General features: G+C 37.0%; 6 protein-coding genes and 1 non-coding gene across 17 annotated transcripts; 3 read left to right on the top strand and 4 right to left on the bottom strand.

The window, feature by feature from the left end:
- The first annotated feature begins 10115 nt into the window (after positions 1 to 10115).
- On the top strand, positions 10116 to 11474 carry LOC110625434 (ESCRT-related protein CHMP1B). The gene is made up of 2 exons (XM_021771024.2): positions 10116 to 10563; positions 11046 to 11474. The coding sequence occupies exons 1-2, from the start codon at positions 10239 to 10241 to the stop codon at positions 11330 to 11332; spliced, it is 612 nt and encodes a 203-aa protein (XP_021626716.1). The 5' UTR covers positions 10116 to 10238; the 3' UTR covers positions 11333 to 11474.
- A 1370-nt stretch (positions 11475 to 12844) lies between these two features.
- LOC110625807 (anoctamin-like protein At1g73020) lies at positions 12845 to 20317 on the top strand. 8 transcript variants are annotated; one of them, XR_006352541.1, is made up of 17 exons: positions 12859 to 13724; positions 14861 to 14930; positions 15077 to 15243; positions 15439 to 15565; positions 15644 to 15744; positions 15817 to 15908; positions 16029 to 16133; positions 16294 to 16563; positions 17586 to 17718; positions 17803 to 17916; positions 18008 to 18078; positions 18185 to 18315; positions 18657 to 18739; positions 18824 to 18931; positions 19434 to 19592; positions 19704 to 19927; positions 20063 to 20317. XR_006352541.1 is itself a non-coding variant. In XM_043961807.1 (16 exons), exons 1-16 carry the CDS (start codon positions 13551 to 13553, stop codon positions 19827 to 19829), a joined length of 2031 nt encoding a protein of 676 aa, XP_043817742.1. In that variant the 5' UTR covers positions 12860 to 13550; the 3' UTR covers positions 19830 to 20061. The 8 variants fall into 8 exon arrangements, 2 of the variants coding, with proteins under 2 accessions (XP_043817742.1, XP_021627152.1); XR_006352542.1 differs by having other exon boundaries at positions 12860 to 13724; positions 19704 to 19942; XM_043961807.1 differs by lacking the exon at positions 20063 to 20317 and having other exon boundaries at positions 12860 to 13724; positions 19704 to 20061.
- Positions 20318 to 21466: 1149 nt separating this feature from the next.
- LOC110627179 (60S ribosomal protein L28-2) lies at positions 21467 to 23584 on the bottom strand. Its single transcript, XM_021773448.2, has 4 exons — positions 23425 to 23584; positions 23176 to 23339; positions 22798 to 22958; positions 21467 to 21776 (listed from the first exon to the last, which is right to left on the bottom strand). The coding sequence occupies exons 2-4, from the start codon at positions 23321 to 23323 to the stop codon at positions 21648 to 21650; spliced, it is 438 nt and encodes a 145-aa protein (XP_021629140.1). The 5' UTR covers positions 23324 to 23339; positions 23425 to 23584; the 3' UTR covers positions 21467 to 21647.
- Positions 22019 to 22111, bottom strand: LOC122725224. Its single transcript, XR_006352694.1, has one exon. It is a non-coding gene; the product is annotated as a small nucleolar RNA R24 (small nucleolar RNA).
- A 1330-nt stretch (positions 23585 to 24914) lies between the features above and the next one.
- Positions 24915 to 31882, bottom strand: LOC110627178 (uncharacterized protein At1g51745). 3 transcript variants are annotated; one of them, XM_021773444.2, is made up of 4 exons: positions 31787 to 31882; positions 30944 to 31328; positions 27851 to 28863; positions 24915 to 26499 (listed from the first exon to the last, which is right to left on the bottom strand). In XM_021773444.2, exons 2-4 carry the CDS (start codon positions 31138 to 31140, stop codon positions 25409 to 25411), a joined length of 2301 nt encoding a protein of 766 aa, XP_021629136.1. In that variant the 5' UTR covers positions 31141 to 31328; positions 31787 to 31882; the 3' UTR covers positions 24915 to 25408. The 3 variants fall into 3 exon arrangements, with proteins under 3 accessions (XP_021629136.1, XP_021629135.1, XP_021629137.1); XM_021773443.1 differs by lacking the exon at positions 31787 to 31882 and adding an exon at positions 31470 to 31780; XM_021773445.2 differs by lacking the exons at positions 30944 to 31328; positions 31787 to 31882 and adding an exon at positions 30160 to 30912.
- A 1578-nt stretch (positions 31883 to 33460) lies between these two features.
- LOC110626275 lies at positions 33461 to 45425 on the bottom strand. Of its 2 annotated transcripts, XM_021772086.2 has the most exons (13): positions 44946 to 45425; positions 44094 to 44320; positions 43294 to 43361; positions 43025 to 43096; positions 42748 to 42884; positions 42547 to 42648; positions 41896 to 41964; positions 41727 to 41821; positions 35454 to 37655; positions 35038 to 35115; positions 34805 to 34916; positions 33794 to 33844; positions 33461 to 33686 (listed from the first exon to the last, which is right to left on the bottom strand). In XM_021772086.2, the coding sequence occupies exons 1-13, from the start codon at positions 45309 to 45311 to the stop codon at positions 33636 to 33638; spliced, it is 3630 nt and encodes a 1209-aa protein (XP_021627778.1). In that variant the 5' UTR covers positions 45312 to 45425; the 3' UTR covers positions 33461 to 33635. The 2 variants fall into 2 exon arrangements, with proteins under 2 accessions (XP_021627778.1, XP_021627779.1); XM_021772087.2 differs by lacking the exon at positions 41896 to 41964.
- A 1274-nt stretch (positions 45426 to 46699) lies between these two features.
- Positions 46700 to 53759, top strand: LOC110626957 (ubiquitin carboxyl-terminal hydrolase 6). The gene is made up of 18 exons (XM_021773157.2): positions 46700 to 46969; positions 48148 to 48293; positions 48443 to 48478; positions 48573 to 48680; positions 49709 to 49809; positions 49926 to 50049; positions 50252 to 50311; positions 50408 to 50475; positions 50802 to 50852; positions 51056 to 51164; positions 51721 to 51809; positions 52015 to 52084; positions 52267 to 52347; positions 52463 to 52558; positions 52653 to 52701; positions 53135 to 53254; positions 53336 to 53410; positions 53535 to 53759. The coding sequence occupies exons 1-18, from the start codon at positions 46960 to 46962 to the stop codon at positions 53588 to 53590; spliced, it is 1449 nt and encodes a 482-aa protein (XP_021628849.1). The 5' UTR covers positions 46700 to 46959; the 3' UTR covers positions 53591 to 53759.
- The last annotated feature ends 231 nt before the right edge of the window (positions 53760 to 53990 follow it).

The following is a 53990-nucleotide window of genomic DNA, read 5'->3' as shown; positions in this document are numbered from 1 at the left end:
CTTGTTTAATTCCTTAATTATCAGGTAAATAGGTCAATGATCAGTTTTCTGTGGGTTTATTGTCCATACTATTACCAAACGATGCTACCAAAGAGACACATGCTTTATTAGAAAGAGTTGAATCGGCATTTGCTATAGAATTTCTCCCTGTGGAATGTGAAATTAATTCTGTAAATTTGTTTGTTATCCTCTAACAACCCTTGAGTTTTGTATAGTGATGAGATATTAGGATATTAGTGATATATTAGCGATTGGTTCATGTTTACAATGAGTTCCTTATAAGTACATATCATAATAAGATAATTTTTGAGAGAATACAGAGTTTCTTATAAATGCATATCATAATAAGATAATTTTTGAGCAAATATCGTGGCAAAATTTTATTTGAAAGAATTGTTACCACAAAATTAAAATGTCATGCAGTTTATTTTTTTAAAAAATTCATTGTACTAATTTTGTAAAAAAGAAAAGGTAAATGGGTTAATTGTCTACAGTCAATCTTTCATTTATCAGTCGTGGTTAGTCAATTTGGTTAGATTTAAATAGAATTCAAAATCGAATATGTTCAGATTTTGTAGGATCATGAATATCACTTCATATTGGCTCACATGAAGGACTAAGCTTCAGTGAATCGAGTACGTCAACAATGTACTTCTCATTATAAATCAATCTCGTATTTCTTAAAAGATTATTTATTAATTTAAATATCAAACAAACTATCATTAAATTGTTGGTTAATTCATTTTGACTATAGGCTGACATCGCATATCAGATTCCAGGGCAATGTTAATATCTAAGCAAAAGTTCACTTTTGAATGAACAACATAAAATGGCTAAATTTTTTTAACTTTTATAGTATAGTTTAAATGATTTGCATTTTATTAGACTTGAGAATTAAAATGTGTATTTAATAAGATATTCAAAATATGACTAGAAATATCATATAAGAATGATAAAAGAAAGATTTTTATTTAAAGGTTTGAAATTCAATTTGTATTAAAATAGTATCAAAAATATCGTCAGTAAATAACGATAAAAATGATAACAAAACCATCTGATACTTTTTTATACTTTTCAAATAAGAAATTATATTTACTAACTCTACTGACCACAAATACTCTTGATCTGCCAAAGTTTGAAATAAATGGACAGATCTCTTCAAAATTCATTATGTAACGTATATGACTAACAGTCTAAATATAGATTAGTCGGCTCCGCATTTATTAGCCAACTGCCTCCTATTAAATGAGTCGCCTAACAAGTCTTTTAAAAAGAACCAAAAATATATTTAACTCTGATGTTCTGAGATCTAAAGGATAAGACATTTGTGTAAGTGTAAGCTTTTTTTTTTTTTTTCTTTTAGGGGTACTCATTTCCTTTTATTTTTTTTCTTCTTGCTTGCCAGTGGCGCCTAACGGCCTCTCTGCTACAGTGACATCTGTCTCTGTCAGACGGGCCCGTACCATCAGTTGTCATATCTATGTCAGGCGACCATTTAATTTTTTCCAGTGCGCATGCGAATAGGGCTGCGAAAGGACGGGGTTGCTCATTTCTCCCCCTGTCTCCTTCTTGAGTCGACCTCTTCCTTACTGGGCTTAGGCTCACAGACGACCCGGCCTATCTTTCTTGCTAGATCTTGGGTTGGAAGCCACTGAGCAGGCCTGCCTAAGGGCATTCCGAACTCAAGGCCTGATCTGCTTTTGTGGGTCCTGATTCAGCCTAAAGGGGGTGCGAGGCCCGACGGTTATCAAATACCCCTTTATCTTCTCAGCAGTTATTACATGAGTGATGAGGGGGTAAATATCGAGAATCCATTATGATTGCGTAGCCTAAGGACAGTTTCCATCAAAACGTCTATTCTCCATTTTACTATTCTCAAAATTCAAATCCTCCCCATCTTCTCAAAACCCTTACTCTCCTTCTGCTTTCTGCATGTTCCGTTCGTCCTGCCCTTCTGCCCCAATCGTCTCTAAGGTACGCTTTTCATCTTGCCATGGATAGCCCAAAGTTTTCCGATGTCATAAATCTAGAGTCTGATGTCACTCCTTCTTCCCTGGCGAGTTTCTTTTCTCGGGTGTACCTGGATACCCATCTTTTTCGTATCCGGGCTCCCCTTCGCAACGAGAGAATCGTCCTTCCCAATCCTCCTCCTTCGGGTCTAATCGACCCCCAAAAAGACAGTAGCTTAATTTTTTTCGTCAAATAGCATGAATATGGCTTAACTTTTCCCTTTTCTCCCTTCTTTGTTGAAGTTTTCCAATATTTCGAATAACCCCTAGGATGCTCGCTCCCAACTCTATACTTTTCATGTGTTCCTTTGAGTCAATCTGCCTGAGCTGGGGCCTTACACCTACGGCTCGTTTATTTTCAACCTTTTTTCGACTGGTTTGGACAGTCCAGTGCTTTTACTATTTTGTCCCCTGGGGAGGGTTGTCCATCTTCTCGGGTCAGAAAGACTCAATCAAGGGCTGGACAGAGGGATTTGCTGTAGTGGAGCTGAAGGGGAGCTCTGGGGGGTCCTGGCAAGTGGACCTCCCTTGGAGGGAAATGCCTCAGGACTGCAATGACCTCCCCCAGCTATTACTCTCCGAGCAGGTCGCGTTTCTCCGACTGACTTTCGTTGAGCAGAAGTATAATGTTGAGAAATGTATGTTTGTGTCCAGTCTTCAAGACTGCAAGGACGTGGATATTTTATTCCGCTTTTCATCGCCTTATCCTTCTTTTTATTTTTGGGTTGAATGTTCTCCTGAACTGTTGGGTTTTGTTTTTTTAGCTTCCAAGCATTCCATGGACAAGATTAAGCCTCCGAAGAACTTCGTTTTGTCTCGGGAGAGCATGAGGGCGGCTCTGGATGCTTTCCGAACTGGCCAGTCGGTGGCTAATGTGACTCGGGAGATTAGGGTCTTAGAGGGGAGGTGTTCTGCCCTTCTCGAGGACACTAAGTTAACTGAAGACAAGGTCCGAATGGCGTGCGAGGAACGCCTGCGGGAGTACAAAGAGTCTGTTGAGCTGAAAGCAGAGATCGATCAGACCTGCTAGAAGTGCTTGCAAGAATATAAGGGCTCTTCAGAGTTGAAGTTTGAGATCGAGTAGGCCTGTGTGGATTGTCTTCAACGTTACAAAGACTCCCCTGAGCTGAAAGCTAAAATTGAGGAGGCCTGTGAGGCGCGGCTTGCGAACTTCAAAGCTTCGGATGAGATGAAGCACAAAATATGGAGTAGAGGCTTCCGCATGTTCGCCTCCGAGTTTAATCAGGGTCTGAAAGAATCTAGGGATGCCCCCTCCACCCCATTGGCTCGCCTCCGAGCTCTTGAGGTAGATTCTGATGGTGAGGAGGTGCGCTATGGGGAGGATGATAACCCTCTGCCTAAAGAAGCTTATCGCTCAACAACCGGTCCTTCAGAGGAAGAGGTTGGGTCTGAAGAAGTAGATGGTGGGTCTTTAGGAGAGGGCGCTATGCCTCTGGGGGGCGAGATCGTGCCCCTCGTAGGTACTGGGGGGTAAGAGTTTGGGAGTGTTGGGCTCCCAAGGGATGGGGTTACGGATGATGTAAGTGATAATGTAATTACGGATATCTTCCCTCCTGTAATCATAGATGATTAAATAAAGTAGCCTTTTGTTCCTTTTTCTATTCATGTTATGTCTTTGCCTTTCTCTTTAACTCTGCACTGTTTGTTAGCTTGAGCTTGTTTCCTAATCAATGTATGTGACTTTATTTCTGTTTGCCCTTTTGTTTATACTATTCCTCTTTTGTCTTGCTGAGTTTGCCAATCTACTCAAACTTTCCAGTCATGGCCTACTTTATTATGTTTCTATGCTGACTTGACTTAATCATGAAGACTCTAAACAAATCTCAAATCATTTAATTTTGTTTAACTAGTAATCAGAGTACCTGGGATTATGCTTAGAAAGTTTTTTGGGCTGTGTGCTCCAACGAGATGATGGGCTCGGTCTCCAGGGTTCTTTTCTAATTCATCTAATTGTATTTGGCCGCGAGTCTTCTTGTGTGGAGGTCGTTCCTCTTTGGTTCACTTGGTCTTGTCTTGTTTAGTATGTGTGTTTATGGGTCTGTCTTGTCCTCGGACTCCTTTATTCGGGGAGCTCGTGAGTTCGGTAGTCTTTGCTTCTTTTTGGTCTTGCCATTGAGGTCGAACTTCAGCCCTCGTTTATCTTATCTGTGGTCCTTTCTTTTTCCTCTAGCTCTGCTCTTTCTAGCATTTGATTTTCCCTAAGTTCGGTTTTATGTGGCTCGGCTCGGATTTTAGTTTTTTTAGGTTTGATTTATCTCTTCTGAGTTTTTGTTCTTGTTTTGAGATTCAATCATTTCTTCCTTGCTGTGAGCCCGGTCACCTACCTCACTGAGGTCTTGAATAGGATTCAGGCTCTTTGGCCTTACTGTCGCTTCGTCATCCCTGTAACGACCCCAAAATGGACCGTCACCGGCGCTAGGATTCAGGTCGGCTTAAGGCCGCCAGAACCCGTAGCAAGCCTGCTATACTCTCTGTGTACCTGTACAACTCATACATGATCATACATTTTCTGTGAAAATAAAAACTCTTTTCTGAACCAAGGCTTAACCTGTGCATGCACTATCTCTGTACTCTGTACTCTGTACCCCTGACTAGAGTTTGCTCTAGATGGGTTATCTCATACCTGTTAAGCCTGGTTTTTTACATACAGTAAAACATATACATATACAAATCATGTACACAACATACATCACTAAGTCAAGCACATTACGAACTTTATACACAACTATTACATCTCTTTCTTATTACATGTCCACTCTACGCTATTACAGCTCTCTTTACTCTTCCTGTACTCTGCTGGACTGTCCCTGTACACTGTACACTAAACCTGCAAAACTGGGGTTAAGAGAGTGGGATGAGCTCTATAGCCCAGTGAGTAGAACAGTAAAACATCTCAGTAAAACATGATCTCATGGAATGCGTCATAACACAGACAAGCCACATCATGGAAACACAACATATAACATAGCACTTTAGCACATAAACAGCACATAGCAATAAGGCACATGCATAACTCATGGCATGAAACAGATAGGACTCAAGACCCTATCCTAGTGGACATGATTTCCTATTGTGCTTGACCACTGCTACCTGTTATGAGCCCGACACTGTCTCTATAGGTCCGATCATGTGAACCTAGGGCTCTGATACCAATCTGTAACGACCCCAAAATGGACCGTCACCGGCGCTAGGATTCAGGTCGGCTTAAGGCCGCCAGAACCCGTAGCAAGCCTGCTATACTCTCTGTGTACCTGTACAACTCATACATGATCATACATTTTCTGTGAAAATAAAAACTCTTTTCTGAACCAAGGCTTAACCTGTGCATGCACTATCTCTGTACTCTGTACTCTGTACCCCTGACTAGAGCTTGCTCTAGATGGGTTATCTCATACCTGTTAAGCCTGGTTTTTTACATACAGTAAAACATATACATATACAAATCATGTACACAACATACATCACTAAGTCAAGCACATTACGAACTTTATACACAACTATTACATCTCTTTCTTATTACATGTCCACTCTACGCTATTACAGCTCTCTTTACTCTTCCTATACTCTGCTGGATTGTCCCTGTACACTGTACACTAAACCTGCAAAACTGGGGTTAAGGGAGTGGGATGAGCTCTATAGCCCAGTGAGTAGAACAGTAAAACATCTCAGTAAAACATGATCTCAGTAAAACATGATCTCATGGAATGCGTCATAACACAGACAAGCCACATCAAGAGTAAACCTGTCACCACATAGTCCCAGTAGCTCTGTGCCAGGGCGTAGAATCGAGCACCTGGTCTTCCTGTCATATATGTATATGTGTATCTAACACATCTGTACTTACCATTGTCAGGGCGTAGTCAAAGGCTCCTGGTCTTTGCTATACCTGCCAGGGCGTAGTCAAAGGCTCCTGGACTTTGCTTTACCTGCCAGGGCGTAGTCAAAGGCTCCTGGACTTCCTGTCTGTGACTATGGGATCATTCAGCATTTACTCACATCAACAAATAACAATGCAATGCAACATATTCGTGGTTACTAATGCACTCAACCTATGGCATAATCATGATGCATGAGATATGCTAAAATAGTCCATCCATTGTGCAAGTAAAAGAATTAAGTTTCGTTCCACTCACCTTCGGCTATCTGGACTGACTGACTCTGCAGGCTCTGAAACTCTGGAGCAGTACTCACTGCTGCTCTCTCTGGTTCCTCTGATCTGTACCTATACAGATGGACTCAAATGAGGGACCAAACAAGCGTATGAATAACTCTAGTAAACTCCCCAAGAATCCCTTGAAACTCACTCTAACATCCATGCAAGGCATGCAAAAGAAAGCTGGACAGAACACTTTCGGCGGCAGGTTCGGCGGCCGAAAGTCCTTTCCAGGGATGAAACTCAAGCACCTTCGGCGGCCGAATCTCAAACTTCGGCGGCCGAACCCTTTCGGGGGCAAGTTTCGGGGGCCAAAAGGCAATCCAGAGACGAAAGTCTCTAACCTTCGGCAGCACCTTCGGCGGCCGAATCCCCCAAACAGAGCCGAACATGCAAAACTTGCGGGGGCAAGCTGTGGCAGCCTAAGCCACCATGCAAGAGGTTCGGCGGCCGAATGAACCTTCGGCTGCCGAACCTGAGTTCATCCTGAACTCAGCCCCGAAGGCAAACAAGCTCCTCCATCCCTTCAAGCTCTCAAACCATGCACACTTCAACTCCTCAACACACATATACTCATGTATATGTACAAAGGGGTCCAAAACTACCTAAAACCCCCAACAAACACATCAAACATAACACATAATCATGCTTACAAGCTAAACCATAAAAAACACCCTTTGTCACCTAAGCATGCATCTCTACCCAAACCTTCATAAAACTTCTGTACAACAGTAAAACATGTTCAAGATCTTCACTTACCTCCTGTAACCACGAAGATGAACGATCGGAACAAAGAAAAGGGATCAACTTCTCTTCACACTCATAAACACTCAAACACACTCAAACCTAAGCTTTTTGCTTCAAACTCTCAAAACTTACTTGCAGGAGCTGTACAATATAGGAGACGTGGCCAAGCTTCTGGACAGGGTGTGGAGCCAACACCTGTCCACAATGCTGACTCAGGAATGCTCATTAGTTGGCTGAGCAACTCAGCTTCGGCTGCCGAATCGCATGCAAAACCATGCAACATTCGGGGGCCGAATCTGAACTTCGAAAGCCGAACATTTGGCACTTTCGGCGGCCGAACCTGGCAAAAGTCTCCATAGCCTTTTCTCTTCCAACCTCAAACCAACTCAAACCAAGTCAACTAAAAACCTTAAAACACATCATAAAACTGTAGGAAAACATATATCCTACCCTTCTATAGAAGTCCAACACCCCGGATTCCACCGGACGACAGGAATTCCGGTGTCGGATTCTAGCCGGGTATTACAATCCCAGCCGGTTTTGTGGTGCCGGAGTCATTTTGTGAGCCCGGTCATCTACCTCACTAAGGTCTTGAACAGAATTCAGGCTCTTTGGCCTTACTGTCGCTTCATCATCCCAGCCAGTTTTCGTGGTGTCGGGGTCATTTTGTGAGCCCGGTCACCTACCTCACTGAGATCTTGAACAGGATTCAGGCTCTTTGGCCTTACTGTCGCTTCATCATCCTAGTCGGTTTCGTGGTGCCGGGGTCATTTTGTGAGCCCGGTCACCTACCTCACTGAGGTCTTGAACAGGATTCAGGCTCTTTGGCCTTGCTATCGCTTTGTCATCCCAGCCGGTTTCGTGGTGCCGGGGTCATTTTGTGAGCCCGGTCACCTACCTCACTGAGGTCTTGAACAGGATTCAAGCTCTTTGGCCTTACTGTCGCTTTGTCATCCCAGCCGGTTTTCGTGGTATCGGGGTTATTTTGTGAACCCAATCACCTATCTCACTGAGGTCTTGAATAAGATTCAGACTCTTTGGCCTAACTGTCGCTTCGTCATCCCAGCCGATATTATGGTGCTGGGGTCATTTTGTGAGCCCGGTCACCTACCTCACTGAGGTCTTCTCTTTACCTTTTTAATGCCTGTTCTGTTTTCTTTTAAGGAAAAATAAAGTAAGCAATGATAAAAACGACATGGTCTGATTCGAGTTGCATTTGTCTATTTCACTCACATTGTTTCAGAGTATAAGTGTTCGTATTTACATTATCTATATTTCAGGGAAAGTACCTCTTCAGGTGCTGAATGTTCCATGCGTGAGGCTCTGGCCATCGGTTCTCCTTCCCTATCGGCTCTTCTATCTCTTTCTCATGTCTCCCTACTATTTTGCTGAGGGATTGATTGGTTGAAAGTTGGTTGGGGTTCATTGGTTTGAATCCCTTCGACTATGGGTGACACGTTTGATGGGATATTGAGACCCCTCTGTTGTATTATTTGCCCTAGCCATTGGACAGTGTTTTATAGCTGAAGGGCGAAGGTTTGAAGGTCTTGGTTAGACATGGCGGCTACAGGTGCATTCCCTGTCGAGCTTGGCGAGGGATTGAACAATATCGGTGGTTGATTTATAGGGCTAGAGAAAGAGAACTGCTGCCCTTCTTGAGCAGAGTTCAGGTCATTTGGGGAGTGGGTAGTGTGGTTTTCGTTGTGGTTAGCCATTGTGGATCTCAGTGGGTGTAGTGAGAGTGGAACTCCGGCGACGGAAAGATCTCATTCGTTCCCACAGACGGCGCCAATTGATGTTCTGAGATCCAGAGGATAGGACTTTTATGTATGTGTAAGCTTTTTTTTTTTTTTTTTTTTCTTTTAGGGGTACTCCTTTCCTTTTATTTCTTTTTTTCTTGCTTGCCAGTGGCGCCTAACAGCCTCCCTGCTACAGCGATATCTGTCTCTGTCAGGCGGGCCCGTACCATCAGTTGCCATATCTATGTCAGGCGACCATTTAATTTTCCCCAGTGCACATGCGAATAGGGCTGCGAAAAGACGAGACTTGCTCATTTCTCCCCCTGTCTCCTTCTTGGGTCGACCTCTTCCTTACTAGGCTTAACCTCATAGACGACCCGGCCTATCTTTCATACTAGATCTTGGGTTGGAAGCCACTGGGCAGGCCTACCTAAAGGCGTTCCGAACTCAAGGTCTAATCTGCTTTTGTGGGCCCTGATTCAGCTCAAATGAATGTGAAACCCGACGGTTATCAATCTCTATCCTAGTCCGAATTGGGATCCTAACTCACTAAATTCACAATCTTTGTCTTCTTAATAAACTTTAATATCTCCAAAGTCCACACCTAATTCATTAACCCTCTTTTATTTCATGCATTTATTACACTTTAAACCAATTCAGGAACAAAATCAGCATCCAAGTGTCCTAGTTTTGGGACCCATCGGATCTCACATCATCATCAAGCGACATGCATATGATCTACAAAAGAAAAAGATAGATGATAGCCACTCAAGCGAAGGTGAGATTGAGAACCGCAGAAGAGACATGACGTTGTTGGCGGCTCGGAGGCTGGAAATCAGGGGTTCATTGTTGGCATTATGGATGAGTTTGCATGGATTGAAGCATTGGTGAGAGTAGCAGAAGCAAGAAGAAATAAAAAGCTCAGAGTAGGTAGCAATCAAGAAGAGAGGAAACAAAAAGATTATTATTTTATTTTTAAGAAAAAATTACTGTTTAATTTGTATAGTATAATGAAACTAGTTAATTAATTTTTTTATTTTAAAAAATATAATAAATAATCTATATAATTTTGAAAATCAAATTAAAATATTCATCTATTAAATTTTAATACTGTTATCATTAATTACATAGAAAGTAATAAAAAAGTTACCAATAATAATATAAAATTAAGTAGTTATTTTTTTAAATATAGAAATATAATACTAATAATGCTAAACTCTAAGAATTAACAGCAAAATTAGATTTTTTTTTTCCAACACAGTATTCTAATTTTGAAGAAAAGTAACAAAATAAAAACGAAGGGGCAGTTTCCACCAGGTTTCTTATATTCTTCTGATGTTCTCCTCCCATTGGTTACACACACGGTCATGCGCACGCGCAAACACGCAATTTCCTAGAGGATAATTTAGTAATTTCCACATTGCATCCTTTCTTCTTTTCATCGAAACATAATCCGAACGGGCCACTCAACGATCGAATTTAAATACACGAATCCTAAAATTTGTGATCTTCTCCAATTCTCGCAAGGCTGAAAACCCTAGGATTTGAAATTTTTGTTGATTTCCAGTCATGGGTAACACAGAGAAACTGTTGAATCAGATCATGGACCTCAAGTTCACGTCAAAATCGCTACAAAGGCAGGCGCGGAAGTGCGAGAAGGAAGAGAAGGCGGAGAAATTGAAGGTCAAGAAGGCGATCGAGAAGGGGAACATGGATGGGGCTCGGATCTACGCTGAGAATGCCATCCGAAAGAGGACGGAGCAGATGAACTACCTCAGGCTTTCGTCTAGGCTTGATGCTGTCGTTGCTAGGCTCGATACACAGGCTAAGATGACCACCATTAACAAGTCCATGGCTAACATTGTTAAATCGCTCGAGTCTTCTCTCGCTACTGGTAATTTTTTATTTGTAATTGTCGATTTAGGGTTGTTGACTTTGGGAATGTTATGTGTTTTTATTGATTTATTTGTTGTTTACCGATGTTGATCTTTTGGGGACGATGAATGTTAATTCTGGAAAACCAAGCTTGAGCTCGATCGTATAATTTTTGACTTGTGCGTAGGGAAATTTGTATAATAAGGCTTTATATGTTTCAGATGTTTGGTTTTACTTCCTTTCTGGTGGTGTGTTCCTTTTCATGGGTCTATTTATTAATGATATGTGAAGAATGTGTAATGTAAATCCCAAACTTAACTTATAAAGCTCATTTTACTTCTGGCATCTGTCGCTGGAAATATCAGTTGGTTTATTTTTGTAGATATCCTCGTGGGTATTTTTGCTGGGTGTGTTGTGCTGTTATTTGGCAGGCAATTTTTTATGCTTGAAGTTGCGATAATATGATGTAATAATACTTGTTTCAAACATTGTTGGCTGCAGGTAATTTGCAGAAGATGTCAGAAACTATGGATCAATTCGAGAAGCAGTTTGTAAACATGGAGGTCCAGGCTGAGTTCATGGAGAATGCAATGGCTGGATCCACCTCATTATCCACGCCTGAAGGTGAGGTCAACAGCTTGATGCAGCAAGTAGCTGATGACTACGGATTGGAGGTCTCTGTTGGGCTCCCACAGCCTGCTGCGCATGCAGTGGCAACCAAGTCACAAGAGAAGGTTGATGAAGATGATTTGTCAAGGCGTCTTGCAGAGCTAAAGGCCAGGGGGTAAACTATGTGATAGTGGGATCTGGTCTTATGCCAGCATAAGATAATGTTATGTATCTACTCATATGGTGCTCTAGATTATGTTTGGTGCTGGAAACTTATTGTATAAATTTGGAATTGAAATTAAAGCTATGTTCTAGACTCCACCTGTTGAATATGGATTGAAATGCCTTTTATGTGTTGCTTAAATTATGAACTTTAGGGCAAGAGGACGCAGCATAGTATGAGATCTTATGCCTTTTTAACGCAATGCATCTAGTGTATGTTGAATTATGGTACTTGGTTGTAGATGTCCATCTGATTCGTTTGTGTATGCGTCTTGTATTTTATTATTATTATTTTTTGCTATGCAGCACGTCCCTTGTGTGTTGTTATTTTTGGACTGTATTAGTATGGTCCTTGCTGTGCTTGTTATTTTTACCTAAATGGCATCCTTTATTCTCGTGGATGCCAATAGGTCGTAGTGTAGCTTGGTTATCCAATTCTTCTCAGAACTCTCAAGTGATGATTTCAAATGTGATTCTGTTCGTTTAAATATGCCCTGTTGACATTATCCCGTTCTTTTAAGAACCAACTCTAATGGTGCCATCAAATCTAAGGGCATTTTATGCTGCAAATAACGTCCATTAATGGATCTCAACAGGCTAATCTGTGTGGATACTTCTCTGTGCATCCATGCCTGTCATGTAGGTCAATTCAGTAGTTAGTTCCCACTATGCTGCACGTTTGTTTGGTACAATGTACCAATTTTGGTCCTTGCTAAATGGGATGTCTCATGGTGAAATGCCATTTTTTCTTGTATGTTATGATCTCCATTAATTTTCTTGTTGGATTGGATGCCCTATTTTTTCTTGGCGAGATCCATGAATATGGATATTGATGCCTCATGCCCTTCACTGTCTCTTGCGCTAATCTGCTGAATTCTGCTTGATATGATCGATCTTTTCATTTCAATAATTTTGCTCATGCCAAATCTTTCCATTTCAATAGTGGTAAATCTTGCTTGATTATATTCTTCACTATTTCATAAAGTAGTTTGACTAGAGATTTCGAAGTGAGCTCATTATGATTGATTAGATAGGCCAATGGAGAATTAATTTGACTAGAGCAATTTCAGTTGGGATAAAAATTGCCAAGATATGGCATCTTCCACAGTTCTATTGTATGGTTGAATTTTCGATGGAAATGAACGTTGAGTTTAGATAAGGTGAAAGGGAAACGCAATCTGCTCGGCTTTATTTTTGATCTACCAAAATTTTATATTTTGTCCGAATTCAATCAAATTGATTCTGAAAAGTTAACTCCATTCGCCACTGGGGTTCTGCAGGCTACAGAAATTCACGAGTGGTAAGAGTTATTCTACATCAGTGAAGATTGAAGGAATAAATGCAAAATCCAACAACAAATTGAAAAAAAGATATATATGCTTTTGATGCCCGAGGACTTCTTTTTTTCTTTGAACAAATTGATGCCTGAAGACTTGCTTATGCATGGCGCAAAAGAATAATTTCTGCACGATTTCACTATCACCCACCATTCATAATTATTCAACTGTGGATAAAATATTTCCAATTTCTTCTTTTTCACAAAAACCGAGGATGCATAGAAAGACTCACCTAATGGATTACAATTATATTTTACCAAAACGGCAAAACTATGAGCAAAAACCAAAGAAACCGCTATCACCTTCTTCAATCCACGTGTCTCTCTTTCTCTCTCTGTCTCCTTCCTCTCCATTACAACAAGCTCCTCCCCTTTACCCGATTTCTCAGACACCTGTTCTCCTTCTCTCTCTCTCTCTCTCTCTCTCTCTCTTTCTCTCTCTCCATCCATCTACCAATGTGCTATCTTGTCACGAACCCACATTGTCATTTTAATGGAATTGATCTCTCTGGCTTTGTGTTTTGAGCTAAAAGGAAGAGGGGGGAAAAAATCCCATTTTCTTTTTGAGCCATTTCAAGAGAAACTCTGATCTATTTTCTGGTATTAGGTTTGGTTGGTTATGAACATAGCAGCTCTTTTGGCTTTTAGTTAAAAGGTCATCTCTTTTGCATATTAATACTTTCCTTATTTAATGGCAAACACGGGAATTCATCATCTCTGTATGCTAATTCAGCCATGAATTGCCTATTTGGTTGATAGAGCTTCTTTTTGTCCTTCGAACTTTTCTGGGGTAATTTCTTTCGTCAATTTTGGGCTTGAAGGGGTGAGTGAGATTGGAAATGAATGATCATGGAGACAAACAAACTGCTTTTGAGATGTGCGTGGTGGTTCCAAGGAGTATTGTGAAGAAAGAAGATAAGAAATATGACTGCATTGAGGTTCTTATCAAGGAGTTGAAGAATGTGGGATTTATTATAGACAGAGCTGTTGGCCTAACAGATGAGTTCATCAAGGTGTTTTTTTTTTTTAATCATATTGCACTGGTGTCCTTTATTTTTCTCAAAATCCTCCATACTATTCCGTACAATATTGCGTTTTCATAAATTTGCCATATCCATATGCACTGCATTTAATTATATTTTTCTAATGCCAATTGTATCTCTGTTACTCATGGCTTTTTTTTTTTTTATAAACCGTAACGAGAGGATAATTCATGCCTCCCTCTTTCTTTTATCTTTCCTAGTTTGGGTGTTTTTTTTTCCCGGAGTTTGGGTGGTTGGTTAATTAATATTTGAGTGTTAAGGGTGGGCAAGGCTTCAATATCAGACAAGTTATGCTACTTGGGTTGTTTTGTGATTTCGATAAATTGCTGTTGAAACTTTAACCTTCTGCTGCTGTGGGGGACTCTCAAAGTTTAATCTAACCATAGTTTTGCATTCATTTTTCATGGACTTGTGCACTGGGAAAACTGCCTCTATCTGTAAGAAGGGATTTTGAGAGGTAACACTGTGGATTACCTTCCAGCTATTGCCACTTGGAAGTGGCACTAAACTTTTTAATTCTGAATTTCTATTAAAATTATTTCTATCCAAATTCGTTAATTTTCCATCCACGACGTGGAAAATGTGGAAATATGCCTTGCCTTTCACTACTATTAAACCAGGTTTGCCCCTCATATGCCTGTTTTCCAATGATTTTTTGGGGGTAAATTAAGCAGTACGTATGAAAATGCTTTGAATCAAAGTTTTGCAAGCTGGAGGGTTCAATCAGGGCAACGTTTAGTTGAGTTATGCCGAAGGGTGTCTATACAAAATCACAAACTCTTACATTTTAAAGTCTTGCTGACTCTTATTTACATATATAACGTGAGACTATACTGAAATCTACTGGTAGAGTTGAACCAACAAAATTCTTAATTCATGATACTTCATACCTAGCTATTTATACTTTTCCTTTTTCATTTGCTTTGTGGCAGATTAAAGCAAATACGTCATTTATGTATTGGATATCTTCTTTGTGTTTTGCTGCATATTACATGTAATGTAGGATGATGATCATATTCATATTTATCAATTATTTCTTTGGCAAACCCTGAGTAGTTGCATTATTGCCATGCTTAAATTCAGTCACTAAATCTGTTTTCCTTCAGTTGGCAGCACCTCTGCAGACCTTGGGGAAGGCTGCAGCTGAGTTGCAAATGAAGAAGCTTACTTATATTGGTAAGTGGTAATCATTATAATGTTCCTAAATTGGTAGCTTCTCTTTTTCCCATCTTCTTGCTCTCTTTTTAGATGAATTAGGATGTTTATATATTGATTTTTGTCCTTGATATTAATTACTACTAATATTTCCATAACTTTTATAGCAAAGTATGTGCACTCGGGAGAATTAGGCCTATGCTTAACTTTGATTTCAGGAATGGATCTACAGTTTGAATGGGAGGAAGTTAAAGCATTTGTGAGACAACCAGATGGTTCATTGTTTAGCTGGTGTGAACGTTTTGAGTGCTACCATCATTTATTATATGGCATTGTAAGATCTTTTATATTAATTCATTAATTCTTTATTGGTACTCTTTCTCTTTTACTCACGCACACACAAGGGCCCAATTTATCAATAAATTAAAAAATAAAATTTGTTTCCTCAAATAGATGCCCTGTTTCACACTTGGAAGTGGAGTCATGGGTTCAAATTCTATTAAACTGTTATTCAAACTGAAATTTGAAGGTAAACAAGAGCAAGGTAGATGCTATGTTAAAATGGGAAGACAAAGAATATATCTGGGAAGTTGGGGAATCTTTGCTGCGGAGATTGGAGTCTGCGGGCATTGTTAAACAAGTCTTTCCTCTGCATGGTATGATAATTGAACTTATTACAAAATTGTGAGTAGTTCTGATGTAAATTCTAAACTTGGGTGAATATTTGTTCATAGTTGAAATTAAGAGGAAGGAGCTTCTGAGAAGCTGGGTGCTCAACTGGCGGAACTTCACAAACCAGCCCATTGATGTCATGTATTCCTATTTTGGGATGAAGGTAAAAGAGGCTAGATAAATATGTCCATTGTTATTAGTTATGGATTATGATTCAGGAATTTATGCTTTGTAGATTGCCATCTATTTTGCTTTCCTTCGCATGTATACACATTGGATGCTCTTTCCAGCTGCGTATGGGCTTATAGTCCAGTTTGTTGACTTTGGGTAAGCCTCATTATCTATGTTTCATGGCTGTTAATGTTCTATATGACTGGTACTGGTGCATCTGGTCAACAGTGTATATGAATTACTCATCTGCTGGGAGAATTTCTTTTTCGTTTTCAGATCGATGCAGTTTCTAGTTCTCCCAGTATTCTTCATAAGCATAATATTGTGGGCAGCATTGTTTTTCCAGTTTTGGAAACGTAAAAACTCTGCCCTTTTAGCCAGGTAACTTCATTTACTGTGAAATTTTTCTTCTTCTTCTTCTTGTTTTATTTTATGTTCTCCTTATTTTTCATGTAGTTTTTTTTTTAATGTAATTACATTTTCTTTAGTTTTAGTAAATCCTTTATTAGTTTATATCCACTACTGGTCTTTTGCGGTGCAGATGGCAGATACATTATTCAGCCACTGCTGGCCAAGGATGTAAATTTTTGGGTATGGAATGGAGTTCCTTACAGTCACCTCTAGAACTTGTAAAAAATTTGGGGATTGATAAAGTAAAAGAGAGAGAAGCGTATCAAAGACATGAATGGTTTGGGCATCTCATGCGGTTTAGAAATAATGCTATCATTATTTTGAGTATTATCTGCCTTCAGTTACCATTTGAGTTGGCCTATGCTCATCTTTATGAGGTTATGGATTCGGATGTGATGAAGTAAGATTCTGAATTTGTGGTGTTTGAATATTTCTGAAATTTGTTTTATGTTCATGATTTGCAATTTGTAGCTTCTCCTTTCAGGAAGTGCATTCGGCCTTAACTATGTCATTGCTATTACTTCGTGATTTGTCAATGCTATTACTCCATGGTTGACTTTCATTGTCTTAAGCTGAGAAAATATGCTTGTATAAATGCATGCCTGCATGCATGTGAATATTTATTAGTGTACTTTCCTCTTGCCTGTCTGTCCCAATATGTCAATCCTATCCATCCCCTTGATGCTTTTTCTTTTGTATAAGATTCCTTTACCAGTTTTGAGTTTAGTTCTATAATTGCTTTTGTTTACACCTTTCGCTTCATTTCCTTCGAGAGTCTCTGTTGGGGAATGGGTATGTTGAGTTAACCCATCTACACTGCAACTATTGCGACTTTGCGAGTGTTGGAAATTTCATTATTTTTTCAGTGCAGTCACTTCTTCTTGGTACCACAAACTTCTACATGTTTGAATTCACTTGATGGAAAGCTGATTACTGGGATCTGGTCTGAACTTGCCATTTATTGAGTGCTGATACAACGTGCAACAAAATGTGCCCTCCTTTTTCTCTTCCTCTGTTTTTGCCCTTTAAAATTGCATTTTGTTTCTTGATAGGTCAAAAGAAACTACTATACTTTTTCATTCTAATAAAACTGGAACTGGATGATGTAAATAGTTTATTTTTCCATCACTTCTTTATAGCTAGGGATTAAAATGCATCAGATTTGCCTTCCACTTGATTTTCAACTTCATTTCTTGATTCAGAGTACTGTAGAAGACGAAAACGTTTATAACTGTTCTCGAATCGTCCATGAAACTAAGACTAGCCTTTCTGATTTTTTATGTGGATATTTAACTACTCTAATTTTTATTAATGGTCTTCCTAATTGGAAGTTATTTAATACTGCATTACTTCAATGTCTTCTGAGCTTGGATTTATGGCATGAAATTGCTTGATACATTGACACTTCTGTATTTCTTTCAGGTTTGGGCTGACAGCTGCTTATCTTATTCTCATTCAGTATTTTACGAAGATTGGGGGCAAGATATCAATGAAACTCATACAATATGAAAATAATGAAAACACAGAATATCAGGCTGACAGCTTGGTCTACAAAGTAATGAGTGTAAATTTGTAAATGCATTTTGCTTTCTTTCTCACTTGGATGGAGCTTTTATCAACAATTAACTTTATGTTGCAGGTATTTGGCCTTTACTTTATGCAGTCGTATATAGGAGTTTTCTATCATGCCCTTCTACATCGCAACTTCAAGACTCTTCGCCAGGTTTTAATTCAGCGTCTGATTGTGTACCAGGTATAAATTTGTGATTGATTCTCTTTAATGTATTATGATTGCTGATGATTATCTAGATCAATGTGCTCTTGAAGTGAAAAATGTTATCCAGATCTTGGAGAATGTGTTGGAGAATTCATTACCTTATCTCAAATACAGCTATAAAAAATATAGGGCTGTTAGGTAAGCATATTTTTTCCTCATGAAGTTTTTGATCCCTCAATGCTGACTAGTTCTTTAAATTTACATTTGAATTAAACTTGAAGTAATTGTAATTCTCTATTTCAAGAAATAAGAAAAAAGAGAAGAAACAAACCTCAAATGTGAAGATCCAGTTCAACACCAAGGTGGAGAAAGAGTACCTAAAACCTTCATATTCTGCAAGTATTGGTGAAGAACTAGAAGATGGTCTTTTTGATGGTAATATGCTATACACTTGCAATACCAAATGATATGCGGATAAATTAGCCTGTAATATCTACAACTCCTCATTTTGTCCCCCAGAATTTGTAAGCCCTTTTCTGAAAGGACAACAAAAGGTGGGTATGGGAGACCCTAATATAGGATGTGGTTTGGTTGATTTAAGGCTCTCTTCTAATTTGATTTGTTGATGTAGATCCTTGTAACCAACCCATCCTTGAAATGGTGAGAAATTTTATAGATTTCAAATCTAGTTGAAAACTTATGAACTGTAATGTCAAAGAAAGCTTTGTATCAGTTTGAAACAATTCTTCTGCTGACCAGGAAAAGAAACTGTGCAGATTTCCTTCAGTTAACTTTGCAGTTTGGAATGGTCATGATGTTTGCTTGTGCTTTTCCCCTTGCATTTGCCTTTGCTGCCGTGGTATGTTGTTTGTGTACTTTCTCTTAGCTGTGAATGCTGTTTGTATCTTCCTGTTATAAGTTAAAGTTGAGTATTTATATGCAGAACAGCTTCACACAGCTTAAAACAGATGCATTGAGGTTGCTCACCATGTTGAAAAGGCCAGTTCCTCGTGCTGCTGCCACCATTGGAGCTTGGCTAAACATATTTCAGGTACTGTAGGCTCTTGATTTTGTGTTATCCACTCAATTTGATATTGCTGTAACAATACATGATCTTACAAGTGCAGTTGGTGTGTTACCAAGCTTTTATAATGAAGAGAATTTGAACATCGGCTGTATATCACTTTTATGCTTTCTTGTCTGTAGTCACACACAAACACACATATATATTCTCACAGAATCCTCATTTTTTAGAAATAAATGGTCCTCCTGAAATTTTAACCTCTACTTTCCTAGGGGCAACAAGGGAAGAATTGTTCTTTATAATTTTTGCTATAATTGGTAACCTATTAATTATCCACATCCAGGCACAGTAGTTAGCTCTATTCAGAGTTAAGTTAATTCCTTAGTCTTACTGAAGAACTAATGCTTTCTTAATCATCAATATTTTTGTGATCAATTTCACCAGTTGAAATTTGATGTGATCTTCACTAGTGGTGCATTTGTTACTATATTGTTGTTATTAATATGTGGGGTATTCTTTTGAACGTCAGTTTCTAATAGTGATGTCAATCTGCACCAACTCTGCACTACTAGTATGCTTATATGACAAGGAGGGCAAATGGAAAATAGAGCCTGGGCTGGCTGCAATTCTCATGCTGGAGCACATCCTCTTGCTGATTAAATTTGGATTGTCTCGCTTTCTTCCTGAGGTGATCAAATCTCACGCCAATCCTCCTAACCTTCATTTCCTCTTCCATGGAGGATTTTAATTTTGCATTTAAAGGGTATCATAAGCATTACGCAATTTCTTTCCTCAATAGGAACCTGCTTGGGTAAGAGCCAACCGAGTGAAGAATGCAGCGCAGGCACAGGGCATGTATTCTAAACAGCTTTTGAAAAGCATTTCTGGACAAGGAAGGTTAATGGGGCATCATAGGACCTTGTGATTATGTTGATAGAGAAGTAAACCAGGGACAAATGGGGATGAGTTTTTGAAATTTTGATAGTCACCAGGAATCAGTACAGATGAATCTTGTATCGTGGGGTTTGTTTCCTTTGTGTATGATTTACTCTAGACTACCAGATTTTCTTTCCCTTTTGCTGAATAAGAACAACAGTTCAGATATTCTGTTAACTACAGATAGTTAAATGTTAGCATTGATTTTCTCTTTTCTTGCAGGACTGCTATGCTCGAATGATTTACTGGAGTTATTTTGGGAAGAAATACCAGTGATAATTTTGTTTTTAAAGTATAAAGAGGGAGAGAAATCTTCACAGGTGACATGTTAACCTGGTGAAGAGCTTTATCTTTACACTCTGGAAATTTGAACAGTTGCTGCATTGCTTATGTTATGAATTTGCACAATCTGTAAGAAGCTCACATCATGCTTGTACTAATCAAATTGCAACGGGAATTTTACGTTATCTTTAAATTTACCTGACCAGAAATAACAAAGTTGGGATTAAGAATGTACAAAAACAATATTGTCCTAGCAAGAGTTCTGTGATGAGTCGCGAGAGTTTTCAATGGAATCATCCTTTCTCGTTGAGCTCCCAAAACGACCACTAACTTGGCGGGCATAAGCCACAACAGCCTTAGCCCATCTCTTGATCTCAGCCTTCAACTTGTTAGAATCTAGGTCCTTGAGGGACTTCCCTGGATCTATAGATATCTCCATCACCGAAAAGCATCGACCAAACCTGCTACGTTTAGGCGTTACAGGATCATTACTAGCCTTAACAACAGCAGTTGTGGTGTTGTTCGGAGAAAGGGATTTCTTGACAGACATGTTTCTTGAATCCTTTCCTGAGCAGCAATGGTGCTGCTGCTTCTAAGCTGCTTGTTACAACTTGAGAAGCAAATGTATTTGGTTTCGATATTTTATATATGGTTGGAGAAACGTAGCAAGGCAAGTAACGTATTATATTCCAAAATAAACCCAGTATCATTCTAAACCTTGTAGCAAAGTATTTGACTTTTCAGCGTTCTACGTACAGTTGCTTGGTTTTATTATTTATTTGCCGAATTTTTACCGGGGGAATCTATTAGGAATAGTCAAGGTATTCTTTATCCATTATTTCCAATTTCTTAATTTTAAAATTGGGTTTTTTTAGTTTAATTAAAATTGGAGTCGGGAGCTTACGTGATAGCTAACTAGGTCTAAGGAAAACATTTACAGAAAAAGGAAGTTAGTCTAAAAATAATATATTTTTTTTCATTATAATAAACAGTTGTGTAAATATTTCAACTCAATTTACAATTAATTTTTGAAACTTACATAAAGTTAAAATTAAAAGCATGATAATCATATTAAATTCAGTCCGATCAATTTAACTGAAATTAAGAAACTAGCTTATGGCGCGTATTAGTTACCCTAAAAATTGTTAACATAAAACGTTGAAACCCTAATCATCTGTCAGGACAGTCATAGGTTATCGATGAACATATTTCAGTTTCTTTTCACTTTTTGTATAGATTAGTGTTATCTTGTAGGAGAGAGTCTATCATTGATCAGTGACTTCTGGTAATCCTGTTATAATCATATCCTGTTTCTTCCGGATTCATGTTTTAGTGCATACTGTCTTATTTAAATGGCTAAAACTTGTATAAAATATAACAAAACCAACTTATCGAGAGTAAATAACAATCTCTATAGTTCAGCATCTAACATAAATCAACATCCAAAACAAAACCAACTGGATTCGGCAAATTCAGTCTGCTGCAAAGGAGAAACAGAGGACATATTTTCCCCTTAACTTGCTACTCAGACCTTCTGAACTTGTCTATTCCTCTTCTTGACACCAGATTTCGCAACCTTCAGGCTCCTATGCACCACACTCAACCTTGCAAGAGCCGCTTTCTTTAAATCAGGCCTGTAATAGTTATCTCCGACCTGCAGCAAGGCAGGTATGAATAACCAAACACTGCCTATGTCTACTGAAGAATACAGCAAACACTGAGGAGTGGCCGAGTAAATTAGTAGTGAGCTCCTAGCTAGGCTTCACTTAGTCGACCATTAATAAAAGAAAAAGGAACAACAAATGAATAAAATAACACAGTCGCCATACACATCAAGCCAGATGCAATTGGTATACAACCAATGATAACAGTACATACAGGTTAATAAAAGATCTCAAAGCTCAGAAGCCAAGCGTAACAAGTATATTTCATCGAAGAAACTCAGCATTGCAGAGTTCTCCTTACATGTTAGCAGCTCATCACAGCAAAGGAAACTCGATGATTTGTCCAGATGGACTTGAGAATTGCATTATGTTTGACTTGCACAAAATCTAGTGTTTTATGATGTTCCCAAATAAAATCAGATTTTATGAATACATCTTGAAACAAGACACACGATTAAAACATGAAAGGTTACAAAATCTTAAAAATATTAAGCCAACGAAAAGGAGACCATGTAGAAAGATGCCCAACAAGTAAATAATAAAATGGGAAAAAAAGATGTGCGATAAGCAAATAATAAAATGAGGAAACAATCAGTAAGACAAGTAGAAATGACATCAAGTTAATAGAAAACAATAACGGACTAAAGATGTTGAAACTTTACAAGTTCATTGAAAAGAGATGTCAGCTCTTCTTCACTGTCGAGAGCTTTTTAGAATGAAGGATCTCATCAAATTCACCACCACATGGTTGACTTAGGAAGCCCATTTTATTTATTTTGATAGAATTTTTCTTTTTATATGAAGTTACTCAATAATAGATTAAAAAGATAAATATAAAATAGAACAAAAGAAGTATTCGTGTCTACAAAATCAAACAAGGTCAATTTGAAGAGGTTTCAGAACATTCGCAACTATTCAACCCACCTAAAAACCATTAAATAATCAAGGCACGGTAAACAATAATTCAGGAATGAATATCAAGAAAATGAGATAGCAATACAACTAAATTACCTGGTTCTCAACAGCCTTGGCCATTCTGCGGAACTCCTTCTTCATGATAGACTTGTGAAGCAAAGCCGCAGGTTTGTTCTGTTTCTTGGTCTTAGTTGTAGCAAGGACCACAGATTGGTCTTTTCCTGGCTGAATGGTGACTGTTTTCTTATTTGCCAACCCTACCAAAAAATCCAGAAATACATCAACATACCCCACATTGCCACACACGCTCAGTAATCAGACAGAAGCAGAAGCATAAAAGAAATAACCAAAGAAAAAAAGCACATGACTACAGAAACAACGTAAATAAAGACAGCTAACTCTTATGAGATCAAAGCAGAAAAATAAAAAGAGATCTAGTAAATAAATAAAAAAAAAAAGGCGTGAGATGAGTACCAGAGTGCTTGTAGGAGTTGAGATTGTAGAGATTATTCGACTCCTTGCTAAACTGAAGGCCAGCAGATCCTCTACCGAACTGCTTCACCAAAAATGAGTTGTTCTTCTTCACTATCTCCCATATCAACTGCCCAGGTACTGTCGCCATAGCTAACCTTCCTTAGCTGAAACACAAAACATTCCAGATTTATTAGCTTTACTCAATCCAATGACCTAAAATTTTCTCTAAGTTTCCTATGGTAGACAAACCTGCTGGGATTTCTGCTTGCTGAAAGTGTTCGAAATGGCGAGCGAAGAGAGGGAGTTCATGATTTTTATAGTAGTGAAACCCTAGTTCCAGGCGTTTTCTTTTTCGGATTACCAAAATACCCCTGTTTAGACTCGCTGCACTTTCATATTCGTTTTTTCCGGGTCGGGCTATCGGGTTTGTTTTTCTTAGATGAGTTGTTTATTTCTTTTTGTCGTCAATCTTAGATTTTTTTTTTTTACCGTCCAACAATGTTGCATGAAAAGCCATGCAACATGAACAATGGTCAAAAGATCAAGCCCTGAAAAACAAAACATTCCAAAACAATCCACATGATTCCACTCGAAATACAGCTGGAGATCCAAACCAGGACCCAATCTACACTGCACAAACTCCATCCGTGCACTACCTCATGCCTTACCGACTATGTCGCTGCAAAACGTACCAAGAAGACCAACAATCATACAATTCACAGCTTTTTCAGCATTAATCACCAGACAACCAAACAACAATCTTAATCAACGAAACCAAAAGATCCAGAAGCTGAAGCAGTCCACCATAATCAACGGGAATCCAGAAAAGAGCAAATCAATAATCAGACCACCAGAAGCACACAGCCAGAGGCCTCAGTATTGCAATGTCCATTTTCACTAGCAAAGAGTTGATTATAGATATAGATATTAAGAATAGTCTCAACACTATGGTGCCGAGTAATCATCAACTTCCCCGGTAGAAGCAACACACCAGTAAAGATCAAACTCATCCAACAAATTCAAACAAAACCCAACGGATAAAAACACAAAAACAACAACTATTCGGAAATAAAGACAATAAACCAAAACCATAGACACAAAGTGACAGCCACCACCAAAGACGGAGGAGCCAAAGAAAAAAAAAAAAGACAACTCTACTTCTCTCTATTATTAAGTATAATTAACTTCATATTACCCTTTTATTTGAAAGGATGATTTTTAAAAGTAGAGTTTAAACTTAATAATATCAATATGTTTTTGTTAAAATTTAACTAGATTCGTAAATTGAGAACAAATATATTTTTTTTACCTTTCAAAAATAAAAGATATAGAAATATTTAAAAAAAAAACAATAATAATTACAAAACACTTAACAATCTAATGATTCAAATTACGGCTTATCTATATTTTATTATTCAATTTATGGGAAAAAATAATTTTTAAAATTAAAAAATTATAGTTACTAACAAATTGCCCCTAAATTTTTAAAAACTCATTGCAAAATTTTCATTAAAATAGATCCCAATTCCCAGGTGAACGAGGAACAGCTCAAAGAGGCAAAAGTAGGCCGTTCAAGGCATGCATGGTAAAAATTGCAGAGATACAATACAATGCAAATCAGCCTCTGATACCCTAGAGAAGCATCATCAGACTTGGTTCACGAAATGAAACTGGACACAAATAAAGGAAAGCAGGCAAGCAAGCAAGAAACACCAATTATTTTAGAGACACGACAAAAATAGATAATATCCTCACCTGCAATTGGAAGAATTATATTAAGATTTCAAGCAATAAAACAATGAAACCAAAGGCGGCTTGGAGTAAATTTGCTTGTCATGTCCCAAAACAGTCGCTGAAAATTAAGCTATTAGCCTTAGCCCCCCCCCCTCAACCAACCTTAATTCATAAATTTAACCTGATATCAGGCCAAAACTACCCAAATACCAGATCAGCATCTTTACACCTCAACTAATGTTACATATATACAAAAGCCAAAGCAAGCCTCCATCCATCTTACTCCTACACTTCCTTTTCTACAACAATGAATTTGGCCATGGAATTATACAGACGGATTCTACCTTCGCCACACACAACCTGTTGCAACTCACCAAGCATGGTTTGAGCAAGCAGAGCTCCCTACGTAAAATAACATATCCAAGACACCAATAGACCCAAATTTGCAGGTAGAAGTCCACTTTCTGTATGTTTTTCCAAGAACCGAATTCATGAGTTGCTACGTTAAGGCACGGTGTGTTTGTCGTGCTGAACCATTCACTGCCTCATTTATCCTACTGAACACTAATTTAAGCGGGATACAAGCTATGACAGGACCCTTGAGTTTCTCCACCACTGGTTTCCTTTCTTCTTCTCTTTTACCAGTCAATGAAGATAGTTTTCGAATTTTTTTAGACAAAAGCCCACATTTCTTCTTGGGTGATTTACTTGGTGAAAAACGCGGTTGCATTGTCACATGCTTAGCAGGAATTCTTCCAGATTCTGAATTTCGCATAGCTGCATACCCCAGTTCAGCAGCTTCCATAGTAGATACATGAGTTGGATCACATTCATTAGGACTGATAATAAGATCACAGTAGCCATCATCCAGAACTTCAACCGTTAAAGGGCGACCAATAATAGCTTTACCATTCAGTTTACTCATGAGGGAGACCAATGGAACATTCTGTGGCTGGTAATTTGCTTTGACCTCAAGCGTAACATCATAAAGTTTAGAATCAGTTATAGTTCTGCCAGGAAAATCTGATGTCTGATATCTGGAGTTAACTGTAAAGCGTGATTGTCGATAGGGAAGTGACCTTTGAGGTGGCAAAGACGAGGTCATTCCCCCTCTCACTTGAGATTCCCGGTGATTGCTCCAATCACGAACCCCATCTACATGGTCATCAGCAATCCGTTTGGACTTTACCTGCAAGTTGCAATCATATGAAGCAAGGGACCTTCTAGTTCCTCCATCACAATCCACTTTCTGTTCAGAACTTGGAAAGAATCCATCCAAGTGCTCTATGCCAGCCAAATATGCATAAGGTTCTTCATCCATAGCCATATGTTTCCTCTTGTCTTGTTTTCTATTTTTATTGATATGTCTTGAATTCCTCTTTCCTTTCAACTGCCACTTTGAAGTACCTTTCTCTATCCTCTGACTCACATTAGTCCCATGAGTAGCTGCTGAACTTGTAGAACCAGATTCATGGAGCCCCTCATTTTTCATAGGACCAGCCTCTGCATGGTTATTTTGACCACAATGCTTCCCAAATCCACCACCAATTTGATGCCTTCCTGAGGAAGACACAAACATAGGAGACAAACCTAGACAATAAAAAAAAGAAAAAGAAAAATCAGTGCAATTTTCAAGCACCACATCTGGTCAGAAGGTGGAGTAGAAAATGTTAATGGAATAAAATTCTTCAAGGAAAGGAGAAAGGACCTTTTGTTTCATTAGGTATCTAAAAACAGTTATAACATACAGGTGCAGCGAGACCATGGTTCGAGCAACAAAGAAGGTATCAAACCATCAACATGCCAACCAAACCGAATACAATAACAAGTGATTACTCAATCAAAAATGCATTATTAAACAATCACTACATATATATATCAAAACTTAGAGAATGCCTTCAAAATTATTTCTTTCAAAGTAAGTTCAATAAAAACCAAACTTAAGTACAGCGTGGGGAGGAAATCAATCACCCTTCAAAGTGGTCTTTGATCTAGTATTACTAATATAATTAGTGTTATTCACCATTACACTCAACTGTACCTAGTCCCTTCCAATTTTAATTTTTAACCCAAGAATTGATAGCATACACGCATTAAGAGAGAATCAGATTCAGAAGATACATTTATGGAACATAAACTACCAAGGCAAAGCAATAAGAAAAGAAGAGAAGAAAAAAGAGGGGGTGGGAGGAGATGGTCAATGGGACATAAATCAAAAGGAAGATATTTTCTTTAGGAACTGTCCATGTCAATACATGTGGGTGCACAACCTTGCAAGGACAGAGGCAGACATTTACCCACCCCCCCCCCCCCCCTCTCTCTCTTTCTCCTCCTGACCATAAGAAAGAAGGCAAAAAAAGGACACATAGTCAATGCTAGTCTAGTGGTCAATGCACAAAATTTTCCGAGACTTGGTAAGTTCTCAAATAGGATTAGAGGATGACTAATTGACTACCTTTCTCTTCTTTCAAGCATGATTAGATAACATTAGAGTTGTTCACATTTGAATCCATACACAATCATACAAGAAACTAAAGCACACTGCCATCAAATTAATACAGTGACAGAACAGAACAGAGTCTAAGTTTCTTCAAGTAAATACTGCATACCCTGTAAAATAAACAAACTAACCTTAGCAGATATCATTTTTAACCGCTAACAAGAACCCAAAAAATCCAGCTCTAGGACATGCTACATCAAGCATCTTAATAAGCAGAACAAAAGCTGTTACTTATTTGGTTCACTTAACACGCATATATCCACACAGATATCAGCTTCACTAGTTTTTCATGCCATCTTAAGTAACTCTAGAACTACAAGTGCACAATACTCGTCATTGACCTGAGAGAGAGATCTATACTTAGTTCAGCTCGCATAAAGCACAAATATATGTGCCTGTGCATATGCGTGGGCTAAAACAAAAGGTTACACATGCTTTTACCTGCAGAGTGTTTTTCCTCCCCAACAAATGGCACATCAAATAACTTGTCTGAAGAATCATTCTCAACAAACCCTGATACAACAGGAACATCATTCTCCTTTTTCAGCTGGGAAGTGTCATAAGCATGTTCAGAAGGATTTAAAGATGCACCATTCTCGCATGAAATTCCAGTACTGTCCGAGTTATTATTAACTAAAACACTAATGCTTTTTCTAGACTCATTAGAATCTATTCCAGAAACTTTGCTGTCAGATAATCCATTAAGAGGTGAGCCACTTGAATTGGGAAGTTGGTCACACATAACCGGAACAGAAACCATTGCTGTACACTCTAATACCTTTGTCAAAGGTCGGCGACGGTTTTTTCTTCTCAAGAATTCATGAACATTTGCCACTTGTGATCTCTTTCTTTTCATGGGCGAGTTATAACCTTTGCTACCATTTATAGGACTGCCATTTGACAAGCAAGTCCCAGCATTTGTATCTCCTACAACAATTCCAAGATCCTCAAGTCCTCTCATACGCTTAATTCCTTCTGTTCCATCATCCTCTGAATCATTTGGGGTTTTTCTTCTCTTTCCCTGCAAAGATTGCACCTTAGAAGCACCAAGATGATTCGGCTCTTCAAAAGATATACCAGATTGAGATAATTCTGGTGCTGAACCCGAACCTGAACCTGAATCTGAGTCATCTTTACTATCACCATAATCACTTTCTTCTTCTGTCATACCCACATCTTCTTTGCCAGAACCAGACATGCTAGGCAATTCTTTGGCTGAACTACCAAGCTCACCATCTGAATTATTGGTCCTAGAGAAGTAGTCAACACGATCCTTCCCTAGGCGAGCATTCTCAATTTCAAGGGCATGGAGAATGGCATCTTCCCTCCGAGCATATTTCACAGTTTTCTTATTACCATTTGCTGCATTTGCCTTAGCCTTTTCAATGCATTCATCATATTCCCCACATCGAAATGCCTTCACTCTCTTCGACTTTTCAAGATTATACCAGTCCCTAAAACAACAATAACAGAGAGAGTTTTTATGAAGTCAGAGTGTATGCACACAAAGAGAAAACCTAAAAATCATTAAAGAAATCAAATCCTTCGAACCTTCAAGCAAAACATGTACTTCGAACATAAATAACAGACTCTGAAAACAAATACTAGAAACATTATCAGCCTCATTGGGCAGGAAAGCTAACTACTAAATGTTACTCTGGTGTTAGTTTCTGATAGAACAGCCATTTCACATTATCACATATAATTAGAGATGGAAGCATAAACAGAGAGAACACCATAAACAAAATGACACTTTTGCATACACATGCATTTGTAAAAAATCAATCATAAGGAACAAAAATAAATTTATGGCAGCAAATCTTGACAGAAATTATCATCATCCTTGTACATTAGATCCCAAGTCAGAAGATAAATTTTGAGCCCAATTTTTGCATACAAGTGAAGTATGCATCCTACACAAATGTCAAGCCTCAAACTAATTCATATGCCTCATACTACAAGCAACAGAGCCAAAAAATGGATTGGGGCACAAAAAAATTTCGTTCCAAATGTGACCTATTTATGGAAGTTCTCATCACATGCACAAAAGCATTATCATGATGTTCTTTACTTCTTTTGATGGAAATCTGCCCAAGAGCTCTACTGCTCCACCAATCATATGCCACCAGTAAGAATTGTTCACATAATCTCTTACACTAAAAATTGTACCATAAGAATATACTAGCCACAGAATCTGCAAAATGGAATACCTATGACTGAGACCACAAAAAAACTAAGTATAAAAGGTGCAACACTTCTGAATTGGGATAAGTGATATTCCTCGTGTAAATTTCACAATTCTCTATTATCAATTTTCCAGAATCTTCCTCACAAGGTTGCTTTGTAGAATGGATATCCTAACAGAAGCTTGAGAAAATTTTATTTCCCTAAATAATTTGAGACTCCTAATGCTTATGGTTACTCGTCTCCCACTTTAGGATAAAAATTTTTCATTACTAGAAGATGTGAATGGGAGAGGGAATTAAGATCATCAACTTGTTACAGATCTCAAAGTTTATGACACAAAGAACATTAAGTCATACTAACACCAAAAACATGCGCACCTGCAATGATGCAGGTCAAAAAATAGACTCATTGAACTGGCAGCATAACTTTTGATGTGATAACATTAGAAGGGTGAAAAAAAATTGCCACATAAGCAGCTTTTCCACTAGTGCCACATATTAAAAAATGACAGGGTTTAGCAATTGAAAAGGCAAGTAAATAAGAAGATGGGAACCAACACATACCTAGATAAGCAAACCTTTTACTCATATGGGAGACATACCAATGTAAGTGAAGGAATCCTAAGTGGGGTTGTAGTACCTAACCAATACTCACGAATAAAGAATGAGCACTCATTTTTATAAATAGTCAACAAGAAAATTCAGCATTACAAAAATATGCCCCCATTCCAAGCATACTGAGGTATCATCCACAGTTATTGTGTTGATAGTAAAGATTTTGTCAAGTGGCATGAATAATGAAGCCCCTTCACCCAAACAAGGGGTAAAAGGGTGGAAAAGGGAGGAAGAGAGAACAGAGAAAAAGGCTCCATGAAACAATAATCTAAACATCTGTAAATTTTGTTGGCTACCTCCAAAATTTTCAATGGTCATAAAAATAACCGGTGAACATAACAACATACGTCTTAATTAATCCACTCAATCAATCACATATACAATAAACCCGCAGAAACAATTCACATCTGGAACTCCACAAATAAAAGCATCACCAGAGTGTCTCCTTTCCTTTTCCTTTAACTCTATGGATAAGGCGACAGAAGAAAATTTTTGAATATCAGTACAGTCAAAACACAAAGATATGAACCATGGAAATTGTTGTGTTAAATATTAAAGTTTTTCATTCACATACCAGGAAGCAGATGCGAAACAATGCAATCCACACAACTACCCCACACACACAATTATTAACATCAAACCAAAGAAAACTCGCCACCAACCAAAACACGCAATCATATCACAACAGTAATCAAAGCAAAGAATATGAAAATAAAGAGTAATGCACACTTACACGCTGGCATCCTCTCGGCCGAGGAGTTTAACGGGAGTGCCTGATCTTGGAGAAACCAAACTACCCTCCGAAATCTCGTCAAGACCCATAATACGGCCAGGCCACCACGACCCGTTTCGACGTCGGACCCAAACTAACCCGCCCACCGATGCATCAATGATCTTGGAGTTGCTGTTGGGGTCATCAGAGCTACCCATCTCAAAAACCCCAACTTCAGTTTTCTAAAATAGATTAAAAAGGGCTGCAAATGAACATAAGAAAAATGCTATTCACACAGAAAGATCTTTAAAATCAATGGTATTTGTCTATTTTGAATCGAACCCAAGTGCCAAAAGTCACTATAAACCTCGCTTTCATGGAGAAATGCTTTTAAACCGTTTAAAACCTGAAACCCAGAACAGAGCAGCGAACGAAAATCAGCACAAACAACAAAACACAATCTCGCATGCAGTATAAAAACCCTTAAAGAAGTATAAAAAGGGAGAAGGGAGAAAAGAGAGCAAAACAACAGGAGCGCGAGAGAGACCTATATCGAAGGGTTTTGTGAAGGTGAGAGATCTGAAAGAGAAGGAAGAAAAGGGAGATCTAAAGGGCTTTCCTTTTTCTTCTTGTTTGAAACTGCTCTTTCCCCTTCTTTTTCCTTCCTTTTCTTTACTGGGTGTTCTAATTCTAGATACGAGTTTGTGATTTTTACAGCTTTCACTTGTTTTCTTCTTTGAGATTTTGTAAAACCATTTCCCAAGCAGACATTAGTTGCAGAGATACAGGCACAAAGAGATAAACGGCGAGAGAGGGAGAGTGAAGAGAGAGTGGGTTGTGTTTGGATCAAAAAAAAAAACGTACCTTTGGGCTTTTGGGTATCTTTTTCGACCGAGAGAGGGAGTGGTTTTTCTCAAGTGCTGTGCGGGTGTGAAGGAAAAGAACCCGGTTTCTGTTCAGTTTTGTCTATACAATTTCTCAAGTGGTTAAATTACTGTTGCCACGCAATCATAATTAGGGCAAATCACCATTACCCTTTAATTATTTTAGTTTCCATATTTCCTCTTAATTCTTTTTAAAAATATCTAATGGATCACTCTTTTCTTTTTAGGAGATGAAGGCTTCATTACTTATCAAAAGATTTGAGATTTTTTTTTTTACTATGCAATAAAATTATATTGAAAGCTCAATATGCATGAAAGTAAAATAAAATAAAATTAAGAATAGCAATAGATCGAATATTTTTTAATATAATATCTAAATAAAATTTAAAAAATAAATTTAGATAGTTGCAATTGAATTTTATGAATTTCAGATAAAATAAATAAAATTAACAACTAAATAAAGTATGCCTACACAGTCTAGAACCAAAAGCCTAAACCACCCAGTAGTCCAAGCCAGCAGCACAACACACCAGAGAAAATTGGAAGCTTCGGCTTCGATTCCACCGCCTCAACCCAGAGAGCCCAACTATCAACATGATCTCCCAACATCTTATAACAACCACTCAAACAGCTAAAATCATTCACACAACCTTAGTTGCTGCATTCAAAGATCTCATCAAGCCATTCAGAACTAACCACCACTTCTACTAAAAAAGAAAAGTTTACATATGATACTTCTAGTTTAATATAATTATGGAACCATGGTTTTGAATCTTGTCTTACTCCAGCGCTATTAAATCATTCGGCCTTCACATCATCTAATTTCGATCGATCATAGCATTTCAATTTAGTATTTATAGTCGAAATGTTAGAAAATCCACTTTAAATAAAAGGAAGAGAACCATCTCATTTGATCGATCATAGCATTTCAACTCAGTGCTTATAGTCGAGATGTTAGAAATTCCACTTTAAATAAAAGGAAGAGAACCATCCCATTCGATAGGAATAGAGACCGAAATGTTAAAAAAATAGGTAAAATAATAATGACTTTTGAGGTGTAAAATAAATATATTTTTTTTAAAGAAACTAATTATTCCATTATATTTTTTGTAGAGTTAAAATGGCAAATAATGATTTCTATGACATTCTAGAATAATTTCTTATTAAGAAAAAGAGGAAAGAAACGAAGAAAAGCATTCAAACCTTACGGTGGAACTAACGTATATATGATAATAACACTAGAAATTATTATTTGGCATTGTGTTCAATAAACCGTAAGTTCTTCATGTAATGCGATTTCTCTACGTGGCAGCGGTGCATATCAGCCGATGTTGCGATTTCCCTACAAACTCCAATGTAACCGAAGCCTACGTACAATCAAGCGTTTGAATTTTGCTACATCCTATTCTCTTCCTGCATTTATTGCTTTCTTTATTTATACGTTTAACCCCTTATTCTTACTTAATTAATATTTAAGCATTGTACACAAATATAATTCAAAAACATTTTTACATTTTATAAAAAAAATAGAAATTACATATTAATGCTAATAATAAAAAAGTTAAATTGAGTATATATAAAAAAAACTAACTTATTTTTATAATAATAATAATAATATAAAATGAATTTAAATGTAAAAAAGAATGAGCTGAGATTACATTATAAAGAATTGATTTGATTGAGGCAAAATGAGTGGTAAAGAAAATGCAATTCATATTTATATATACAAGATTTAACTTTTTCACAACACTATACATTCACAACAAAAATTCCTTTTCTTAAATCACATCAGTACTTTGGCACTAGTCTTGGAGCAAAATGAGAAATGTTCAATCTTTTGTATATGAGAGAGCGTAATCTTTAATCCTTTGCTTAAGGTTCTGCAACAACAGAAAAATGAAAATGCTGAATTAGCCAAACAAACAAACAAAACCATCTATAAAATGCTAAAAGGAGTAAAATTTTGGCTGCATTTCGTTGAAATCACCTTTACTTCTTCATGAAGCACAATGAATATATTCTTCAACCGTTTGTGCCTCTGCAAGTCATAAACACAATCAGCACAAAGTATTCAAAGGGCTGAAGTTTAAATAGAATGCAAGCTAGATTAGCACACGATTTTCCAACATCTCCTACACGTTCTGGTCTTCACTTTCTCATCCTAATCCCAATGATTAACAGTATTACTTGTGCTTTAATCGATCCAATAATCTCACTAGAAATTTCTTACGAGTTAATTGTCTCACAGTCGCTATCCGATGATCTCACTAGAAAAAGCATCCTGACTCAGTGTATGATCTTGGAGCCTGGGAGTCATAGTTTTGCTATTTCGGGCTCGTCTTCAAAACAATAGACAGCTGCTTAAGGTTTACTTGTCCACCATAATGCAGTCATTTCAAACTTCCTCGTCGCACTACCTTCTAAGAGGGTGTTTTGTCTTAACTTATCAGTTGGTCAAACCACCTTATAAAACTATAAAAATAAGCTTACCTAGATAATATTATCCTCAAGCTTGTCCACCCGGTCATCTAAACATATTCTTAAAGTAACAAACAGCTACTTTAATGCATGTCATTGTCACCATCTTTATTATGATAAGAACTGATGTAAAATGATTTCCTGCTCCTAATCTAACAATTCAACATTGTCTACGGAATTGAAGGTGAAGAAACAATGTATTCTTCACAAAATTCAGTCCTATCTTTCTAAACTCACCTCGCGCAACATGAGAAAACCATTGTTGCAAGCTATGTCCAACACTTTCAGCCTATAGACCACCTAGAACCAATCTAAGTTTAACCTTCATTATTAGCTTAAACGATACAACAATAAAGCACATGATAGACACGAGCATCCTTTAACCCCTAATTTAGATTGACCTGTAATTTAAGTTTGCCTATCCAAAACTAAAGCTCGCCAACAGATCTGTAGCAAAGGTGGCTTGATAATTTAATATAAATGCAAGGTACAAAAGAAATCATGGAATCATAATGCATACCGCCCCACAATGACGATAAGATTCCTTCAACTGCTGCAAGATCTTATTATATCTGTCCATATCCCTACCTTTCGCAAATTCAAGGTCCTTTCCCATTTTCTGGAAATCATTCCTGAACATAACAGATATGACGTTACTGTAATCAAGTAGCAATCCAGATATCATAAGATCATTTAAATATAAAACCACATAAATTTACCAACACCTTGCATGTTCAAATATCCTTATAATACCTGTAATTCTCTAGGATCTTGTTCAAGGAGCAGTAACTATCATACTTATCACGGTATTCCTGCACATATTCTTTATACCTACATTAAAACGTAAAACACATTATTCAAATCTCATGTCACAGAACTAGAGTTTCTACTGCCAAAAAAAGAAATAAGATTCATTTGGAATAATTCATTTTGCAAGAAAAAAATTCGAATAGATCTTATAAAATTATGTACGGTTTCAAATCCTTTTAAAATGAATTTTATTTAAGTTAAAAGATTCGAATTCTTTCATTCCAAATAAGAAAATTAACACAAAAGAAATCAATTGAATCAAATTGAATTCTCACCAAATTCTTAATTCCAAACAGTGGAATATGCTATCCAGGAAAGAAAATACATCCATTAACAAGAAAACAATTAGAATTACTTACTGAAGAAAATCCTTAATTGGTCCCCTGAGCTCTGGCATATCCTTTTCATATTTAGAATATGAAGAGCTGTCTTCATCAGAAGAAGACTCTCTCCTCTTTCGAGCATTATTATTGACCTCAATCAAAATTGTATCCTTTTGTCTATCCACCAAATCAGCCGTCACATTAGATGTCTGTTTTTTACTTTCCTTCATCATGTGGGAAACCAGCCCACGTTTAGAGTCATGCAGCTGCTGTGCATTGGCAGCGGCTCTTTTATGGCTTTCTCCATAGCCTTCCATACCATTTCCTGGTTTTGCCCCAGCTTCATTTTGCCTCAATCTGCTATTTGCATCTGCTAGCTTAACAAAGTGTGATCCAACTTCATTGTTGTCTACTCTTGAAAGATGTTGTGGATGAGACTGCACAATCTTATGGTGAGATCTCGTTGAACCTTCATTATGATGATCAGGACTCCGCTCAAACCCAGAACTTAGATTGGGTGGAGAAGGCTTTCCCGAGTCCAATGCCGCCCTTCCAATAGGTTTCACTTTACCTAAATCAGAATTAAAGCTCTCTGAAGTGCTTGGTTTGTTCTCTGACTGTTTGAAAGAACCCTTCCTTTCAAATTGTTTCTTAACTGGTGTTTCATCAAGCAATGGCTCACGAAATTCTCCCATCTCCAATCCTGAAAGCTCTCTTTGGAGGGTTCTTTCACTGACAGCTGGGAATTTTTCCAAATCATCTCTATGGACATCTCTTGGGGAAGACCCTAAGTGTGAGTTTGTAACTTGTGTAGAATCCTTGAATTTCCCAAATGTTTCACCCTTTTTTCTGTAATGAGAACCAATTAGGCCTCCGGCTCCACCTTCCTTGGGGTTTCTTGACTCCTTTTTCTCCTTCACAAAATTATCCTCATTTTGAATGTCCTTGGAAGACTTTTCTCTTCCAATGGGAAAACCTTCATGTACATGAGAACTCTTTTCAGAGAATTTACCACCATGTCCAGAGCTCCCAGAGTGTTTGAACCTCAGTGTCGTATCAGAAGCCTTAGATCGAGAATTTTTATCAGAAGGCCTTCGTACTGGTTGCTGAAAATCTGAACTGGATTTTCCACCAAATGCCTGGTTATAAGCCTTTTGTGAGCCAGAATCGAAATTTGCTTTCCTATCAGTTATATTTATTCGTTGAATGGCAGGAACCCAGTCAGTTTCTTCACTGTCTCTATTGTGAGGACTCTCAAATAACTGGGCATCCCCACTTTCAGAAATGGGCACTTTAGCCAAGCTTTCAACTTTCGACCTTTTAGCACATTCAGATTTCTCATCAAAGTGCTTCACATCAGGACCCCTTTTAGATTTACTTTTGGATGTCCTCTCAGAACTATCGGATTGCTCAGGCCTAAAGCTGTCCCTAACCATGTTTTCATTATCATCAAACAATGTTCCAAATAAAGTTTTGCGCTCTTGGATAGCATCATGATCAGAAAAAATATATTTATCTCCTTCCACAGGTTTGTTGCCTTCTTTGCTGGCAAGCAAACTATTATTTGCAGCCAATTCAAGTTCCTTCTCATCATCATCATCATCCAAATCTTTCTCGATGTCAACAGCATCAGACTCATGTCCTTCAACATCAAAGGCAGTAGATACAGGACCCTCAATGTCAACTGCATCAGATCCATTACCATCTTGCTTCTCATCTGTCACATTTTGCCCAGATCGCCATTGATCCGGTGATGGTGAGAACATTGGTTGAGAGGCCTGTAGTTTATGTTGGGGTTCTTTGTCATCATCACTTATAATATCCACATCTTCATCGGAGCCCTCTTTACTGTTGGATGAAGCATCACTTTCGCTATCACTGCTACTCCCACTTGCACTTCCTACTGGGCTTCTACTTCTGCTTCTACTGCGGCTTCCACTGTCACTACCACTGTCACTGCTACTATCACTATCACTATCACTTCCACTATCACTGGAGCTGCCTGCCTGCCCCTCACTGTTGTCAGACACTTTCTTCACGTCAAACAAATCAGGAAAATGCTGTTGGACATCATTTTTTCCTAATGTATTTGATCCTTCTTCAAATTTAGAGTTTGATTGGGCATGTTCCTCAAATCCAATAGCAGAGCTTTTCTCTGAAAATGTTGATTCTGGAGCAGGTCTTTGATTGTGGTTGTCTTCAGGAACAAAAGTCCGCTGACGGTTGTCTTCAGGAGAACTGGAAATACAAAAATGCATGTAATAACAGTGAGCTGCATATACACACATAAAGAGATGGACTTCAAAAACTGCAGAAACATATTCCCCATGTAATGAGTGATTTTACTGAACATTAACTGTTGCAAAGGTACATAAACATTAAATCACTGTATTAAAGACAACAAGATACATTGTTCCTTTAATTGCTACTAGATGATAGCAGCATAGCCAACTTACATATATGCTATAGCGCAATTTGATAGAATACATTAGTAAAATAAAGGGAAAATTGCCAATTTAACCCTATCATTTACAAATTTTTGCAATTCTACTTGAACTTTAAAGATAACCAATTAAAATCTTATACTTTGACCGTTTTGACAATTATACATTACCGTCTATTTAGCCATTAATGAACTAACGGAAAAGTCACGTCACACGCCACAAACCGCGTGTGTATACTACGCAATACAATATAATTGCTAAAATAAATCTTATTGGTTTTCAAATTATTATAATTCTACCCCAACTTTAAAAATTTTTTTATCTCATTAGTGGAAACACTATATAACTATACCACATGAGTCTATAAATTCATTTTTTACTCCCATTCCCTAAAACCACTTCTATAAAATATTGAATATTGGATGAGAAATAAATTAAGGATCATATTTTAACAAGTGAAAATTTAGGGAATTATTTAGGTTGAACTAATATGACATAGTGATATAGCCAAAATTATGTAGTTTTCAAAATTTGTCATTATAACCCATTCTAAAAAATTACCAAATAAGTTTCAACTTTTTAATCCTTAGCAATTTTAACCATTTATCTCACTGGTAATTTTATAGCATTTAGAATGATAAAAATTTAAAAAGTACATAATTTTTGCCAAGTAACCATGTCGTATTAGTTCAACCCTAAAATAATTTATAATTCACTTCTCATCAATATTCAATAATGTATAGAATTTATTTAAAATTATTTTAGAGAGAATGAATTTAAGAGTTGATTGAGAGTCATATGGCATAGTTATATGGGGTTTTCATTAGTAACATAAGAAGTATCTTAAAGGTGGGATATAATTGGTTAAATGCTCAAACTATAGGGTTTAATTAGTTATTTTCAAAGCATATGGTGAAATTGTAATGATTTAAAAAGCATAAGGTCTTTTTGGTAATTATATTGTATTATGTGGTATACACACGTGGCACATGATGTGACTTTTTTTCATTAACGGCTAAATAGACGGTAGGATACAATTATCAAAATATTCAGAGTATAGGGTTTAATTGGTTATTTTTAAAGTTCAAGGTAGAATTGCAAAATTTTGTAACCGACAGAATTAAATTGGCAGTTTCCCCTGCAATTAATAAAAAACAAAGGAAAGGATTGTGCTGTGGCAGTCTGCCAAACAATATATTAAGTAGGATTCGAGAGAGAAGAAGAAGAAGAAAGATAGAGAAGCAAGTAAGAAGAGAGAATAGAAAGAATAGAACTAGAGAGGAATTGACATTGTATTGTATTAGCTATTTTCTGGATGCCTATCTACAAGTGTGGTTCCTCTCTATATATTTTGTTTCTATAACAGAATACAGCTGGATAACAACTTCCGGCTGCTATAACTACCTTATGCAAATAACACCAAACTACCCTTAGGCTTCCCTCCAATTCTACTTACTCTCTCTTTCAGCGATACACAACAATACCCTCCCCTTGATCGCCTTCTTGTCCCCAAGAAGACGATAAATCTGGAAATTGAGCTGAAAGGAGAGCTTGATCTTTCCAAGTAGCATCTTCAATAGGAAAATTGACCCATTTAACTAGGCCTTGAAGCACTTTCTTCCCTTGTCTCAAAATAGTCCGGAGCAACTACCAATTCTTCATTGGCCATCACTGGTAAGTCTTGTAGAGTAATAGCATCTCCGAGCTTTTTTTTTCAACAAAGAAAAATGGAAGACTGGATGTATGGTAGAATTAGGGGGAAGTGGCAATTTATAGGACACTGAGCCAACCTAGGCAATTATTTGAAAAGGACCATAACACTTGGTTGAAAGCTTAAGGGATTTCCTCACAGCTATAGAAGTCTGTCTGTAGGGTTGAAACTTCAAAAACACCCAATCTCCCATTTCAAATACCCTTTTAGTCCTCTTCTTGTCTGCTTGTTGCTTCATTCTCAACGGAGCAACCAGCAGGTTGCTTTTTAATAGTTGAGTAATGGCTTGTCTCTTTTGAAGGATATAAAAAACAGAAGCTACTGGAGTATCCAGTGAGGGAAGTAAGGCCAAGGGGGGTGGAAGGTAGCTTTTTAATAGTTAAGTAATGGCTTGTCCCTTTTGAAGGAAATAAAAAACACAAGCTATTGAAGCATCCAGTGAGGGAAGTAAGGCCAAGGAGGGTGGAGGGTAGCCATATAGATCTTCAAAAGGAGATATGCCAATAGCACTGTGGTGGGAAGTATTGTACCACCACTCAGTCAAGAAAAGCCACTTAAGCCATTTGGAAGGTGCCATAAAATTCATGCTGCATAATTATCCCTCTAAACATTGATTGAGTCTTTCAAATTGACCATCACTTTTGAGGATGGTAAGCTTAACTATAGCAGAGTTTAGTGCTCAATAATTTAAAAAGCTCCTTCCAAAATAAGCTAATAAATACTTTATCCCTATTAGAGACAATAGACAGAGGAACTCCATTTAATTTGGCCACAAAATCCAAGAAAAATGTGGCAACGTCTCTAGCAGAAAAAGGATGAGTTAAGAGAATAAAGTGTGCATACTTAGAGAATCTGCAAATCACCAATAGCACAGTATCCTTGCCCCTTGATCGAAGCAATTGTTCAATGAAATCCATACTGATATGCTCCCAAGCTTGTGAAGGGATTGGTAGGAGTTGTAAAAGACCAGGACTTGCACAATGTTCAAATTTACATCGAGCAGAATTGTCACAGTGCTTAATCTATTCCACCATTGCTTTAAACATACCAGAGGCTAGTAAAATTGTTTTTTTAGTTTCAAATAAGTAGCTTGAATTCTAAAATGGCCACCCAAATAAGAATCGTGATACAGGGACAATAGCTTGAATTCCTACTTAAAGCTTGTCTTTATAGTAGAGAATCCCCTTTTTAATGGTATAGCCCTCCTAAGTTGAGGGGCCTATAGCCAACTAAGACAACAAATGGCATAGCCCTCCTAAATAGAACTAAAGAGGAATTGAGATTGTATTGTATTGTATTAGCTATTTTCTAGATGCATCTCTACAAATGTGGTTCCTTTATATATTCTGTTTCTATAACAGAATACAGCTGGATAACAACTTCCAACTGTTATAACTATTTCATGAAAATAACCCCAAACTACCCTTAGGCATCTCTCCAATTCTAATTACTCTTTCTCTTTCTGCGATACACATCAGAGATCTCCCAAGCAGTCGCAAAAAATAACAACAGATATCAAATGTATCAGACAAAATTTTTCAGAATTCTTCAAGCAAGTCCCATAAAATTTTAGAACATGATGAGAAAGTTAAATGGTTCAAATTGATTGGCTCACATGAACAAGAAAACTAACACTTACACGGAAACCTACTAGAATGGAAAAGTCTATGTGCAGTAGTTCATTGTCTCAAAACAACAAAGCTATTTGCTCTAGCTATAAGTGATACTGCTCTGTCTTTCCACTAGTATCTTCTGATAAAAATCTTACTATTGTGTTTGGTTTCATGGATATGAATCCAAGGATTTGGATCAAATACCTTATTTAGAAAGTTTAAGAAGTATGAATTTGGATTTCAATCAAATCCAAGATAAATTTAAACACTTCAAAAAACTAAGGATTTGAAATGACAATAGTAATTATGTCCTTTGAGATTCATAGTTAAACTAATAATATTTTTTTAATTAAATGGTGACATCTATTTTAAATTCTTTTTAGTAGCCAAAAAAGATATTTTGATTTCAAATTCAAAATTTTAAATTCAGTATTTGAAATCCAAACACAACCTAATTTCATTTCATGCTAATGCCTACAATAATTGAAAAGGAGATAAAGAGGAGACCACAGTAATAAATTCGAGTAAAAACAGTATCTACCTTCCACTTTCAGATGAAGGTTTCTTGAAGCTTTCCAACTCAACTCCTGGTTTCAAGAAATATCTATCTGGAGCTTGGGAAGTTGCATTCTGATTCTGAAGATTAATGAAAGAAAATGAGATAATATACTATTCTAGAAGTAATAGCATGTAGGAGTATGACCACATACTTTATTAATAACCGGTTCAATCTTCTTAGAAGAGTTTGGAATTTTATCCACAATAGCTTTCTCTGCCGCCTATGATCCAAGAGATTGAATATTAAAGGAACCACAGAAATTGGTCATGCATTAGTGGTAGAAATAAATGAAAGCAAAATGAAAAAAGTTTAAGAAGTGATGAGTAATGAAACAAACATGACTTGATTCCCAAAAAAAATCCTAACATTTGGCAACTTAGGCCCACTTATTCAAATTAATTGCAATTTTATCTAAGAGCCAAAATTGATTTTGGGGGGAGTATGTTATTACTGGCATGGCAAGCACAAAGCAATGTGGGATATTTATTGTTACTAACATGTTACGTGGGTCTCACTCATAACAAATAAAATGGTACTGACATGACATGCAGGTCCAACTCATGACAAATTAAATATTGCTGATGTAGCACACCATATTAGCAATAACACACCCCCCTCAAATCAATGAACTTCTATTGCACTCAGTTTGTGAAATTTGGACCTAAATTGCCAAATTGAAAATATAGGAATGAAATGCAATTGTGCTTTTTTATTTGGTATTAGACCAACAAATACTCGAGGGAAAAAAAAGCATTATGTACTTATGATTTTCAAAAATCTTGTAACTATTACTATTACATACCTTCAAGCTCATCCCTTTAGGATTCTCACTTGGTAGAGCAACTGACATACTATGTAAATCCACTGGCTTAGTCCCAGAGTTCCCTTTATGCCCTGATGTCTCCTGTACATAATTAAAAGCCTTAGTCTGGATTTCTTTCTCTGTATTAGTGGCGTTCTCTTTACTTTTAGACGGTGTCAGTATCACTTTTTCAGTATTTACCTTTGAAACATTTTTAGTTCCAAATGGAGATGCTGGAGTGACAGCTTTCTCAGGTGTGGATGGCAGAGGTGAAGAGGAGGGCCTGCCCTTTGCAGTAGCAGTTGAAGAAACACCAGCTTTAAAAGTCGATTTGGGGACTGAAATTGGTAGGTGTTAAGTACATTCTAGTACAATATTAAAGCAAAAATCCAGAAACTTAAATTTCTAAGCTTATCCAGAAATATCTATATACAAAAATAAGTTATATTTTTCAAGAAAACAGAACTTAAAAATGTACCTTGAGGTGTTTCAACATTCCGTTTTTTAAATGGGGGTTCTTTCTTTTTAAAATGCATCCTCCATGGATTAGCTGGAAAAACAAGAGAGATAAATTTAGAAAATTAAAGAATTAAAAATTAAGGCTCCAATTTTTCAACAGTTACCAGAAAAATGTTCTTTATAGAAAATGTAGTCCAGATCCAATCAAATTCATCACAAAATATTTAGTTATATCTCCTCTCTGAGGCAAATGCATTGAGAGACACAATCAAACCAATTAGAACTTACACTCAGCAGCTGCCAATTGCTTTATTTGACTCTTCATGGATGGGTTCCCGTGATCTAACACGATAGCTCTGTAACAAGAAAAAGGAAGAAGAAAAAGTTATACTTTAATAGCACAAGGAAAAACATATTCAACAGCTTATGTGTCAGTTTCAACAACAAAGCTACCACTCAAATTTTTCAAATTCAGTTAATCCAATTGCTTAAGATTGGACTTTGGAAAGTAATCAAAGATCAGTAAAGAAAACGGGCAGAAAGAATCAGAGAAAAACTCAGAACTTTAAAAGGAAATCTCATGAAAGAACTAACTCGAAGGATTTTTCCATATGAAGCTCACTTCAAAAATAATTGATGATCATCCACAATGTTTACCCATAACAACGCCTAACTACTTCCAGAATATTATTTTGGAATGCCTATGCAAACTAATGAGGGATAAAGCACAAGCTGCTAGAACTTGCCAAAAAATCTTACTTCAACTACTTGGTATGGCAAGAAAACAAGATTTGCAAGACATTAGTTCAAAACCTACAGAGAAAACAAGGGACGGATCAATGATACAATCAATATCAATGAGGGTTAGTCTGAATACATGCACTGCATGCATTTGCATCACACACCAGAATTAACCAAATCATTTGAAAACAAGTATATATTAAAAACTAAACTAATACGCACAGAAATATTCAATACAAACAAGTTTAAGAAACATATAAAGCAAACATGCCAAAGTTCATAGCAGACAAAATAATTTTATGAGATGAAATAGCAAAATAATTCCATAACTACATCACATGACATACTTGCGTGATTTATGTTTCCGATCAGCTTCCTCTGACAGCATCTTAACATGGTTCGTAGTTGATTCATCCAGAATACGTTGGACATTCACCTTACGCCAGGCACAACCAGATTCAACAAGCAAACCATTTCCATCTTCACCACTTTGACGTTCTTCATAAATGTCACAGAGGTCACCAAATTCCATCGACCATGTAAATCTGAATTCCTTACCACCCACATCAATAACCTGAGAAATAATAATCAGTAGCTTGAGATACGATAAGCCACAACCATATGACAATTTCTGTAGAATCATTTAAAGTAACTGTTCAAGAATTACACAAGACTAAGCTAAATATTCTGTGCTCAACTGAAAATGAAACTAATAAGCCACCTACTAGAGACAAACAAAAACGATGCCCCAACCAAAATAAACCTATAGAAACATAAATGATATAGCAAATGTCAAACTCCCTCCTAAAATCATAGACTTACAGGCATATATTTTAAGTTGGCCTGGCCAACATTTTTATAGTAGCAATCTTCACCGAGTTCAGGTTACATCAAGAAACTCAATTTTCACTCAGACAACCCATACAATTAACCAAATGTGCCATTAACAATTAGAAAATAACCAATGCCCGAATGGCAACAGACCAAGAATCACATAGACAAGACAGCAAAATTAGAATTCATCCACATGTCCTTCAGGATTATTCAAAATAACAACCGAACACATGCCCACTTAGAAAAAAAATCGAAACTTGAACACAGCCACCGATGCCTAACAAACAGAACATTTAGACAAGCTAAACACAAACATTACCCGAACACTGGAGAGAGAGAGAGAAAAGGAGTGGAACTGAACTCACGTTTACATTGGTATTACTGCCCATTGAATCAAACTTGATCCTGGCGGCGCCACCCTGCGCTTCAGCCCTTCTGATCTCGTCCACCAAGTCCGGTGCCAGTCTTATGATCATTGAGAAGGCAGGTGGGTTACTACCAGGAAAAAGAGAGAAGGTCTCTTCAACGGCAGCTGTTGTTGTTGACATGGAAGCGGTGGGACCGGAGCGATTACGATGATTGGAATTTCCACCGATGGAGAGGCGATGGTTACCGGCCGTTGAAGGCCGGTGGTGTGGCGGCGGAGGGAACGAGGAGAGACGCTTGGTGCCTCCGGCACCGCTTCCCCGGCCGCCACCTCGGCCGCCCAGCTTGGAGGAGCCACCGTACATAGTGGGTGCGTTAATTAATCATTTGTCTATCAGCAAGTAATGCGATTATGCTCGTCTTTGTCCGTGGGTGCAAAATATCTGCGGAGGGCGAGCGGAGTTTTGGTTATTGAAATAGATCCCAATTAAATACTTATATTTTTGTCCAAACAAGCTTAATTTAATATTTTTTAGCAAAACAAATTTTAAATTTTATCTTTAACAGTAAATAATTATTGACTTATATAATATTATTTTTAATAATAAAATATTATTTTTTAATTTAAAATATTGAAATTTAGTATTTTAGTTTTTTTTTTAGGAAATTTACTTTTTAGTCCCTGAGGTTTAACGTAATTAACACTTCTGTCCCTCTATTTTGGCGACCCAACACTTAAGTCCCTCACTTTCTCTTCCGTCTAAATTCGTAGTCCTTCCGTCCATTTAAACCGTTTGGTCAAAGAGTCAAAAGTGAGAGGTGATAATTTTTTCCAGAAATACCCTTCTCTTAATGTGAAATTCCTTTTTTTTTTTCTCTTTCATGCTTTCTCTCTCCAGTTGCAGAAGAAGAAGAAGAAGAAGAAGAAGAAGAAGAAGAAGAAGAAGAAGAAGAAGAAGAAGAAGAAGAAGAAGAAGAAGAAGAAGAAGAAGAAGAAGCTGCTGTAGAAAGAGTAGGAAGAAGAAGAAGAAGAAGAAGAAAGAAGAAGAAGAATAAGGAAGAAGAAAGAAGAAGAAGAAGAAGAAGAAGAAGAAGAAGTTGCAGAAAAAGGAGGAAGAAGAAGAAGGTTAATTTTGTCAATTCACGTGTCCCAAACGGCTATTTTGGACGGAAGGACTACGAAGTTGGACAGAAAAGAAAGTGAGGTACTTAAGTGTTGGGTCGCCAAAATAGAGGGACAGAAGTGTTAATTACGTTAAACCTCAGGGATTATAAAGTAATTTTCCTTTTTTTTTTTAAGACGAAGATGGGGAAATTCGTTGATATAAAGGAAAGCACAAGGCCCAAGGCCTGAGAAAAGCCTCCATACAAGAAACTCCCAACACAGCCCCTAAGAAACAACAAATAACATAAACTCTAGGGAAACACAAAGGGGCAAAGAACCTTAGGCCCGCAAGCTGCAACATGACGAGAAAGCAGAGACGAAAGGGCAAAGACACTGGCCAGTCTTTTCATTAAGTTATAATTTTAAAAAATTTATTAATTGATAATTTAAATTTTTTTAAAATTTATTAATTATTTTTTCGTGTTAATAATATTTTATATTTTTTAATATTTAATGGTTAAAATTAATAAAAAAATTAATAAGTAAATTTTTTAAAAATTAAAAATATTTTAATATATTTTTTAAAATTAAGAAATTAATTAATAAAATTTTTAATTATATAAAGATTAAATATTAATTTTTTCTGACACACCAAGTCCTTCTTCCCGAATTTGTAGAGGATTTACCCGTCGCTACTACCCAACTGAAAGCCCGGATCCGGCTCTACACACAACCAGTCCAGCTGCTCCTTGCCTCTCTGCCTATAAAGCTTAAAATCCAATTCATACGAGAATTGAGAACTCTCTCATAGCTTGATTGTCCCCTTTCTGCAAGCAAGCCAAAAGCAGACACAATCTCAAAATCCACTCCTCGCTATCTCCGCTGATCCCTCAAATAACCTTCCAATCATGCTCACAGGTATCCTTTCAAGTCCATTTTCTTAGCGCTTTAGATTATGCTTGCTCTCTCTATCTCTCTGTGTGTGCATGGCTAATATTGAGGTGAATAGTTCAAGTAGCATCTATAGCTTGGTGGGTTTTTTTTTTGGGTTTATTTTTTAATGTCACTGGCGATTGTTGGCTTTTTACAACACATAGACACATGGTATAAGCTAGCTGGAATTTTGTAATTGCAAGTGTTGTTTTGTTTCTTACAGGGAAGAATACTTTGGTGTATGATCGATATTTCTTAATGATGTGTGGATAGGAATATATTAGGAAGAATTACTGTTAGTTCCATGAGTTCTTTAAAAAATTCATTAGTTCTCTCCTATAATTCCTAAACTCAATTAAAAAGTTCCGTTATTATGTCAAAATGCAACTGGGTAATCCTTCTGTTGCTATTTCTATTTCCCTTAGGTAAATGAAAAGTGAAGAACCTTATATAGTTTATTTAAAATATAAAGCATTAAGTTTAAAAGGTATGAATCTGTCAACGTAATCTAACGGAAATACTAATTAGTTGTATTTAGAAATAATAGGAGACTTTTTAATTGGGCTTAAGCATTGTAGGATGAACAAATGAATTTCCAAAAAATCCGGGTTCTACTATATTTCTCTCAATATATTATTGCTGTTATGGTTTTTAATTAATAGAAGTGGGAAGAAAAGGAAAAAAACACAGTAAATTTAGTGTGCATATTTGATTGCTCAGATAACTTATGTATTAATTAGAAATCTATGCTCAACAAATAAGACATTGAAGCTCTCTTTAGTCATGGACCAACTCTTATAGATGAAATATCCTTTTTGGCGAAGGGGTTTTGAATTTTAGGACTCAGATAAAGATGATGTAGGTATTGCTTTATTTTGAAACGAAACTTATTTAATATGCAACTGCAGCAATGCATATTTCATATTCCCTTTTCTTTTTTAAAGATACATGAGATGGACATACAATCTTTAGTTTTATGTTGTATAACTGGTATGGGAAATTGAGAAAGTAGTCTTTCTTAGATACATTCACAGTTGGCCATTGGGATGTGTTGCCCATCCGGTATTCTTGATGAAGGTTGATGCATAATTGGCAATATATTTTTGAACTCTTTCATGTTCTTCAAATTTGATATTTGATTATAATGATTCAAATTATTCCAGTTATTGTAAAATGGCAAAAGGAGGTCTTTCCAAAAGTGGAGATCGACACAAGCCAGCCCCCTTATGTTTTCAAGTGCCAATTGTATGATCTGACGGGAGTACCACCTGAGAGGCAAAAAATTATGGTTAAGGGTGGTCTATTGAAGGTAATTCATTAGTATTGTTGATGTATTAGGCAGTAGCAATTCTTCTCTGATGTTTCATGATAATTTACGCATATTACATTAAGAAGTTCTAATATGCTTTTATAGGATGTGCCTGTCATCCTGCTTAACTTTGTTCTTTGACAATGTAGGATGATGCTGATTGGGCAACTGTAGGAGTGAAGGAGGTGAATGTTCTTTGTGGTGATTTTAAAGCACTATCACTTTTCTCCTGATGAAATTTGATTTTGAACAATGGTTTGCATTTAATTATTTGTCCAGGGTCAAAAGTTGATGATGATGGGAACAGCAGATGAGATTGTGAAGGCCCCAGAGAAGGGCCCTGTTTTCATGGAAGATCTTCCAGAAGAGGAACAAGTGGTTGCTGTGGTAAGCTTCTTCAGTTTCTTGCTTTCTTTCTTTCCCCCTTCTTTTACACATGATCTATTAATTTATGAGTAGTACAACCTGCTAGTAGCCCTACAAAGCTATAACTCTGGCACCCTCATGATTTATGTCTCATTTATGATTGGAATACATTAATTGGAAATATATTTTTAAATGATATTGGTTGTAGATATATAAATTCTTTCTGTTCTCTTGCTTTTGCTAACTTCTCATTTCTCCATATTTGGCTCTATACCAAACTCTTGACTTTTGCCCTGTTTACTTTTTTATACTTTATAGTAATTGAAAATTTTCTTTGATTCTGCATCAAGGTGTATTATTAAAAATATTAAGCCTGAATTTCATTATAGTTTTTCTTTCTAGCTTGAAGTTGCTCTAAGGTTATGTTAGCATGTGATACTGAGTTTTATAATGAGTGGTTCAGATATAGTTAATGGTTCTGTTATTTCTGACCATCTCATTACCTCTAGCTTACTTTGGTTGACCTTGGTTACCCCTAATTAAGTATTGTATGGTTAGCATTTCTAGATCCTTGACATTCTCAACGTATTTCTTACAGAACCCAACTCAACTAAACTCAACTCAAGCCCAACTTAATTCCAAACTGATTGTGATACTAAATAGATGCTTTTTCATTCTTCTGCATTTTGGAGCCAATATTTTTGTTAGTCCTAAAGAGTTTAAAGAGGTTCAAGCTCTGTGTTCATAGAGGTTTAAAGAGTTTTATTCTGGTCATCAACCTGCACAAATCTGTTCCTTTATCAAGGTTTTAAGGATAGATATACCTAATTCACCCTTTTATCAAGGTTTCTGGTAGATGGTATTTTTTTAAAACCGTTTACGCATGTTCACCTTATTTGAAGCTTTGTAGTTCAAAGTTAAAGTCTTGTTCTGCTGTTCAGTTTGTTCAAACAAGCATTAAGGGTAGTTGTCCCATTGGTTTGTCCCTTGGCCAATGTTCTTGTTTAGCTTTGGTGCAAGCATATTACTGGTGTTGTTTCTGCTACCAGGGTCATACTGCTGGCCTATTTAACCTCGGAAACACCTGTTACATGAACTCCACGATACAATGTTTGCATTCTGTTCCAGAGTTAAAGTCTGCTTTAGTTAAGTAAGTTATCTTATACCTGGGATAAAGTTGTTGCTTCTGATTTCAGTCTCCAAATAGCCGAATAGACATGCTTTCAATTTGACAGAGACCTGATTCTCAATTTGAATTTTGATCAGCTATCCATCTGAAAAGAGAAGTGATTTGGATCAGACATCTCATATGTTGACAGCTGCAACTCGGGAACTGTTTAATGAGCTTGATAGAAGTGTGAAGCCTGTTGCACCTATGCAGTTTTGGATGGTTTGTTGTCTTTTTGTTACACATAATTCACATTTGTGCATTTATTTTTTATGGATCAGTTTTTATTTTTATGTCCAAGACTCTTGCTGGAAACTGTAATGAATATCATTATTTAGTTGGTAGTTGTTATTGTGCATTTTGCTTGCTGAGATGCTAGGAAAAAGAAGATAGCATATTTATTCTTTACATTCTATTTTTGCAGGTATTGCGCAAAAAATATCCACAATTTGGCCAATTGCATAATAGTTCCTTTATGCAGCAGGTTTTTCAAATATCTAATATCTGTCTGCTGCTTGTTATATTCTAATGTGTTCAATTTGTTTTGATGTTGATCTATATACACTTAAACATATGACAGGATGCTGAAGAATGCTGGACACAACTTCTATACACTCTTTCACAGTCTCTTAGATCACCAAGTCTCAAGTAAGTTTGGTTATATTTTATGGCGTGAAAGGCACACTGACTATGGACATGTCTGCAATTGATTTTGGCTTCATAGAAGCATACTTCTAGTAAATCTCCTTACAAATGTTTCTCCCATTGTATCTCATTGTGTAGCTTAATTAGGGTACACAAACAGTCACACACACACACCCATACATACTTCATTAAATGATTGATTTCCTTATAGTTGTTTCTCCCATTGTAACTTGTATGGTGGGTTTAGATCTTTGTTCTGTGGTCATCTAGCTTCCTTTCGTGTCATTTATCTTTAACTCATAATTTTATCATCTTTAACTTTCTCACAGTGGAAGTCTGGATACTGTGAAGGCACTTTTTGGAATTGAACTTGTAAGCAGGTAGATATCTTGAGTTTCTTGTATTTTTTTGTTTTCTTGTTGATCACATGTCAAACGGAAGCATTAATTTGAATTTAGCTAAGCTTCATTTATGGTATTCTGCCTAGTGCCTACTAAATGAGTAATCTTGATGTTTTTTGAGTGATTTTTGTTGTTTTAATGTGCCTGAAGACAATTTTTTATTAAAAAAATTTTGTTCCTAGGATCCATTGCCAAGAAAGTGGTGAAGAGAGCTCAGAGACAGAATCAGTTTATTCACTTAAATGCCATATATCACAGGAGGTGAACCATTTGCATGAAGGACTAAAGCATGTAAGTACTAGCAGAGTTCATTTGTTTCCTTCTGTGACAAAGGTTGTAAAATGCTTCCTTGTATAACTTCTTCATACCAGTGGCCTGGTCTCTGACTTGGTGCCCGCTTTAATTAGATATTTATAAATAAGGAAAAGTGAGGGGATAGGTTGGAGCTTTACACCCCTAGTGTTTCAGCTTTCAGGTGTTCTTAGATGAATGAGGGCATTCAAAGTTCCTTGCTTCTTGTTTTATGTTGGCTTGGGATGATAGGAAGATTTCTAATCCTCCATGTCGTAATATCATTTCTTTCTTGCTTAAAGTTACTGTTCACATCCAAAGTAAAAAAAGTCCAGTTAGTAGTGACGATAACGCGTCTGAATCATTTGTTTGTGTGCTGGTTTGTTTTGCAAACCCTTCTTTATGTTTTTTATAAGATCTACCAAATCTGCAATTGGAGTCTTTGCCTGCACTGCATCATATAATTGATTTTGTAGTGTTGTTCTTTTTCTGCCATAAATATTTACAATTTGTTACATGGGGACTATGATCTCATGCACATCACTGGGTTGTGTAGGGTCTGAAATCTGAGCTGGAGAAGGCTTCCCCTTTGTTGGGACGTAGTGCAATTTACTTGAAAGAGTCTCGCATCAATGCCTTGCCAAGGTAATAAATTGGCTATTTCCTTGAGATTTTGTTCTACAATGTTATCCCCTTTCTTTGTGAGATCTGGCATTGCACATTTCCGTGTTAGTTGTCTATTTTGGCAAGATAGTTGTAAATTTCTGTTTTTGCTTGATGAGACTCAATGCTATATTCTTCTGCTATTTTTAAGTTGTGAATGAGACCCTTAAATTCTTATAATGTGCAGGTACTTGACTGTTCAGTTTGTTCGCTTTTTCTGGAAGAGAGAGTCAAATCAGAAGGCCAAGATTTTGCGGGTAAATCTTTTGTTTATGTGAAAGAAAAAACTAAATAAATATAAGATGATGACTTTTGTATCAGATAAGCCTTTTGGTCTAAGTCTTAAGGACTGGTTATGCAAAAAGTTGCATGAAAGCAATAACTGTATCTTCTTATGAATATTTATTATATTTTCTTTTGAACATGCTTGTGTTCTTAGAAAGTGGATTATCCATTGGAGCTGGATGTCTATGATTTCTGTTCAGATGATCTACGCAGAAAATTGGAAGCACCTCGCCAGGTATGTGATATTCTTTTGCTTTGGTGGAGATGTGGAGTTCCTTTTAAATCTAAATGCTGATATTGTTTGTGTTCTTTGGTGTGATCATGGTTGTTTAACTTCTAATAACTATCAGTCTTTAAGAGATGAGGAAGGTAAGAAGCTTGGCCTGAAAGCGAATGAGAAGAGTTCATGTTCAAAAGATAATGATGTCAAAATGACAAATGCAGAGGTGAGCTGCAGTTTGAGCGACACACTCATGTATAAATACTTAAAGCCCTTTGTGTCTGCAACACATCTTACTTTTGTTAATGTTTTGCATATAGGAATCATCCAATGGAAGTGGAGAATCTTGTAAGGCTACCTTGGGAGAAGGTAAAATGTTGTAAATGTTCTCCTTAGTTGGCCCGAGCATCCCTTATGTATTTCAATTTTCATTAAAGATCTGGTGCACATGCTCTGTAATTGACATGGAAGGTCTCATTTACAGTTTAGCATTAACATTGTGGGTTAGTTTGAGTTTGGGCCCTGGATATTTATGGTGTAAATGAGGTGGTTTGGCATTATATTTCAGAAGTTACTTTTTGAACCCAGTTTCTATTGGTTCCTAGTGTTGGTTGCATTTTGGGAAGAAGCTATACTATAATACTTGATCATCCTTCATTGAAGGCTGTGAAAACAATACTTGCCTTGTGACTTTGTGCCCCCCCTAAGTTATTTTCCCAAGGATGCTTATTAATTTATGATGCTTAGACTCAGTCCATCTTTGAAAATGGCTCTCTATTAAACATTTTACTGTTCACACCAGGGGGTTCATCTGACAGAGAATTGCATTTAACTGGAATTTATGATTTGGTTGCTGTACTGACTCATAAGGGGAGGAGCGCTGATTCAGGGCATTATGTTGCCTGGGTAAAGCAAGAAAATGGTAAATTCTCTGGATCTGGTCAGTTTGATTACTTTGTCTCCAACGTGTTTGTTTTACAACTGATGATTTCATTCTTCACAGGGAAATGGATCGAGTTTGATGATGATAATCCCATCCCTCAGCGGGAGGAGGATATAACTAAACTATCTGGAGGAGGTAAGCACGCCTTTATATCTCATCACATCTTTAAATGGCAAAATTTTAAGAACCTTGCTGCCAGTCAGCAATATGTGTTTATCGCTCTTTTTCTCCCATTAATTTCGGTTTCTTGTGGATTCAGGTGACTGGCATATGGCGTATATTTGTATGTACAAGGCACGTGCTGTCCCCATGTAATCTGATTTTCTTGTCATTATTATTTTGTTTAGATTCAAGTCACAGAGGGATGTTTTGGATAGATTCTGATTATGAAATGGGCAATAGTTTTGCATTTGTGTACTATAGAAATTGTCATGTGTGTTGGATGACCTGAGTTTTCAATGGTTTGATTTCATTTTTTTGATGATGTGGCATTTATTGTTGGTAAATTGTGGTCTTGTAATGTATGTGCCAAGCATTGGTCAGAATTATGGTTTAATGTTTAGTAATTTGCATACTGAGAAGAAAGGCTTTATTTGCATATGCATACATGTATCAAGGCATTTTGAAGTTAAAAACAGAAAAATCACCCAACATAACGCTCTACCAAATTGTCACAATGCTCCAAACAGCTTCCCAGAGGTGATTGGATTTAGTT

Source organism: Manihot esculenta, chromosome 11, assembly GCF_001659605.2.
Source record: "Manihot esculenta cultivar AM560-2 chromosome 11, M.esculenta_v8, whole genome shotgun sequence".
Classification (NCBI taxonomy): Eukaryota; Viridiplantae; Streptophyta; class Magnoliopsida; order Malpighiales; family Euphorbiaceae; genus Manihot; species Manihot esculenta.
Note: the sequence above shows the minus strand (reverse complement) of the source record. Positions and strands in the feature narration are given on the sequence as shown.

Excerpts from the sequence above, each read along its gene's own strand:
- LOC110625434 (XM_021771024.2), top strand. The coding sequence starts at position 10,239 with ATGGGTAACACAGAGAAACTGTTGAATCAGATCATGGACCTCAAGTTC. Across the intron at positions 10,564-11,045 it reads CGAGTCTTCTCTCGCTACTG|GTAATTTGCAGAAGATGTCA; the intron begins GTAATTTTTTAT and ends TGTTGGCTGCAG.
- LOC110626275 (XM_021772086.2), bottom strand. The coding sequence starts at position 45,311 with ATGTACGGTGGCTCCTCCAAGCTGGGCGGCCGAGGTGGCGGCCGGGGA. Across the intron at positions 41,822-41,895 it reads TTGAACCGGTTATTAATAAA|AATCAGAATGCAACTTCCCA; the intron begins GTATGTGGTCAT and ends ATTAATCTTCAG. Across the intron at positions 37,656-41,726 it reads CCTTCATCTGAAAGTGGAAG|TTCTCCTGAAGACAACCGTC; the intron begins GTAGATACTGTT and ends TTGTATTTCCAG.
- LOC110626957 (XM_021773157.2), top strand. Across the intron at positions 50,853-51,055 it reads GGAATTGAACTTGTAAGCAG|GATCCATTGCCAAGAAAGTG; the intron begins GTAGATATCTTG and ends TTTTGTTCCTAG. Across the intron at positions 51,810-52,014 it reads CGCATCAATGCCTTGCCAAG|GTACTTGACTGTTCAGTTTG; the intron begins GTAATAAATTGG and ends TATAATGTGCAG.
- LOC110625807 (XM_043961807.1), top strand. The coding sequence starts at position 13,551 with ATGAATGATCATGGAGACAAACAAACTGCTTTTGAGATGTGCGTGGTG. Across the intron at positions 13,725-14,860 it reads TAACAGATGAGTTCATCAAG|TTGGCAGCACCTCTGCAGAC; the intron begins GTGTTTTTTTTT and ends GTTTTCCTTCAG. Across the intron at positions 17,917-18,007 it reads AGCGTCTGATTGTGTACCAG|ATCTTGGAGAATGTGTTGGA; the intron begins GTATAAATTTGT and ends AATGTTATCCAG.
- LOC110627179 (XM_021773448.2), bottom strand. The coding sequence starts at position 23,323 with ATGGCGACAGTACCTGGGCAGTTGATATGGGAGATAGTGAAGAAGAAC. Across the intron at positions 22,959-23,175 it reads CAACTCCTACAAGCACTCTG|GGTTGGCAAATAAGAAAACA; the intron begins GTACTCATCTCA and ends ATTTTTTGGTAG. Across the intron at positions 21,777-22,797 it reads CCAAGGCTGTTGAGAACCAG|GTCGGAGATAACTATTACAG; the intron begins GTAATTTAGTTG and ends GCCTTGCTGCAG.
- LOC110627178 (XM_021773444.2), bottom strand. The coding sequence starts at position 31,140 with ATGGGTAGCTCTGATGACCCCAACAGCAACTCCAAGATCATTGATGCA. Across the intron at positions 28,864-30,943 it reads GGCCGAGAGGATGCCAGCGT|GGACTGGTATAATCTTGAAA; the intron begins GTAAGTGTGCAT and ends TTGTTGTTTTAG. Across the intron at positions 26,500-27,850 it reads GGAGGAAAAACACTCTGCAG|GTTTGTCTCCTATGTTTGTG; the intron begins GTAAAAGCATGT and ends TTTATTGTCTAG.